This window comes from Electrona antarctica, assembly GCF_951216825.1.
Source record: "Electrona antarctica genome assembly, chromosome: 14".
NCBI lineage: Eukaryota > Metazoa > Chordata > Actinopteri > Myctophiformes > Myctophidae > Electrona > Electrona antarctica.
The window spans coordinates 49,721,598-49,793,686 of record NC_136795.1 but is presented as its reverse complement, the minus strand read 5'-3'; the positions used below and the strand labels follow the sequence as shown (position 1 = coordinate 49,793,686).

Sequence of the window (72,089 nt, the reverse complement as noted above, 5' to 3'; positions counted from 1 at the left end):
TCACGACTCGAGTTGGCTTTGTACGACGCTTAAAAGGTCTTTAAATAAATACTTTTTGAAATGTCTATGGGAAAAATGCATTGGGAATTATATCCTGGGCCTGGTATCGTCGTGAAAGGGGGCGGGACTGCGACGCTCTATATACACATGGAGAAGTTGGAGGAGAGAGAGAGAGAGAGAGCGAGAGAGAGAGAGAGGTGAAGGTATATCATAATAGACTCAGGAAGACAGAGGCACAGGGGGAGGGATTAACTCTATGGGTGCCAGTGGGTGGACACTAGTTTTGGTCCGGGGTGCCACTTTTCCCATTATAAATAAAAGAAAGAAAATGTAATTATATTGTGCATGTAATGTGCATGTCATAACCTGCACACCAGATTAGAGGAATTTTCAAAAACATGGATTCAAAAAATAAAAAATAAAAATATCCCTGGCAATCAGTACATAGTGATATCGGGCTCGTCTTAACGTCCCTGGCACTTAAACTGTGCAACATAAGTGTGAAGTGGGAGGCGTAACAAACACTCTAGCTGACACGCGCTCAGCAATGATGACTGTAAAATACTCCCTATATACCTGAAGAGAGAGAGAGAGAGAGAGAGAGAGAGAGAGAGAGAGAGAGAGACTGCTGTAACTCTAACCGCACTATCCATTTTGGTGCGAATGAAAAATGGATGACCTCTTATCTGTAAGCTGGAGCTGCTATATAAATGCAGATAGGGTGCCCGTCCTACAGGGACGTGCACACATAGACATCAAAGGGGGCTTCAGCCCCCTGCCCCTTTTACCCGTCTGTAAAACAACTGCCCTTTCCAGACCACGAATACAGCATTTACTACATGGTGAAAGAAATGCAAATGCCACACTCCTTTCCATGCCAGCATTCAGGAGAATTGTTTTTTTTCCTACAAGTTTTCCTACAAGTTCGTAGCGCGGCACCGAGTGCCGCGCTACGAACTTGTAGGTCTGCTATTTTTTGGAAAATCGTGAAAAATATTGACCCACTGATATAGAATAGATTTCAGAAAACTGTCAGGATTTAGAAGACTTATTTTTTGGAAATTTCGACGTCAGGCCTAAATTGGTTTAAGTGTGCATGGTCATTCTAAAAGTTATAAAAAAATGATTTCCCACCGTCTGCAATAATTCGGCCTATAACCAGGCAGCATTGTACTGTAGCTCAGGGGTTCTCAACGTTTTTGGCCGGGGACCCCCGGAAATGCTTTGGCAATGTCTTGGGACCCCCGCCCCGCCCCCTCCCGACCCCCAATATAAATTGACTGCTACAATAACCTTAAACCATTTTGGGCGGGAACCCCTTTTGGTGTTTTAAGCATTGTTATAATTTAGCTATTGAAAAATAGCAGATCTACAAGCTCATAGCACGCCACCGAGTGGCGCGCTACGAGCTTGTAGGTCTGCTATTTTTGAAAAATCGTGAAAATAAAATTTAACAAAAACCTTTTTTCTTTTTTTTTTAAATAATTTGGGGACCCCCTAAAATATTTTGGCGACCCCCCGAGGGGTCGCGACCCACGGGTTGAGAACCCCTGCTGTAGCTGACACTTGTTGCCAGGCTCTGGTGGAGCGTATATATAGGCCGATACTCAACAGGCCAGGGTGAGCCAAACCGCTGTGCCTGCATGCAGAAGGAGGAGGGAGGGCAGGAGAAGGGGATATTTCCACTGTGAAACCAGATCCAGGGGAGGGGATGCCATGGCCTAGTAGTAACAGCTGAGTAACGCACAGGCAAACGGCAGACACAACAGCCGACCCCATCTGCCATCCCTGATCAGTCAGTCAGTCAGTGCGTGCGTGCGTGCGTGCGTGCGTGCGTGCGTGCGTGCGTGCGTGCGTGCGTGCGTGCGTGCGTGCGTGCGTGCGTGCGTGCGTGTGTAGTGGGAGGGAACGACACAGTTGGGGCTTGTGTTACGGCCGAAGCTACACTGCAGCCATCGGGGCTAGCGTCCGCCCGCGTCAACGCAGGGGAATGTTCCCTCTTTAATCAATGAAGGGCGCTCCACTGCCGACGGTCGCGGTTTGGATGGCGTCTGGACGGCGTCACCCATTCGCCACCGGTTGCTCATACAACTTTGTTGTATGACGATTAGCAAAACTACCAGATCTACAAGCTCACAATGTGACAAGAGGTGTATATTTGTACGTCTCTAAATGTTTTGATGAATTGAGCAAGGTTGGACCCTCTTGTAAACAAGTGTAATGCTTTATTGGGTCGTCCACTCACAGTTAACAGTCTTTGTATTGAGTTGTGCTTGAAATGTACTGTAATTCTGCAAACTGTTAATAAATACCTCCAGTGGCGTGCACAGACATTTAGAGGGGCAGGTGCTCAAGTGGAAAAAAAGGGCACCTTGTGCAGCGCGTGGAACCGGGCCGGTTGCCTTAACAGTGTGAGATTTATAGATTTTGGGGCCTAAATAATATATTTAGAAGCTTTTTTATTAAGAATTGATCACCATGGTCCACATACTGTACAGTGTACAGTGTACACTGTACAAAAAAAAAGGAAAAACAAATCAAAAGGGCACATTGCCAAGTGTCTATCTGTGCACGGCTGCACGCCACTGAATACTTCAATCATTCAATCAATCAATCAATCATTCAATCAATCAATCAATCAATCAATCAATCAATCAATCAATCAATCAATCAATCAATCAATCAATCAATCAATCAAATCAAATCAATCAAACAAATTATAACTTTTAAGCTTGTATATCTATTTTAAAATCTCAAATTGCGTATTATGCTAAGCCTAAAGGGGGGTTGTCAATGACAAAACTAATCAACTCTTTCACATTAGGCCTTGAAACGTGACGGATACAGAGAGCCAAGCATTCGAGGTGCAAAGGGAGTTGTACGTTCATAAGCATGGTGGCACAAAACTGGTCCCGTTCTTTTATATGGACCTTCAATAACATGGTAATACTTAAACCAGAGTTAACCTATTCTGGACGGGAACACCTTTTGATGTTTTAAAGCATTAAGTTATACTTTAGCTATTGATTTTTTTTAAATCGTGACACAAATCTTTGAATATATATATATTCTTTCAGAGCGAATGCTTTTTAACTCAAATCTTTGCTTGTGGGGGGGAGGGGGGGGTCCCTGGGAACAACATATATTCAGATGGGGGTCGGCGGCCAATTACATATTGTTTTTGGGGTCCTTGACATGAACAACTTTGAGGTTTTTCTGAAAGACTTTTGTAGAATCTGTTCTCAGGTCTAAATGGGTTAAATTGAGAGCATAACCAAACATCAGAGGCTTTTAACTGCAGGCCAGGGCACATCGCAGTAATCTATACTCAACAGGTTTCAGGAGAGTGCAGGGTGCAATGCATATCTCTGTTTGCTAAAACTACGCTCACTGTCAAACATAATAAAAAAATACAAAAGTCCAATGATAAAAACCATGGCAACAAGGCAATGTGAGCAGAAAGGACTAATGTGAGATTTATTCGGGGGGCACAGTCGGTAGTGCTGTCGCCTCACAGCTAGAAGGTACCGGGTCGATTCCCGCTGGGGACACTGTGGGCGCTGGGGGGCGTGCTCTCTCCTGTGCGTCATCAGTGCCCATACCCGAGGCGGTTGACGAAAGGGCCTTTCTGTGTGGAGTTTGCATGTTCTCCCTGTGTCCCCTAGGGTAGGTACCCTCACATGTTCTCCCCGTGTCCCCTAGGGTAGGTACCCTCACAACAAAACATGCAGTAATCCTGGTCTCTAAACTACCTCCCCTGGCCCAGCCGGGGCGCCTGATGGAGGGGAAAGGAACTTGTCGGAATAACGTGTTCCTTCCACGCGCTATGTCCGGCCGGGTGACACTCCCCCCTGTCAGGTGTAAATTAAGCAGCTTGGACTCCTCATACATAGAAGGAAGCATGAGGTCAGTCCGCTGCCCCCAGGTTGGCAGAGGAAGTGTAGCTCCCATGATTACATTAGATAATTGACACTGGGTTGAAAAAATGGGTTGCAAGAATTGTGGGATTAAAAAGAAAATGAAAAGAAAAAAAGCGTGTGATTTATTCACACAAATAAAGTGAATTGAAGGACCTGAGTGATAAATTAAATTATAAATGAAGAAACGCAATGTCTATTTGACGGGAAAATATCCCTCATTATTATTCCGTCTAACGGTTACCTACTATCCAAACAGGCTGACAGCAACTCTGCTCAAGCCAACACAAAATGAGATAGGACTAATAGTTTGACCTTGGATTGCATACATTATCTGTCATAATCTGTTGATTATATTTAAACATTCAATACTCGCAACAACAACCTGAGCGAAGGTACATTTCCAGAAGAAGATATGTGGAAGAAAGGACGAAGGACTGTGGGAAAATAACAGGGCAGACACACACACACAGCAGCGATGGGGCAGTGGGCGGTGAGAGAAAGGCAGACGGACAGACGTTTCTTTTTTTTTTTTGCCATACAAGAATGCTGAGGCTTTCTGACAGCTGAGGCTTATCTAACGATACAAAGGCCTGCCTGTATGGCTCTGCTAGCATAGTGCAGCCTACGGTAGCTTGTAGCACTGCAGTTATCTGGCGGTGACTCACTCGCGCCAAGAGATATAATAGCAAGCTGCCACGATGAATGAGTTGACTTGACTTCACATAGATGGAGCGGTCAGATGGGCAAGGAGCCACAGAGTTGAAATTTGAAAACCTTTAATTTATACTCCACGTCAAATAAGAGATTTTTGAGTGAGTCCGGAGCTACCATTGTGTGACAAAGTATATCAATTAGGCTTAAAGGTTAGAGTAGCAGACTTGTGACTGGAAAGTCAAAGGTTCAAATCGACACAAAAAAAATAATGGCACTCCCAACCCTCACGGGGACTGCCCATAGATCCGAAGTCCCGTTGTATAAATATCAGAGGTTATGTTGGGAACTTGACAAACTTCACATTTGAAACATGTCTTATGTAAGTTTGTAGCTTCTTGATTACAAGTGAATGGGGAGATACAATCCAAAGGGTACATGTGTTTGGTCTGACTAAGTCCTAACAGTCCTGCAGTCATGAGTCCGACACCCTACCCAAAACCCAACCCTAAACCTAACCTCACCGGGAGCCACAGGTTAGTTTTAACCTGCCACTGATTCGTTTTAACCTGCCACGGGTAAGTTGTAACCTGCCACACATGTTCGGGAGCCACGGGTGAGTTTTAACCTGCCACGGGTAAGTTGTAACCTGCCGCACATGTCAAGGGCCACGTGTTAGTTTTAACCTGCCACGTGTTAGTTTTAACCTGCCACGGGTTAGTTTTAGGGTTTTTATTTTATTTTATATATTTTCTTATGAAGGGACAGACAGTAGGCTGACAGGAAATGGGGAGAGATGGGGGGATGACATGCAATGAAGGCCGTCGGGATCGGGAGTCGAACCCGCGGCACACTGCCAGACTGGATTACCAGCCAAGGTGCCTGGACCACTGAGCCACGGCCCAGGCCACGGGTTAGTTTTAACCTGCCGTGCATGCCGGGAGCCACGGGTAGTTTTAACCCACAGCACGCGGGTTAGTTGTACGTGTAACGGGCTGGGCATGTCGGGAGCAACGGTGTTTTGGAACTAACACCGTTGTCGGACTGTTAGTAGCCTATGTCTAACAAACGTATGTAATGCACCCCCAATCCAAACACAGCAAGGAATCTTGGTGAATCCATTTATATATGCATTAATTAACCCCTATCCACTCCCTGGGCACTGTATTAACACTGCTGCTATACTTAGAACGGGTAAATGCAAAGGACACACAAATGTATAGACATAGTGACAAACAACGAATACATTGGTAACTTGATATCATGCCCTATATTCAAAGTTGTAAATATAATCACTTTAATTCAATTTCTCCAGCAGCAGGTGCTTCTGCGTGGCCAATGACACACTTTTTACCCGGCTATAAACACTATAAACTCATCCCCCACAGTGGGTTCGTCGACTACCTTTTTTCACTATTGAAAACTACAACTAAATAAAAACTAAGCTATGATGACTAAAATTAAATATACTGACAATTTCGTCAACAAATAAAAACTAGACAAAAATGTTAGGAAGGGACTAGTAAAAGTAATTTTACAATTGGTTGCATGCTGAAAATAGCAGATCTACAAGCTCACAACGCGTCACAGCGCGACGCGTTGTGAGCTTGTAGATCGGCTATTTTCAGCAAGTGTAAAAAACGATGACATCAAGGCCCGCCAAAATGCATTTTAGTCGACTACATCAACTGTAGACTAAAATCTTATGATATTTAGTCGAGTGAAACTAGACAAACACAAAAACATTCCGGGTGACTAAAATGTGACTAAAACTAAATGGAAGCTATTCAAGAGTCTATGACTGAATTTCCTGCCAAAAACAACACTGATGATGACATGGCTTGGATGGGCTAAGCTGAACTGGTCAGATCCATGTAGGTGAGTGTGAAAACTCTGAATCATAGTGGAGTTCTTCCTCTGGTGCTGGCAGAGCACCACAGACACATGTTTTCACTTTCTCTGTCCAGAAGAGAGAGCTTCAAATCCAATTTTGAAGCATCAAGGAAAAAAAGAAAAGAAAAGGGGAGAAAAAAAACCCATAACATAACATGACACCACAATATGAGAGTGGAAAATGAGAAACTTTGAGGCCAACATCCATGGTGCTGAAGATGGTAATTAAGCCTTTTTTTCTCCTAACCTTAAATTGTTTCTCAAATGTTTTAGACTCCGTTTGACTCAGTGTTGTTTTCGTCGACTAAAACGAAAAATGTTCGTCGACTACCTTTTTTCACTGACGAAAACTAAATGGAAGCTAAATGAAAACTAAGCTATGATGACTAAAACTAAGACTAAATATATTGACAATTTCGACAAATAAAAACTATGTCAGGAAGGGACTAGTGGACAGAGGAAGGGACTAGTGGACAGGAGATCCAGTATAAGTCATTTTACACTTGGTTGCATGCTGAAAATAGCAGATCTACCAGCTCACAACGCGCCGTAGCCGTAGATTTAGTCGACTAAAAGCTTATGATATTTAGTCGACTAAAACTAGACTATTCAAAAGACTATGACTAAAACTAACTGCTGCCAAAAACAACACTGCTTTAAGTTTGACTGAAATGACCTGGGCCAAGAAAGGATGCATCTTTACAGCCAATAGTGATCTTCCATCATCGTCTTTGTCTTTATATGGAGGATAAATCAAAAGTGACACAATTCTGCCAGCATCCCTGGCTGCAGCACAGTCTCTCAGGTGGTGGTAACCGACCCACATTCTATTCCTGGAATGCATGTCTCTAAATGGGTCAAGATCACAAGTAGGACGAAGATAAGGAGCCCCATCCTGTAGTCAAATAGGATCATAACGCAGATCATAACATCAAAAGTGTCGACCATAAACCCAAGCCACAACTCACAGTCAAAATCTGCATCAGAATCAGTGTTGATTTTGTCGACTAAAACTAAGACAAAAGCTTTCCACTGAGGAAAACTAAATGAAAACTAAAGTTATGATGACTAAAACTAAGACTAAATTCATATTGACAATTTCGTCAACAAATAAAAACTAGACTAAAATGCTAAGAAGGGGACTAGTGGACAAGAGATCCAGTATAAGTCATTTTACACTTGTTTGCATGCTGAAAATAGCAGTTCTACAAGCTCACAACGCGTTGCGCTGATTCAGCAAGTGTAAAATCAGCCATTATGACGGCATCAAGGCCCCCCAAAATACATTTTAGTCGACTAAATCACCTGTAGATTTAGTCGACTAAAATCTCATGACATTTAGTCGACTAAAACTAAACTAACACTAACACATTCCAGGTGACTAAAATGTGACTACAACTAAGTGAAAACTATTCAAGAGACTACGACTAAAATTAAAATAGAAATTTGCTGCCAAAAACAACACCGATCAGAATGTCCATATACCACAATAGATTAACGAAACTCCTAGCGTTGTCTGGGGTTTTAGACAAAAAGGTGACAAGGTGTTTCACTCTCTCTAACACAGCTTGGGTCCAAAACATGTTCAGGTTTACACACACACACACAGACAGAGGGACCCCCATGGAGATGCGAGAGGCCCCAGAGTTGGTTCCATGCATCCATCTCTGGGATCAAAAACAAGGCCTGCCGGCATGGCAGGAGGTGATTGGAGCAGGACAAACAAACTGGAGCCGGCAATGTTTATGGAAGAGGCTTCATGAGCCTGGCTGAGGTGAGAGGGACGGACGCCATATGACTCTGAGGCACTGGGCAAGAGAGCAGTGCCGACTAAAACTAAGACGAAAAATGTTTGTCGACTACCTTTTTTCCACTGACGAAAACTAAATGGAAACTAAATGAAAACTAAGCTATGATGACTAAAACTAAGACTAAATATATTGACAATTTCGTCAACGAATAAAAACTAGATTAAAATGTTAGGAAGGGAATAGTGGACAAGAGATCCAGTATAAGTCATTTTACAGTTGGTTGCATGCTGAAAATAGCCGATTTGCTGAAAATAGCCGATTTACAAGTTCACAACACGTCGTGCTGTGACGTGTTGTGAACTTGCAGATCGGCTATTTTCAGCAAGTGTAAAATCAGACATTACGACTTTACTACACTACCACTGTATTGAGACGAAGACCAATCTTGCTATACTGCATGCCTTACCATTTTTATGCGGGTGATATCCAATTATATCATTCTTTTAACAATGACAGCCTTGCTGAGTTAAATTTCTATGTATTGCAGGAGTACATGTCAGTCCTTAAGGTGCGGATATAAAAAAACTTCGTCCAGCTAACCAAGGCAAAACTGAGGTGCTTAATCGTTGCCCCTGAGAGCATTGTTCCTAAGGTGGTTGATTGTATTGGGTCCCTCACATGCACCTTCACACGGGTGCATGTGTTTGGTCCGACGTACTAGCAGTCCTACAGTCATGAGTCCGACACCCTACCCAAAACCCAACCTTAAACCAGTGTTGTTTTCGTCGACTAAAACTAAGACTTTTTCCACTGACTAAAACGAAATGAAAACTAGAAAAAGTGCCCTTTCCGGGCACAGATAGGAGTGTGTGTGATGTTTGGCAAAATGTTTAGGAGGATGTTTTTTTTTATTTGTTTTTGCCACAATTTTCTTCATTTTGTTGAGGAAATGCAGAGCCAGATCACTCATAGCATCTCTGAGGATAGAATTCTGGATGAGCAGGACATGTGTAGCATTTTGTACAAAACGGGCCACTCCTGAAAACTTTGGAAGGCAATCTTAGCCAATCAGTGTACAATCTGAGAAATCCGATCTTGATCACATGACTACAGAGATCATGTGTACGATTGCCATTTCTTCATACGCCTTTGATGGCAATTGGATGATTTGAGGCATTTTGTTCCAAAAATGTGTTTTGCAAAAATCAACCTGTTGGTGGCGCTATAACAGGCCAATGTGAAAAGGGTGGGATATATTCCTCAGCCTAGTAAGAAAATGTGTGAAAGATTTCACGTAAATTGCATGCTGCGTTCATGATTTGAGGCTATTGTTCAAAACGGGGCAATCTTGCAAACTGTGAAAGCCAATTATAGCCAATTAGGATGGAATATGAAATATCAGACAGATCCGACTTGAGCACATGACCATAGAGATACTGTGTAACGATTTGTGAGATTTTTGGACAGAATCTGGAGGAGTAATATCAAAAAATGTGTTTTACAAAAGTCGGCCTCCTGGTGGCGCTATAAAAGGCAGATGCGGAAAATGCAGGTCAAAGGTTTGTCCTTGGCCTCTAGGGAGTGTGCATGCAACGTTTCACGCAGATCGGTGCAGTTTTAGGTAAAAAATGTGAAAAGCTGCCTCATGGTGGCGCTATAACTGGCCGTTCTGGAAAATGTGGGGCAGAGGTTCATTGTTGGCATCCAGGGAGTGTGTGTGCAAAGTTTGGCATCGGCCGGGTTAACGGTGCCGGAGATTAGCTGTTCACAGACGGACGGAAGGACGGACGGACACACACACACACACACACGGACGGAGTGCAAACTAGAAAAAGTGCCCTTCTGGGCACAGGTCTCCACCAGGAGGATAGGAGTGTGTGTGTGATGTTTGGCAAAATGTTTAGGAGCAATATAAACGTGTGTGTGTGACACGGCTTGGCCTGTTGTAGCGCCACCATGAGGCTGATTTGAAAACTGTCAAGTGGCATTTCTTCCAAAGCCTAGTGGGAATATGCATGCACAGTTTCACTACAATCGGACGCTGCGTTGAGTAGTTGTGGCTATTTGTACAAAACCGGTACAAAGCAGGCTACTCCTGAAAAGTTTAGAAGCCAATTGTAGCCAATGAGGGTGGATTATGAGAAATCAAACAAACCCGTCTTGATCACATGACTATGAAGAGCATGTGTACCGATTTGCGTGAAATTTGGATAAAATCTGAAGGAGTAATATTAGAAAATGGGTTTTACATATGTCGGCCTCCTGGTGGCACTATAAAGAGCAGATGTGAAAAATTCCAGGCAAAGGTTTTTCCTTGGCCTCTAGGGAGTTGGCATACAAAGTTATCCACAGATCCGTGCAGTTAGAGGTAAAAACACTTTTCGGCCAGTTATAGCGCCACCATGAGGCTGAGTTGAAAATGTTCATGTGGCATTTCTTCCTCAGCCTAGTGGGAATGTGCGTGCACAATTCCACGGAAATTACATGATGTGTTCATGATTTGCAGCATTTTGTTTGAAACTGAGCGCTCTAGAGAGACTGTGTACCAATTTGCGTGATGTTTGGACAAAATCTGTAGGTGTACTGTCCAAAAACTTGTTTTGCACAAATCGGCCTCCTGGTGGCACTATAACAGGCCGTTGTGGAAATTTTGGGGCAGAGGTTCATCATTGGCATCCAGGGAGTGTGTGTGCACAATTTGGTATCGACCGGGTTAATGGTGCCGGAGATTAGCTGTTCACAGACGGAAGGACGGACGGACGGACACACACACACACACACGGACACACAGACGGACGGACGGAGTGCAACACATACTCTCTCCCCATGCCTTCGGCCTGGTGGAGACAAACATACTCTCTCCCCATGCCTTCGGCCTGGTGGAGACAACAAAATAAAAACGAATCTACGATGACTAAAACTAAGACTAAATATCTTGACAATTTTGTTGCTTGTAGATCTGCTATTTTCAGCATGCAACCAAAGTGAAAAATCTGCCATTACAAGGCCTGTCAAAACACATTTTAATCGACTAATTCACCTGTCATCGACTAAAATCGTATGACATTTAGTCGACTAAAAGTGGACTAACACTAGAACATTCCAGGTGACTAAAATGTGACTAAAACTAAATGAAAATTATTCAAAAGACTATGACTGATACTAAAATCTAAATTTACTGTCAAAAGCAACACTGCCCTAAACCTAACTTCACAGGAAGCCACGGGTTAGTTTTAACCCGCAGTTTTAACCCGCAGGGTTAGTTGTAACCGGCAGCGCATGTCGGGAGCGACGGTGTTGTCAAACTAATTCCTATTGGACTGTTAGCATGTCTAACAAACGTATATGCACCACCCTTGACACACATCAAATCAGTAACCTTTACATGTTTCTTCTTTATTATACAGGTCGTTTCGAGGAAGCAATCTGATTGGTTGAAACAGCCTTCTAGCCATGGTTCAAACGAGCACCACTCCACACCTAATCAAAACAAAGAATTCAGCTGCTCTGTTCTCCCAGAGCTAGTTTCTTGGGACATTTGTGGTCGTAGTGACTACATCTGTCATTAAAAAAATGTTTTTTCAGCGATTTTCTTAGTTTTAAGGGTAAAGGTTATTACACACTGGCACATTCGCACATTCGCCACTGATGTGGAAGCTTGCATTGACTTCAATTGGTTTTAAAAAAAGGCGAATTATTCGCACGAATAATTCGCGTCGCTAATTCGCCAGTGTGTAATGACCTTTACTGTTGTATAATTGCAATATTACACTCGAGGGGGTGGTTTAACGTCATTAATGCACTTCTGCGATGCTGCAGGAACGAGCCCGATGCCCGTGCATTAATAACGTTAAACCACCCCCTCTCGTGTAGTATTGCTTAAATCATCCATGCCTTCGTCAACTCACGCTTGGGACTATTGCAATTGTTCACTGTTCAGTAAAACAACCATGTACGGCCTGGGCCGTGGCTCAGCGGTCCAGGCACCTTGGCCGGTAGCCCAAGCCTGGCAGTGTGCCGCGGGTTCGACTCCCGATCCCGACGGGCTTTACTGCATGTCACTCCCCCATCTCTCTCCCCCATTTCCTGTCAGCCAGAGCCTACTGACTGTCCCTCTATAAAAAATATAAAATAAAGGCGAAAGCCGCAAAAAAAAGCATTAAAAAAAACAAAAACATGGACCGCCTCTAACTAATTGGAAATGCTTCTGCCAGATTGTTAACCAGGCCCAGCAGAAGGTGTCCTGGCCTCTTTGCACCGGCTTCCTGCTAATGGCAAGGTCCTGGTGCTCACTAATAGTCGAGCTCTGCATAGTCAGGCCCCAGAATACTTAACTGCCATGTTATGTGCCCAGCAGGGCCTTAAGGTCTGCTGAACAAGGTATGTTAGAAGTTCCCCCATATACTAAACATAAAAACAAAAGGTGACAAAGCCTTTCAGGCTGCATACAGCTCCCAAACTTTGGAAAGCTCTTCCACATAGGTCTTGAGAGCTGCAGCCTCTGTGGACATTTTTTAAGAACAACCTTGTCCTTAACACGACTATTTGAACAAGCGTTTGCAGATGTTACACGATTTTATTTCAATGCTTGTCCTGTTTGAGATTAACTGTACCACCATGCTGTACAGCCATGTACATGTTTCCCTTTTTTTTCATTGAAAATGGAGGACCAGGATGTAAACAAGTCAGTGCTTTTTCATGGCTTTATCCTCGTAGCAGTTTTTTTTGCTTTCGTTTGAAATGTACTCGTTCTACAAACTGTGATTAAAAATGTCAATCAATTGATTAAAATCATGGCTTTTTCTGCTTTAATACAATGTTGTGTTTTTAATCTCACGGTATATGTAAAGCACTTTGCGAGATCTCTGTGAGAAGTGCAATATGTACTTACTGTAGGCTATGTTTAATAGTATATTATATGGATGTGTGGATGGATCTTTTGAGTTCTTAGTCCCATCCTGAGTAGGATGAGTTTTGCTATTATAGGTACCTTATAGCAGGGGTTCTCAACGGGTTTTTTTGGCTGGGGACCCCCGTAAATGCTTTGGCCATGTCTCACGACCCACTCCTCACATCATCATCATCATTTTTCGACCGCGGTCGAGATCGTGGATTTCACAATATTACGCCAGACTTCCCGGTCCTTCATTGCCATCCACAGTTCCTGCTCACTGATGCCTGTGTCCCTAGCGATGGCATCAGGGAACAACAGTTTTCTACCTCTGGTCTGCTTTGGGGCAGGACTCCAGAGAAGAAGGGAAGATATAACCTCATTGTCAGCTCTTTAGCAGTGGCCGGCAAACTGTGTTCTTCTGGATCGGACTAGTGACTCCCCACCCCCAATACAAACTGACTGCAAAAATAACCTTAATAATAGAGACAATATATCATAAATGAATACTGAAACCAGATATGAATCCTGAAACCAGATATAATCATTAAGGAAAGTTTATACATGTACTATGTAAACTCTTAATTTCCATTTTCCAGCCATTCAAAAAAAAGAAGAAAATAAAGTTGTTTTCTTTTGTATAATTTGGGGATGCGACCCACGGGTTAAGAACCCCTGCCTCCAGCAGTGGTTCTCAAAGTGGGGACCCTTATGGGTCTGTAACTCTGAGAGTCTGTAACTCTGAGAGTGTACAAATGGAACGGGTCCATTTGGTTAAATTAACATTGATTTTGCAATAATAATTGTGGGTCCACACACACACACACACACACACACACACACACACACACACACACACACACACACACACACACACACACACACACACACACACACACACACACACACACACACACACAGACCTTTTTTTCAAGTTTTGTTTTTGTTCTCTTTTTTGTTAAGTTTTCATTGGTTTTTAGTTTTTGAGTGGTGCAACCACTCCAAGGAACAGCAATGTCCGTCCTAACCTATGTTACTATGTCCTAACCTATGTGACTATGTTTAGAGTACCAGTAGGGGCAAAAGTGGCACTGTTGTGCCAGAAACAGAGAGAGAGATAGTGTTGCACTGTTGCCTGCTAATTACAGAGAGAGAGAGAGAGAGAGAGAGAGAGAGAGGCAGGGGGAGAGGGGAGTTGCACCACTCAGTTCACACGGGTGTGATGTTTTACTGTGTGTATGTGTGTGTGTGTGTGTGTGTGTGTGTGTGTGTGTGTGTGTGTGTGTGTGTGCGTGAGTACAGCTGCGCCCTCTGGTGGCGGGCGGGTGGTGTTACAGCGTGACACACTCACTCACACAGACAGACAGACAGACATGTTCTGCTGGGTTACATATAGTAAATGCTCACTGGCGTTTGCAAACAGACTATAATATACTCACGTAGATGAGCCCAGAGTAGTACCGGTCCTTCAGGTTGTGGAGCACGGACGCCTCGTTGAGGCATGTGAGCTCCGCCATGTCCTCCACCTTGCTGAACTTGGGAGGGTTCATCTTCTGGATGTCGTCCTTGTTGACCACCGCCTTCTTGCCGTTCTCCGCCAGCTCCACCGAGACCTCCTCGCCGCCGCCGGCGTGCTGCTCCTCCCGGATGCTGGCCGCCTCGAAGCCGTGGCGCTCCGAGGGGATCCATACCAGCTTCTTGGCGGTCCAGTCGGCCTGCGAGGCCGGGTTGTAGACCATGGCCCGGTCCACAAACAGGTAGCGCTCTGGGTCCTCCTGCCCATTCCGATGAGACATCTTTCACTGGGGAGGAGGGGGGGTTACCAGAGCAACGGTGCTGCCTGCGTGGGGGACATAGGACACATAGCAGAATAGCTTAGTAGGACTTATTGCTTGAGAAGAAACAATTTAGGCTATAACAAAATAGCAGAGGTCCTTGTTTAAGCAGTTTTAATTAGTGAAGGGAGATTAATCGGCAAACACATCGGTATCTGCCGATTCTATAGTTGTTTTTAGATTAATCGGCATCGGTTCGATTAATCAATCAGACCGATTATGATTAATCCGTCTGTCTTTACAGATAAACAAACCCAAATGAACAGCTTGAACAGATCTACAAGCTCACAATATTAAATATAAATGTATTAAAGTTAAATCTGACTTGCCTATATAAGCCTGCAGTGCAGACACCCTGTTACATGTATTTTTCGGAATGGACAAAGTTATTATAATTGACATATTATAAAATACAGAATGAGATCATATCGACATCGGCCATAACAGCAATTAATTATATCGGATATCGATATCGGCCAAAATGTCTCATCATCGGCACATCCCTAGTTTTAATGCCTGTTATATGATGTATTATTATTATTATTATTATTGTTACTATTATTATAGTTAAAGCAAATATGATCAAGTTATCACTCAGTTAGATCATTAGTTCTCAAACTTTTTCATGTCAATGACCTGTCAAACATCTAATGTATGGTTAAATTAAAGGGTTAAATTGATGAATTTTTAACACATCTGGCTGGGGACCCCTTATGGAACACCCTCATGAGGGTCCCCACACCCCACTTTGAGACCCACTTATCATGTATAGCTATCTTATTCCAAAATAGTAACATTAGTCAATGGAAGATCGACAGGATGAAAAACATGACATTTAACTAATCTCATATCATACAATGATACACAAACCTACCAGTAAGAAAGAACAGCATAGCCTATGTCTATATTGCCAGTTGCCACCATAACGTCTGTTATGTATGGGCATGTGTGCCTTTGATTGTTGAAATGCAAAAAAGATCTGTTGATCAACACCCATAAAAACTAATGATCCATCCTGGACTAGAATGATTGAATGGCCCGTAAGAATACATGATCTATAAGCAATGCGCATAGTGCGTATACAATACTGAGAACCCAGCTACGCACTACATAACGGACGTATGGCTCGAAATTCAAGACCTATAGTCGCAACACTTCGGAGTGGAGTGGTACATAGGTATGCTAGTACTAATTTGTACATATTCCCAACGCAAATGTATATTGTTGTCCATGTCATATCTCTGAATGTAATCATGTACGTACAGTACAGCTATTGAATATCGCATACTGAATCACATGACACTGCATTGGCGAGGACCCAAAACAAGCGCAATGAATGAGTTGGCTGGTAAATAGCGGCCAGCCAGCGAACCGTGCACTTACACAACAAGACAAGATAAACTTGCTCCAAAATGTGCGTGTGCTGTTGCGATATTCACTCAACTTAGATGACCCGCAGTAATACATACAAAAACATTCTAATTCAACTCGTCTTAGAAAATACAAACGATAAGATAAGCCCACGTGACTAATGATGAGCACCCCAAAGTTTTCAAGTGATCCATCCCCTAGAGAATTCATTCAAGCAGATCTGTCGGTCATTCATTCATCCATCCATCCATTCCCGCAGATCTCCATCATGAACTTACCTGGTTTGCTCGGCGAAGAATCGATGAGCGAATGTAATGTCCAAGTATTCCGATCGGATCTATTCTACCCCCCAACAACACCACCGTCCACCAGCCAGCCAGGCTTTGTACAACAACTATAGCTGCTAGCTCCACAGTGTATAAATGCAGGGAAGGCAGGGCAGGCATGTATTGGGGCTTTTTGGTATGCACCACCCAAAGACACACAGCCCCCTCCACATTGGGGCCCCTCCTAAACCGTGCAGACTTGACCGCTGCCTGTTGCTCCCCCGCCTACGACAACATGGCACACACTAGACATAGAGAAGAACATTGATGGATAATAAACAAGATCAATTAATCCGATCGTATAGATTATAGGGCACACACATCTATATGCTAACGCGTGAAAGCTTACGTAGGCTATGATATGATTCCATGAACGTACATTTGCAAATTACTACGAATTATTTTACCCCAAAACAAATTTGCACCATGCAGAGACGCGCGTGGCTTCTCTATGTAATAAATATCTACGCATTGCAGACACCCACTGGATGAGGTCTCTCTTCCCCTCAAACACTATTGGATGGAATACACCAACCCCCCAACAGCACCCAACTTATCTTACTTTTATTTGCATGCATGAATGTATACAGTGGCAGCGGTGGCCGAACGGATAGCGGCGCGGTCTTGATACCGGAAGGTTCCCAGTTCGAATCAGCCGTCCGACACGTTAAAAATTACCACCCTTGAACAAGGCATTGAACCACTACGATGAAATGTGTTCTATGAGCAGGGCCTGGCTGGAAACAAGTTCTTGAGCTTAGCCCAGATACCCTGGGTAAATATAGATTTCATTTCATTTCATTTCACACATCAACAATATTATAGCAGTGGTTTTCAACCCTTTTCATATCAGGGCCCAGTATTTATTTGGCATTTGAGCCACATACCAGCCTCTCTCAGACCCAAAACGTCAAAAATATTTGGTTATCGTTGAATTAAATACGATTTTGTCCACAGTTCCATGCCGAGCCTGTATTGATGTTGGTACAGTTTGAACACCAGGCAAACATTGATCAATTCAAAGTAAAACATTTTCTACATTTTCTAATTGTGTAGACTTCTTGGAAATTAAGTAAATTCTGATTAACAATATTTGAACTCTTGAGTGTAAAATGAAACCAAATGGACCCCATTCTACTCAAGAGTTAAACATCTAAAAGGGTCCATTTGGTTACAAACTCTCCTTCCATTAGCTGGGGACCACCTGGAACCCCCTCAAGGACCACCATATATATAATTATGATGCTTATAGGCTTGAACACCACTGAGCAGTCAATTTAATTGATTGCTAAATGCCACGTATAACATTAGTTTTATGATGAAACAATACCATATCATTTGCAGGCTTTCTTCTGATTGTTTCTCCAACTCCAAATAAGTCATAGTAAACAGTTTCAATTCAAAGCAGATGGACATAAATAAGTATTCTCTAGCTTGCAGGTATTCAGACTGCACTGTTGTAAATTCAAACATCTCCCCCCTGTGTCTGAAAAATGACATTGCATCATGCCATGCACATTGCACAGTGGCTCATCAAAAAAACATGCACAAGCTTTGGTTTTATAGCGACCTTTTTTTTTATTACAAACAGAAATATGTCAGTGGGGGGCAGGCGGGTGAACATTTTCTCTTTTTCATATAAAATGTCCTTATGGATGGTAACAACTATAGACAGGCATTCATCTTATTGGGTTTCCATCATTAGTCCGACAGCTCGTAATTCCGACATTACTAACCCTAACCGTCGAGGGGCCACAGGCCCAAAAGCTCAAGGAATAGTTTTTAATATGTGATGTCATGCCGTACTTTTTATTTGTGTTTTTTTCTATTCATTTGGTCATTAAGGTCCACAGAATGAGGTCTGCTCTGCAGGAAACATCGCGAAAAAAAGTTATGGACATTTTTGTATACCTCACCAGAGGTATACAATCATTATCATTATGCTTTAAGTAGCATGTGAAAATGTGACATGTCAAACTAGGGGGTTTTCATGATTCTGAATCCATTCCAAGCATTAGTTTTGCACGAAAAACACTCCTAAATTCTGCCATGGCCACTTGCTGACCTCTTCACATTTGTGCTGACCTCATCACATTTGTGATGACAGCTATGGCCGTTTTTTAACGCAAGGAGTGTTTTTTGTGCAAAACTAATGCTTGGAATGGATTCAGATTCATGAAAACACCCTAGTTTAGGCCACCCTAGGCCATAACTTCTGTGGACCTTAATGACCAAATGAATAGAAAAAAACACGAATAAAAAGTATGGCATGACATCACAGGTCCTCTCAAATCTTGGGTGACTGGCTCCCCGGCTACTAAATCATAACCGGCCACGTATATCAGACTAACGGGATGTGGGACTAACGTGCAGTCCTTCCATGTTGCTTCAACTTCAAAACCAGAGTAGGAAGAAGAGCAAGAGTGTTAAAGGGAAACTTTAACACCCTTTTGCAAAAAATTACATGTTAATGGCGTTTAGAAGATTTAAAACACTTTCCGGGGGGGTCTTTGTGTGTAATATGTGGTTTTAGGTATTTTTGATTTTAGCAGTGAGCCCAGTGTCTCTGATGTCATGGACACTGGGCTCACTTACTTCCTGAACTACATGTTGTCTCAGTAGGACAGCCCTCCACCTATCCACAAGGAGGAGCAGTGCCCCAAAGCATTATGGGAATTGTAGTCCAGGAAGGAAGTGAGCACAGTGTTGATGACATCAGAGACACTGGGCTCACTGCTAAAATCTAAAATATCTAAAACCCACATATTACACAAATAAAGACCCCCAGGAAGGTGTTCTAAATCTTTAACATTAACATATATTTTATAACTTCTATGGTCAATAGAATAAAGCAGTATGTACAGATTTATTACATGGGCGAGGGGGAGGTCAGCGTCCTCCCCGGAATGCTGGGCCCCCCTTTTTCTTTCCCCTCGTCGCACTGCTTCCTGGTCCTCCTTTCACCTTCTTCCTGACTCCACTGGCTTGTTCCGTGTCGTCTGCATCTCCATCTCCCCCTCTCTGCCTCTTCTTCTTGTCGCTGTGCTCCTTCATCTCCTGGGGAAGGAATTTAAGCCGTTAACCCATTTAGACCAGAGGCAGGACCCCCAGAATTATCTGTATTTGGCCGCTGACCCCCATCTGAAAACATGTTGTTCCAGGGACCCCCCTCCCAGAAGCAGAGATTTGAGTTAAAACGCGCTGAAAGAATATAAATTCAAAGATTTTCACGATTTTTCAAAAATAGCAGATCTACAAGCTCATAGCGCGGCACTCGGTGCCGCGCTATGAGCTTGTAGATCTGCTATTTTTCCAATAGCTAAAGTATAACATAATGCTTAAAACACCAAAAGGGGTTCCCGTCTTGAATGGGTAAATAAGCAAGACAGCAAAACATGTTCATTCAGATTAAAACATGTCCAGAAAGTCTACTTTTCACAATAAAATATCCTCACTAATAATCATGATAAAATAGCACCATTTTCTTCTACTCAGTCTGTGTCTCATAGGATGGCTGTGGGCCGTCAACCATCATCATCGATGGGGATTCCAAGCTAATAGAAACCGCAGGCTTTCTATTCCTGAAAAGTTGCAATGTGAAAATGGCAGCCATCATTCTCACGATAATAAAAATCTAAACATTTTTGTAAAAAAAATAGTTTAAAAAAGAAAATCTGCCTAACGATGTCACTGGTGGACGGGTTTCTGAACTGCCCGCAACCCTCCTATGAGACACAGACCAAGTAGAATCTTTTTTTTGCTATTTTATCATGATTACAAGTAAGACACGTAAAGCGAATGAAGCTGTTGTGGCAGTCTGACACACACACAGTTCCAAATTTAGTTGCCCTCTGGTGGGTGGCGGGCGGACACACACACACACACACACACACACACACACACACACACACTTTTGGCCAGCTTCTATAGTTAGTGCTCACTTCGCAATTAGTGGACATTTCATTGTGAAAAGTGGACTTTCCGCCCTCCAAAAACATTGTGGCATTTTATCATGAACATTAGTGAGGACCCATTATATGAACATATATATGAAAAAAGTAAGTAAGTAGCCTTGCCGAGCCATGAGGCCCATAGGGCAGGAGCCTATCTCCTGTTTCTGTAGCGTGAGGCAGCTTGATGTACAAGTACACCCCCTGGACATGACGCTAGTATGTCGCAGGGACTTACCCCCAATCCAACCCTTGATGCCGAGTGTCAAGCAGGGAGGCACTGGGTCCCATTTTTTTTTAGAGTCTTTGGTATGACCCGGCCGGGGATTGAACCCCGACCTCCCAGTCACAGGGCGGACACTCTAACCACAAGGCCACTGAGCTGGTATATATATATATGAAAAGTGGTCCTTTAACTGCAGTATTTTACAACGTCAGGCGAGACATCAGAAACATATCATTTCAGGACTTACTAATCTGGCATATCTCTGGGCCTCGCTGACTCTCTCCACCAGCATCATCACTTCCTCTTCATGGGTCGGGAAAGCAGGGAGTTTCTTTCCAATCAGGGTTTCAATGCGCTGGAACAGCTCCACGTCGTACCTATAGGGTTAAGTAGAGCAGTGGTTCCCAAACTTTGTCATGTCAAGGACCCCCGAATTGACACTAATGAGCCTGCGGACCCCCATTTAAAAAGATACACCCACCCAGGGACCCCCACCCCCATAAGAGAAGATTTTTACAGCTCTAGCAGTGATTCTCAACCCTTTTAATTTCAAGGACCCCCAGTTTGACATGCATTAGTCTACGGACCCCATTTAATGGCATTTCTATCTCTGGGACCCCCAATTTATATTGTAAAATCAATGTTATTTTAACTCTGAGAGTGTACAAATGGAACCAAATGGACCCGTTAGGGTCCATTTGGTCACTCTGAGTTACAGACCCATAATGGTCCATTTGGTTCCAAACTATCATTTAGCTGGGGACCCCCTGGAACTACCCTGGGGGTCCCCGGACCCCACTTTGGGAACCACTGAAGTAGATGCTCAGTAATGACATCAGTCACCATAGAAACCATGCAACGTTGATACAATGGGACGCCAGGAAAATATGAAGTTTATGCTTGGGACAGTCAGTGGCACCAGTTCAATTAACCCATTTAGACCTAAGTTCGATTCTACAAATGTCTTCTAAAACATGATAGTTTTTCTGAAAAACCTATGTTTCTATTTTGTCAGTGGTGCTCAAACTATTTCATTTCAAGGACCCGCAATATCATATGTAATTGGCTGCCGACCACTACCTGAAAATATGTTGTTCCAGGGACCCCCCCAGAAGCAAAGATTTGAGTTGAAAACGTTCGCTCTGAGAAGAATATATTCAAACATTTGGGCCACATTTTCACCATTTTCCAAATTAGCAGACCAAGCTATGAGCTTGTAGATCTGCTATTTTTCAATAGCTAAAGTATAACAATGCTTTAAAACACCAAAAGGGGTTCCCGCCCAAAATGGGTTAAAAAAAAAAGGAACTGTTCTTACTGAGTGACAAAAGTAATGGATTTCCCAGACCGCCCTGCTCTCGCCGTCCGCCCCACTCTGTGGATGTAGTCCTGAGATGGACAGACACACAAATTAGTTAGGCAAGGTCACCCGTCATATTATTTTAGTGACAGTGAAGTGTTGAGAGCATAGCATACCGAGCAAGGGGAGAGAGAGAGAGAGCAAGAACAGTACACACTACAGTGTAATCAGTGTTGATTTCGTCGACTAATACCATGACGAAAAATGTCCGTCGACTACCTTTTTTCACTGACAAAAACTAAATGAAAACTAAGCTATGATGACTAAAAAAAATACTGACAATTTCGTCAACACAGAAAAACTAAACTGTTAGGAAGGGACTAGTGGACAAGAGATCCACACTTGGTTGCATGCTGAAAATAGCAAGTGTAAAATCTGTCATTACGACGGCATCAAGGCCTGAACAAAATACATTTTAGTCGACAAAAATCAACTGTAGATTTAGTCGACTCAAACTAGTCCAACACTAAAACATTCCAGGTGACTAAAATATGACTAAAACTACGTTTTATTCCAAAGACTATAACTAAAACTAAAATAGAAATGTGCTGCCAAAAACAACACAGAGTGTAATACTTTGTGCATGTGAACACTCAGGTACCTTGGAGTGAGTGGGGATGTCGTAGTTGATCACACAGTCGACGTGTGGAATGTCCAGGCCTCGGGATGCCACGTCAGTTGCCAGGAGCACCGACCGGGACTTGGACTTGAATTTGTTCAGTGCGCCTAGACGTTTATTCTGACAGAATCAGACAGAAATAGACGAGAAGGGGGGGGGGGGGGGGTTAGTAAATCAATACTGCAGTGCAATTGGTTTTGGGAGGCCGACAACGTTAAAGGAGGTATTTTAGGTTGTTATATAAGCAGTCATCGGTAGTTTGTATGGCTGAATAAAAGAGCGTGGTCTATTTTTCAAACATTATTAATGCAATTAATGGCGGCTGGGCAAACAACACCTTCTAAAGTCATTAAAGTGTTCAACCCTTTAAGACCCGAGAGCAGATTCTACAAAATGTCTTCTAAATCATGAGTTTTCTGAAAAACCCATGTTTCTATATCAGTGGTTCTCAAACTATTTCATAACAAGGACCCACAAAATGATATGGAATTGGAACATAATGCTTAAAACACCAAAAGGGGTTCCCGTCCAGAATGGGTTAAAGTGTGTAAAGAGTATGTGACTCCAAGGTGCCCTGATATGATCTTTACCTGACTCAACTGGCCATGCAGTGGGATAGCGGTGATTCCCAGGTTCCTTAGCAATAGCGCCACCCGCTGGGCACTGTGACATGTGGTGCAGAAAATGATGAAGGAGTTCCCCGCCAGTTCGTTCAGAATGGACACCAGATAACAGTCCTGCCAAAACACACCCAACACAAAGTCAAACACATGCTGCCAACTGTACTTTCATTTAAGCAAAGTGCTTTGATTGGACAATTACCTTCATAATTACCTTCCCAATGTATGAATGAATGAATCATTGTAAAGCGCTTTGAGCACTTGGAAAAGTGCTATAAAAATGCAATTCATTAAAAGAGAGCTACAATATTTGTTTCAACCTCAATTACATATCATTGTGTTAAATACCTTGTATTTGGAAGGTATGAAGACGTAGTATTGCTGCAGTTTTTCTACGGTGGAATATTTGGTGTTTACAGCACATTTCACGGGATCTTTCAACGCTGCTCTCTGAAGTTTCTGGACCTGTGGCAGAAATACGTTGAAATTGGAAGGAAAACCAAAAAAACAAAACAAAAGACATTAAGTTCTAATGCTCTAAAATGGAGGCAAACCGAGTCAAACGCATGTTTATACATTATAATGAGAATTATAATGTAAAGATTTGAGTTAAAAACTTTGGCCCTGAAAGAATATATATTCAAAGATTTGTGCCACATTTATGATTTTTCAAAAATAGTGCCGGGCTACGAGCTTGTAAATCTATATTTGTCAAAGTATAACATAATGCTTAAAACACCAAAAGGGATTCCCGTCCAGAATGGGTTCATATTTTTACGATCAAGAAGTCTGTACCTTTTTGGTCATGGTGGCAGAAAAGAGGAAGGTGCGTCTGTCCCTGGGGATCACCTTGAGTATTTTATCCACCTGGATGAAAAGAATGAGCAAGGAAACATTAACTACATAGATATTATTGATAATTAATAAGGAATATTCTCTGCCTTGCCTGACACTGAGTTATGCATGAAATGGGAAGTCCTTCTGATACTTTTATTTGTTAACATGATATAATATAGTACTTTATTGTCAGTTCACACTGAAATTTGTCTTTCAACCCAGCAGCCATGTATGCAGAACACATATACATTACACACATTTGACATAACACAAAGAACAAAACAATATACAAAGACAAGAGCAATGTCCACTGCCCAGCTTACCCCGTGGCTACTACAACTCCTGATTAAGCCTCAAAGTCGACTGGTGGACAAAGGACCTCTTTAGTCTGATATTATTTTATGCTGGGACAGTGGGACACCGTCCTTCCTGAAGGTAGCAACCTATATTCTCCATTCAAACACATGGCTAGTGTTTGAGGTGATATTCCTTGCTAACCTTAGGGTGCTGTTATCATACGTGGATGTATAAAGTTTCTGAAGTGGTTATCCAACAATCTTTGAACAAATAAATGTTCAGTTGTTGCAGCAGTTGTGATTTTAGGGCTGCAGAGTAAATACATAATTAAGGCACAGGCTGCATTGGGTGGCTCAACCAGGCTCGGATATCCTGGAGGCCGTGAGGTTAACCCATTTAGACCTGGGAACTATTCTACAAATGTCTTCTAAATCCTGACAGTTTTTTGAAAAAAGCCATGTTTCTATGTCAGTGGTTCGCAAACATTTTCATGTCAAGAACCCCCAAAAATATATGTAATTTTCCGCCGACCCCCATCTGAAAATAGGTTGTTCCAGGGACTCCCCAGAAGCAAAGATTTGAGTTAAATAGTTCGCTCTGAAAGAATATATTCAAAGATTTACGCCACATTTTCACAATTTTTCAAAAATAGCTGACCTACAAGCTCGTAGCGCGGCACTCGGTGCCGCGCTATGAGCTTGTAGATCTGCTATTTTTCAATAGCTAAAGTATAACATAATGCTTAAAACACCAAAAGGTGTTCCCGCCCAAAATGGGTTAAGGGGGGCGAATGTAGCTGAGTACCCCACTCTTCCGGCTCTGGGGCAAATGCTCTCAAGTGAGAGGCAAGCTTCCTTGGTTAGTGCATCAGTAGTCTTGCGTAGCCGGACAACTATAAGAGTTTGGCCACACGAGACTAGTGCTTCACAGAAGCTTCCGCGTGCGTCACAGAGCGGACGTTCGGGTCTGAACAAGTCCCGGAAAAGACGCGCTGTAACTGGCCAGTGGTCACTTGAGTGGCAGCGTGGCGTAGCGTGCATTCCGCACTTGCGCCCTCACGTCGCTTCGATGACCTGCAGCGGCCAATGAGGCATCCATTATTTTTAATATCTATTGTTACAATACCCACCTCTGTTTCAAAGTCCATGTTGAGGATTCTGTCAGCCTCGTCCATCACCAGGAACTTCAGGGATCGTAGGGAGAAACCCTTGGTGTTCTCCATGTGGTCTATCAAGCGCCCTGGGGTGGCTGCAGACAAACACACACAGACACAATGTAGACCATCAATACCTCATCAAAAGGCTTTTTTCAGCACTGCGTCGATATGGGATTTATAGCATAAATACATTTATTTTTAGCATAAATAAATGTATAGGTGTTGCCTTACCAATGACAATGTGTGGTTTTTTAGCAAGCACCAAGGACTGGGACATCATATCAATTCCTCCAACTATGACAGCTGGAATGAACATGAACATCAAAGGAGGTTAGCTCTTTACACATAACTACACAGTTATTCCACATTATAAGGCTGTGCCCTAGACCTGCTTTTAGGATTCGAGCTTCGGTAGTATTTTATGAAATTTAAGAAATAACCTTCGAGCACCGAACCTTCCGAGTGACATAGTTTATCGGTTAAAAACAAGTATTGAGAACTCTCGTCCTGAAAGTAGCCGTTCTGCAAGCTCACAGCGCATCGTAGACGCGGCGCATTGTGAGCTCGCAGATGGGATATTTTCAGCATGATGTAACACATGAAAACGAAACTTAACAGCGCTTCCCGGCGCTTCACAGTTAATGAAGCTTAATGGCTTAATTAAGCTTAATGGTAATTACCTACAGTTAGGCCTCAAGGATATTTATTTAGGGGGGATAATAACATTTGCAAGATCATTCTTCACAGCCCACAGAAAGCAAGGTAATCCATAAAACTAATTAATTACAGCTGCTGGTCGTGCTGGATCATGTAAAGTGGGCTTTTGATAGCTTTTTTCCCATTGCACGTTATGTACAGTTTAATCAAACTACAACAGGTTTATCTAGCTACGTCTGTTTGCATACAATTTAGGCATTTAGCAGACGCTCTTAATCAAGGTACTGATCCAGAGCGACTTTTAGGCTGTCTGCACGAAAGAGCACTGAGAGAGAGATTACATGTCAGAAAGTGCATGTCAGAGAGATTACATTCATTTGGTGTCGGAAATCGGGATTATTGTATTGTTGGGCTTTAGCAGGACGGGGGTGGACATCCTGATATAATAGCCTATTTTTGCTGTTAAAAATATATACATTGAAAAAGGTTCGAGCCCATTCATTGAGTTCATTCGAGTGCCAATGCAACGAGCGATTGTCCGCACCTTTGAAGGTTTGGGGGACAGCCTTATTCCACAAACAATTACAAATATAAAATCACATGCTACATTATACATTTTTATTTCATACAGCACCGTCTGTATCTGCAGTGAGTCGCTGAATGATGCTGTACACACACGTACGTACCACACTTGACGCCAATGCTGGAGCCCAGGGCCTCGAACTGCTCAGCAATCTGAAATGCCAGCTCTCTGGTGGGGGTGAGAACCAGTGTGTGAAGCCTCTGTGCTGAGGAGAGTAGAGACTGGAGGATAGGCAACGCAAAGGCGCCAGTTTTCCCTGAACCCGTCTCTGCCAGACCAATAACGTCTCTCCCTGAGTAAAGGATGGAGAGGACGGAAGGAAGGAGGTCAAGGAACAGAGTGATTTTACTGGATGGGTATCATTTGGCTAGCCTAATATTTAACCCATTTAGACCTGAGGACGATTCTACAAATGTCTTCTAAATCCTGACAGTTTTCTGAAAAACCCATGTGTCTGTGAGTTGTTCTCAAACATTTTCATGTCAAGGACCCCCAGAAATATATGTATTTGGCCGCCGGCCCCCCATCTGAAAATATGTTGTTCCAGGGACCCCCCAGAAGCAAAGGTTTGAGTTAAAAATGTTAAACGCTCTGAAAGAATATTCAAAGATTTGCGCCACATTTTCACGATTTTCCAAAAATAGCAGATCTACAAGCTCGTAGCGCGGCACCGTAAACTCTTGTAGATGTATTTTTGCCCTGACTGCCCTCACCCCTGTGTACACTGCAGAGACACCATTTCAGAATGAGCAAATCCAAACTATAAAAGGTGCTTTACCTCCTTTTTACCCCAAATGTTAGCGAGGTGGCAGGAGTTCTCGTGCAATGTATTGGTCCATAGTTTTCAATAAAGAATAATTTTAGTCCCATAAGTGTCCGATTCTGTCGGAAGTTTCCAATGGTGGCACGTCCGGAATCGTGCTTTACGTAAACAGGAAGCGAGGAGGGGGAAATGGCCTTTGGCCACTTATTGGGACTAAAACACCTCTTTATTAAAAACGACAGACTAATACATTGCACAAGAGTCAAGAACTCCTGCCACCTCTCTAACATTTGGGGCAAGAGGGTATAAGTACCTTATATTTTGCATTTGTACATGTTCGGAGTTGCGAATTCTGAAATGGCGTCTCTGTCTAGGGGCGGCGGTGGCTCATGGGTAGAGTGGCTGGATGGTAACCGCAAGCCTGCAAGGTTGCCAGTTCGAACCCGGGCTCCCTTAAGGCTCATTCATAGTCTGGATTTTCGGTGGTGAGGTGACCACCGGAGCTGAAATAACGTTGAGCGGTGGTGAGTAAAAACAGAGAGAAGGGCTGGAGCGGTGGTTTGCTCTTCACCGCGGCTCGTGACGTCATGTTGTAGTTCGGTGGTCACCTCACCACCGAAAATCCAGACTATGAATGAGCCTTTAGAGTTAGTGTCGAAATGTCCTTGAGCAAGACACTGAACCCCATGTGCTGGTTGGTGCCTTGCATGGTTTCCGCCGCCATCGGTGTATGAATGTGTGTGAATGGGTGAATCTGTAATGCACAATCTATGTAAAGTGCTTTGGATAAAGGCGCTATATAAATGCACCATTTACCATTTCTGCAGTGTAAAGCCCTAACCACACCAAAGAGTCGAGACGGTTTTAGCGTTGTGCCAGCGGTGTGATATGGCCTGTTGCACGTTGACCCACGTTGTCCCAAGTGATTCAACTGGTTGAATTCAATGACACCAACCACACCAAATGGTCACCATGCAACCCCTTGCAACCGTTTGGCCTACATGGAGTTGTCATGACTCATGGCGACCCTTTGGTGTGGTCTGGGCTTAACACAGGGGTGAGGACACTTAAAAATATCGTAGAGAAATAAATCTATATATTTCAGAGCGAACATTTTTAACTAAAATATTTGCTTCTGGGGGGGTCCCTGGAACAACATATATTTTGAGATGGGGGTCCGTGGCCCAATAGAGATAATTCTGGGGGTCCTTGACATGGAAAAGGTTGAGCACAACTGACATAGAAACATGGGTTTTTCAGAAAACTATTAGGATTTAGAAGCCTTTTTTTTTAATTGCCATCAGTCCAAAATGGGTTAACATACAGATCATGTTTCGCAGCATGTTGCCTCACCTTCCAGGGCCACTGGGATGGCTTCTATCTGAATCTTGGTGGGGGTCTTCCATCCCAGCTGATCACAGGCTTCGCAGAGCACTTCTGTGACTCCCTGTTGATTGAGCAAACATCATGATCATCAGGGCCACGATTGACGACAAAATAAAACACAATTTTGTTTTGCTATATAGTGTATCTGTACGTCTAATTGGTATGATGAATTGAACATGGTGGGCCCTATTGTAAACAAGTGTAATGCTTTATGGTGTCGTCCACAGTTAACAGTTTTGTCTTGAGTTGTGCTTGAAATGTACAGTAATTATCCAATCTGTTAATACATTCATCAATCAATCAACACAAATGATGAGACAATTTGCTTGAAATAAATGTTGTTTAGGGAGACGAGTGTTTCGTTTGGACAGTATAGATAAGTTAATAGCGGAGTTGTGTTTTCAGCTGCAGCTAACGTTAGCCGTCCATGAAAAGTCAAATAAAATTATCCTTTATATTGCATGCCAGAAAAGAAACGTACCAAGTCCTTGAAGGTCTTCACTTGCTCAACATTTTCAGCGCTTTTGTCGTCACTGATATCATCATCATCATCATCACTACTCGATCCTTCTAGTGTTTTATTTGTTATCGTCGCAGCACTGTGCTCTTGTTCGTCCGCCATGCTGTATTCCAACGTGTGTACTGTTGTCGAGAACTTCCCTCTGCGCAAATGCGGAAACGTGCATGCAAACGCAAAGGATTGTGGAACTTGAAGTTTCCGATAGTATTGTGGGAAACAACAGAGCCAAGTAATGCAAGTATGGCCAAATAAATAGAATTTTCAAGAGCCTTGTGTAATTCATAATATTTAGTACTGTAGTGTCTGTCTCAGCCTTCGACGGCCCAGCAATTGGAAAGTGTTTATTGGCATACAATTTTATAGGCTATATCATTTTGAAATAGATCACTAAATTATTATAACCGTCTTAATTGATACAAGGTTAGTAAAATGCATATGCTTATAACTGTACTATACTGCTTCTACTGCCTACTACACTTGTGGACATTTATTTGCAATCATCACTATATTTGCCATATACCCAGGGGGCAAAGGGGGTTGACCTGCATTTGTCATAACATACAAAGTTGTCCACCAGAAATAATATCTATGACCCCCCCCCATAGGATCACAACCTATATGGACAACTCGGTCAATTTTGTTGCGAAAGTCCAATATGGCCGCCCCCAATATTAGCCCCTATTAGTTATAATGGGGGGTGAATAGGTCAACATTTTAAACTGAGAGATATTTCCACAAAACTTCTCAGGTTGATCAATGATATGAATACGAACATTTTTTGTATTGCAAGTTTCCATGAAATCCAATATGGCCGCAACAATATGGCCGCCACAATATTAGCACCAAGAAAATAGGTTTTGGCTCTAACTTCTGAACCAGATGAGCTAGAAATGCAAACTTGGTGTCTATTTCATGGTTTCTGACCATGAGAGACTCAATGGAATACCTATTTTTATTATTGGGTGTGTCTGGACCCTTATTGTGCATATTTACAAGATGGTGGCTACCCGAAATAGTGCTTTACCATGATTTCTACCATGATTGTTGACTGTTTTGGCAAACACAAGCAATATTAATCCATTGGCTAAGATTCATGGCACAGAAGGAACATATTTTCTTGAGCTTGCATATTGTCAAAATGGCTGCAAACATGAAAAAGAAAAGAGACATTACATTTCCTGTCAGATTCTATTACCCAGGGGGGCAAACCACCCCTTTTTGGATACCTGCATTTGCCATAACATCAAAGGTTGTCCACCAGAAATATCTATGACCCAATAGAATCACAACCTATATGGACACACCGGTCAATTTCTTTGCTGGAAATCCAATATGGCCAACACAATATTAGCCCCCATTAGCCTATAATGCAGGTGAATAGGGCAACATTTTTAACTGAGGGATATTTCCACGAAACTTCACAGGTTGATCAATGATATGAATACCATAATGGTTTGTATTGGAAGTTTCCATGATATCCAATATGGCCACCACAATACTAGCACCCAGAAAATAGGTTTGGCTCTAAATTCTGAACCAGATGACCTATAAATACAAACTCATGGTTTCTAACCACGAGAGATATATAAATATTTTAGCCATAATTTCCCTCTATTAAGTATTATTGTTATGGGGTGTTTCTTTGCAGAAAGACATCCCTCTGGCTGTATTTTGGTTTTGTTCTACTGTTTCTGTTGGCATTTCCTCTGTTTATGTTGACAATCATCCCTGGCAGGGATGTGCATCGCCAAGCCGGAGCTGCCGGACATCCCTTCACTGAGTATGTATGGTCTCTCAGTGATGGTCCCCTGTCCATCTAGAGCCAGCCTGGCCTATGCCAGAAAATCTGTTCATGTGCCAGGGACTGGAGACAAGATGCAGCAGGAGCTTCACTCCATTCCTGACTGGGGATGCATCACCATTATTTTGGACTCTGGCTGGCATCCTGTCATGAAAGGACGCGATGAGAGAGATCAATGTCCCTGGACAGCCAAACTTGCCAGGGATCTGCCACAGGCCCTCACGATTGACCTTGGTGAGGTCGACAAACACCATATAGAGACCTTTCTGCTCTCTGCACTTTTCTTGCAGCTGGCAAATGGAAAAGATCATGTTACAGGTACCTCTGCCTCCGTGGAAACCACATTGGGATCCAGGGACAACATTCTCAGCATGGCTGATTAGCCGGTTGAGGATGATTCTTGCTAAGATCTTTCCTGTGATGTCCAGGACTCAGCCAGATCAGCTTTGATTGGCAGCTGGGGTATCGTGGCAATATCCTCTTCGGAAATTGAGGACTCTCTGTTTAAGACCTCACTGAAGTGCTCTTCCCAGTGTGCTAGGATGTCACTCTTGTCAATGAGCAGGACACTGGGCAGGACACTGGAGTTGAGCCAGTGGTTTTGGGCAAAGAGCACACAGAATGATGCATGCATCTGAGACATTCCCAGTCAGGAATGGAGTGAAGCTCCTGCTGCATCTTGTCTCCAGTCCCTGGCACATGAACAGATTTTCTGGCAGCCTTTGATACAGCTACATGATTGTCTTTAATGTCTTGTTCATTGGCATAGGCCAGGCTGGCTCTGTAGATGGACAGGGGACTGCATTCCAGTCACTGAGAGACCATCCAGACTCAGTGAAGGAAGGGATGTCCGGCTTGGCGATGCACGTCCCTGCCAGGGATGATTGTCAACATAAACAGAGGAAATGCCAACAAACAGTAGAACAAAACCAAAATACAGCCAGAGGGATGTCTTTCTGAAACCATGAGTTAGAAACCATGAGTTTGTATTTCTAGCTCATCTGGTTCAGAATATAGAGCCAAACCTATTTTCTGGGTGCTAGTATTGTGGTGGCCATATTGGATATCATGGAAACTTCCAATACAAAAAAATATGGTATTCATATCATTGATCAACCTGTGAAGTTTTGTGGAAATATCCCTCAGTTAAAAATGTTGCCCTATAGAGCGTCGCAGTCCCGCCTCCTACCCTGGACCAGGAAATGAAACCCAATGCATTTTTCCCATAGACATTTCTTAAAGTATTTATTTAAAGACGGTTACGCTGCGGACAAAGCCAACTCGAGTCGTGACAACTCATGACAACACAAACAATATTTTGGACCAAACAAATAATAAAATAAAGAAGAAAAACAACAAAAAAAGTGTTGTAACCTGCCGTTTTTTTCTTCTTTTTAATTAGTTGTTTGGTCCAAAATATTGTTTGTGTTGTCATGAGTTGTCACGACTCGAGTTGGCTTTGTCCGCGGCGTAACCGTCTTTAAATAAATACTTTAAGAAATGTCTATGAGGAAAATGCATTGGGTTTCATTTCCTGGTACAGGGTAGGAGGCGGGACTGCGACGCTCTATTCACCTGCATTATAGGCTAATTGGGGCTAATATTGTGGTGGCCATATTGGATTTCCAGCAAAGAAATTGACCGGTGTGTCCACATAGGTTGTGATTCTATTGGGTCATAGATATTTCTGGTGGACAACCTTTGATGTTATGGCAAATGCAGGTATCCAAAAAAGGAGTGGTTTGCCCCCCTGGGTAATAGGATCTGACAGGAAATGTAATGTCTTTTCTTGTTCATGTTTGCAGCCATTTTGACAATATGCAAGCTCAAGAAAATATGTTCCTTCTGTGCCATGAATCTTAGCCAATGGATTAATATTGCTTGTGTTTGCCAAAACAGTCAACAATCATGGTAGAAATCATGGTAAAGCACTATTTCGGGTAGCCACCATCTTGTAAATATGCACAATAAGGGTCCAGACACACCCAATAATGAAAATAGGTATTCCATTGAGTCTCTCATGGTCAGAAACCATGAAATAGACACCAAGTTTGCATTTCTAGCTTATCTGGTTCAGAAGTTAGAGCCCTGCTGCATCTTGTCTCCAGTCCCTGGCACATGAACAGATTTTCTGGCATAGGCCAGGCTGGCTCTAGATGGACAGGGGACCATCACTGAGAGACCATACATACTCAGTGAAGGGATGTCCGGCAGCTCCGGCTTGGCGATGCACATCCCTGCCAGGGATGATTGTCAACATAAACAGAGGAAATGCCAACAGAAACAGTAGAACAAAACCAAAATACAGCCAGAGGGATGTCTTTCTGCAAAGAAACACCCCATAACAATAATACTTAATAGAGGGAAATTATGGCTAAAATATTTATATATCTCTCGTGGTTAGAAACCATGAGTTTGTATTTATAGGTCATCTGGTTCAGAATTTAGAGCCAAACCTATTTTCTGGGTGCTAGTATTGTGGTGGCCATATTGGATATCATGGAAACTTCCAATACAAACCATTATGGTATTCATATCATTGATCAACCTGTGAAGTTTCGTGGAAATATCCCTCAGTTAAAAATGTTGCCCTATTCACCTGCATTATAGGCTAATGGGGGCTAATATTGTGTTGGCCATATTGGATTTCCAGCAAAGAAATTGACCGGTGTGTCCATATAGGTTGTGATTCTATTGGGTCATAGATATTTCTGGTGGACAACCTTTGATGTTATGGCAAATGCAGGTCTATGAGGAAAATGCATTGGGTTTCATTTCCTGGTACAGGGTAGGAGGCGGGACTGCGACGCTCTATTCACCTGCATTATAGGCTAATTGGGGCTAATATTGTGGTGGCCATATTGGATTTCCAGCAAAGAAATTGACCGGTGTGTCCACATAGGTTGTGATTCTATTGGGTCATAGATATTTCTGGTGGACAACCTTTGATGTTATGGCAAATGCAGGTATCCAAAAAAGGAGTGGTTTGCCCCCCTGGGTAATAGGATCTGACAGGAAATGTAATGTCTTTTCTTGTTCATGTTTGCAGCCATTTTGACAATATGCAAGCTCAAGAAAATATGTTCCTTCTGTGCCATGAATCTTAGCCAATGGATTAATATTGCTTGTGTTTGCCAAAACAGTCAACAATCATGGTAGAAATCATGGTAAAGCACTATTTCGGGTAGCCACCATCTTGTAAATATGCACAATAAGGGTCCAGACACACCCAATAATGAAAATAGGTATTCCATTGAGTCTCTCATGGTCAGAAACCATGAAATAGACACCAAGTTTGCATTTCTAGCTTATCTGGTTCAGAAGTTAGAGCCAAAACCTATTTTTTTGGTGCTAATAATGGAAACTTGCAATACAAAAAATGTTCGTATTCATAACATTGCCCTATTCACCCCCCATTATAACTAATAGGGGCTAATATTGGGGGCAGCCAAATTGGACTTTCGCAACAAAATTGACCGAGTTGTCCATATAGGTTGTGATCCTATGGGGTCATAGATATTATTTCTGGTGGACAACTTTGTATGTTATGACAAATGCAGGTTTCCTAAAAAAAGGGTGGTTTGCCCCCTGGGTAATACAGTTAAATCAGATGTACTGTATCTCTTCTGATTATTCTTGGACCTACCGGTATTTGTACCACTTGTATATTTCCTGCTGCTTTCACCCCCAATTTTGAATTTCAAAATGTTGGTTTTGCATTTTGGTAAAACATAATACCCTATTGGCTGAATATTATTTTCGAGGACTAGATTATTTGACATTCAAGGTCATCTTTCCACAAATGAGTCTTGAAAAATGGGGCTCGTCTTATAATCTTATATCTTAGCTACTTAGGCATTTAGTGGAAAGCCTGGTGACGTGAGGTTAGGCATTTTAGTATTTTGCAACTAAACCTGCAGTACCGACACAATTTCCATTGAGGGAACTTTTATATTAACTCATGTCTAAAACACTGAAATAAAGATAAGCTTTTGTTTTTCAAGTATTTATTTAGTTTCAGACCAAACGGCTTCAGACATGTATATTTGTGTAGTCTCCATTTCACATTGACACACATTCCACATCTTTGTTTGAAGTTGAAGCGCTTTCAGATATCAACAATACAAGAAACATTTTGACCGTCATAAAAAAAAAAAGAATTGCTGTCTGGTAAAGCCAAAGCAACGTACGTGTAGGCCTACAGTTGGTTGGAACAAAAAATAACATTCTACTTTGATGAAGAAGAAATAAAACATATAAAAACATGGAGGGAGGGGGGCATCTTAATCTCTTATTACAATTCCTGTTTTATTTTTACAGCATTACACATTTTTCACCTTTAGCTGCTTGATGTAAAAGCCTATTCCAATAGCACACATCATCAGATTTAACAAATGTTATCCACAGACAAACGGCATCTATCCAAACCATCTGACTCAAGTCAATCAAACTGAACACAATGCTTTTTCTTGCAAACCAACCATGGGGAGAATGTGACCGATTTGAACGTTAACCAAATACCATAGCTGCTTTACATTATTCAAACACAGAACACGTAGAACTTAGATGACCCTGTGAAAGAAACACACATGTTTAAAAGTAATGACAACGCATGTAAAAAAAAAAAAGTGGAGTTTTTTTCCGGGGGGACGGGGCTAAATCATGATTCGAAGACATAGCCTACTGAAGTCATCCTGTGAGTGATCAGTAGGACACACCAGCATGTTCCTCAGTGACACACACACACACACACACACACACACACACACACACACACACACACACACACACACACACACACACACACACACACACACACACACACACACACACACACACACACACACACACACACACACACACACACACACACACACACACACACACACACACACACACACACACACACACACACACACACACACACACACACACACACACACACAAAATCAGATTGGTGAGGACGATACCCATCGAAATGTGGCCTGTTTCAGTGCCTTCAGCAGACACACACCCAGCATTCAGAGCATTTTGAAAATACCTTGACAAATTTGGATGGGTGGTACTTTATAACAAATTATTCCGTGGTGTGACAAACCCGAGAGTGAATATGTCTGCTTAACCCATTTTGGGTGGGAACCCCTTTTGGTGTTTGAAGCATTAGGGTATGCTTTAGCTGTTGAAAAATAGCAGATCTACAAACTTTCAGTTTTCAGAGCGAACGTTTTTAACTCAAAACTTTGCGTCTGGAGGGTCCGTGGAACTACATATTTTCAGATGGGGGTTCGGCGGCCAAATACATGTAATTCTAGGGGTCCTTGACATGAAATAGTTTGAGAACCACTGACATAGCAACATGGTTTTTCAGATCTTTCTCAGGTCGAAATGGGTGCTTGATAATAATCCGCCTTTTGTGTTCCGCTCCAAACCCATGCTCCTCCTCTCAGCAGTCTCACAGGAGTCCCTCCATCTCCCTCATAAAGGCTTCATACATCTGATCCTTAGTCTTCATGTTGGGCTGAGGCACGGCGCCCATCTGCGTGGGGTTGGCGGCGGCAGCCGCTGCTGCCGCTTGCTGCTTATGCCCCATGCCGTCATGATGATCCCCCCTGCGTCCTCCCCCTGCTTTATCCGCGGGCCCCGGCCCGCTCTTGTCCCTACGCACCCTCAGCGCCGTGGGCACAAAGCGGGTGACCTCCGTCTTGGGGTTGATGATCTGAGGTTTCGCGGAGATGGTGGCTCCCCCCGCCCCGACGCCGCCGCCCGACGCCAGACCGGCCAGACCTCCCGCGGCCGCCACAGAGGTGATGTTGGCTCGTTTCTCGATGGTGGCCGCCGCGTGGTGGTGGCCGCCGGCGGGGTTCCCGCCGGGATTGGCGCCCGGCGGCGCGGGGGCGCCGGTGCCCGGCGGCGGGGGCATCTGCATGACCCCGGGACGCATGGGCATCTGCATGCCGGCGGGCGGCGGCGGCATGCTGGGCTGCTGGGAGCCCTCCTGCCCGCCGGCGCCCGAGCCCTTCTGCCGCTGCACGATGCTGGGCGGCGCGCTGAGCACGTTGGAGTTGAGGGGCGGGGGGAAGAGGGCGAGGGGTGGGGCCATGGGCCGCGGGGGCCCTCCGGCTCGTGGAGGAGGAGGGAGGCCTGGAAAAGAAAAACGCAACACAAGACGGGATTTGGGATTGAATGAATTGTTCCGTAAAGACACTGGAAAACCTTTCCATGGAGTTTAAACATAATTGGGCTCCATCTTGCGCCACCCTTTTTTACTATTTTGAAAATCATTTTAAAATAGTTCAACTAGCCGATCTACATCTACATGTTGTGTGCTTGTAGATCAGCTATTTGAACTATTTTAAAAAGGTTTTTTAAAATAGTAAAAAATGGCAAACAACTTAAAGGGTGGTGCAAGATATAATGAATTGCATTTTTCCAAGTGCTCAAAGTGCTTTACAATGGTTCATTCATTCAAACATTGGGAGGTGAAGCGGCGAACAGTAGACGCCAGCGTCCTCACTTCCCACATTCATACACCAATGGCGAGCTCACACTGGCTGACTTATTGGAGGCAATGTAGGGTTCAGTGTCTTGCCCAAGGACACTTCGACATGTGGACAGGAGGAGCCGGGATTCGAACCGCCGACCCAGGGATCATTGGACGACCTGCTCTACCTCCTGAGCCACAGCCACCCGAAGATATAACCCAATGTGCCTTATGTTTGATGTATAGTATAGTTGACAGTGTTACGTTTATCGGTTCAGCTGTGGCTAAGGCAACATTTTGTGTAAAATAAGTGTATGTCTTGACTATGGTCCAACATCTGACAAACGTCATGTTCTCCACCAAATGCAGAACACACACACACACACACACCCACACCCACACCCACACCCACACACACCCACACACACACACACACACACACACACACACACACACACACTACCTGGTGGTGCCGGCGGCGGTAGCCTGGGAGGGGGTCCGCGTGGTGGGGGGCCGGGCGGGAGGCCGGGAGGGGGACCAGGAGGAGGGCCTGGGGGCCGTCCAGGTGGGGGTCCGGGGGGAAGGAGACGTGGCATGGGACCCCTGAGACCGCCAGGCATGCCAGGAGGTCTCAAGAACGGCGGAGCACCTGAGTATGATATGGGAAAATATATGATCTAGCCCTCTTCTAAATCATGACAGTTTACTGTTCTGAAAAACTTGGTCAGATGGTGCCAGAGTTATGACCAGTAAAGACATACACAGACTGCTCAAATGTATGGATAAGATCAGCACTCATTTTAAATGTCTGTCACTGTGAAGCTACAAGAATGTATGGTGGATGTATTACTCAGTTGATTTTAGTTTTTTTTTTAATAAAACTTACGTTTAAGTCACATTTTAGTCTGATATGTTTTAGTGTTAGTCTAGTTTTAGTTGACTAAATAGCATAGGATTTTAGTCAACTATATCTGCAGTTGATTTAGTCGACTAAAATGTATTTTGGCGGGCCTTGGTGTCGTCATAATGGGAGATTTTACACTTGGTTACATGGTTTACTTTTGGTTAAAATAGCAGATCTATGTAGCTCAACGGTCACGCTGCGACGCATTGTGAGCTTGTAGATCTGCTATTTTCAACGTGCAAACAAACATGAAATGACGTGTATTTTAGTTCTACTGGATCTAGTCTAGTTTTTATTTGTTGATGAAATTGTCAGTATATATTTAGTCTTAGTCATCGTAGCTTAGTTTTTACTGAGTTCTTATTGAGTTTTCCTCAGTGATAAAAACATTCGACAAATGTAGTCGACAAACATTTTTCGTCAAAAGTTTTAGCCGACGAAATCAACACTGATCATCATTGACTCACCAGGTGGGGGTCCGGGAGGCGGGCCCGAAGGTGGACCTGGAGGTCTCATTGGAGGAGCCGGGGGTGGACCCAGTGGTGGCGGCGGGCCTCCCATTGGTGGACCTTGTAAATGTGGAGGCCCCTGCGGCCCTCCCATTGGCCCGGCGGGAGGCGGGAGCCGCTGATTGGGCATCAGGTGAGACTGGTTGTCCCCGGGAGGTCCTCTGTCCTCGATGTCCGAGTCGTCCGATTCGTCCGTGTACTCTTCCTCCACCTCCTCCTCTTCCTCGTCCTCTTCTGGAATGGACTGACCTGAAAGACAGATTCATACGTTGCGTTTAGGGTGTGTTTATGACTGATGTGGTAACCACTCTTCTGAGGGATGTCCCGATACACTTTTTTCCGTTTTCGATCCGATACCACAATTTCTGTGTTAGCCGATACCGATACCAGAGAATAAGATTGACAATACAAAAAGAAAAAATATCTTATTTTGAAGTCCACCAACCGGGAATAGTGCTTATAGATATCTAGCTATATATCTCGTGTTGTGTTTATAGAGGGTATGCGCATGCTTAAAGTGAATAGCCCATCGAGTGGCAAAGCAACATGCAAAGTGAGTTTAACATTGTTTAATGTCGTTTAATGCAATCAGATAGGACTTTTCTGTTTGGATGTATGGGCTGTCCAGAAAGTAGTTTTTTGCCCATCAGTAGGCATTCCTGCATAACTTCCGGGTTTGGTGATGATGTCACGTGCATATATGCATGTCACGTGCATATATAGCAGACTCCTCACTCAAATGTGCACTTGCAGTTTGGGCAACTCCAAAGCAAACTCCACATGCCCCAACATTTGTTTTCCCTGCCATAGTGTCAACCCCTTACCCCAGTGTCGGATCGGTGGTTAGACTGGCATATACGTTTCCGATACAGTATCGGGACATCTCTACTTCTGACTAATAAAGTAGTAACTAGTAACGGGAATGAGGTATCTTTATTTGTTGTTTTGTAAAGCGACTCTGAGTGCCCAGAAAAGTGCTATATAAAGTTAATGTATTATTATTATTATTATTACGATCCAGTCCTCCTAAACTTCCGTTTTCTGGGATGAAGAATTCTGTGGAAATACAAATAGCAGGGATGTGGATCTCCATCACTGAGAGCGATTCGATACGCATGTCGATACACTTTTGTAGAGGTTTTTAGCAAATGTGGTTACTAATCATCTGATTGCTAGCCGATGACAACAGGAGTGAACCACAGTACCTGCCAGCCCTAAGCATCAACAGAGGTGAACCACATAGTACCAGTGTTGTTTTTGGCAACACATTTCTTAAAAAAATAGCAGATCTACAAGCTCACAACGTGTCGCAGCGCGACACGTTGTGAGCTTGTAGGTCGGCTATTTTCAGCATGCAACCAAGTGTAAAATGACTTATAGTGGATCTCTTGTCCACTAGTCCCTTCCTATCATTTTAGTTTTTTAGTCACCATAGCTTAGGTTTTCATTTAGTTTTCGTCAGTGGGAAAAAAGTCGACGAACATTTTCCGTCTTAGTTTTAGTCGACAGAAACAACACTGCACAGTACCTGCCATCCTAAGCATCATGGCCTGTAGAGGAGTGATGGCCTTGGTCTTCTTCACAAGCCTCTTCTTCTTCTTCCGTCCGTCTGGGCCCATCTGGGGTGCTGCTGGCGGGGGCATGTCAGCGAAACGCACGCTGCGGCCTGCAAGGGGAAAATAACGTTGATCAAATAATGGTTATTGCAGAACAGAAACCCGGGACGTTATTTTGTTGACATGATGTCACCAGAACAAATATATATACGGATTCATAGCACTTGAACACCAGATGGGAAGTGTGGCTGACACACACACACACACACACACACACACACACACACACACACACACACACACACACACACACACACACACACACACACACACACACACACACACACACACACACACACACACACACACACACACACACACACACACACACACACACACACACACACACACACACACACACACACACACACACACACACACACACACACACACACACACAATGATGATTATCCCAACTGGGATAATCAAGTTCCTACACTTTAGAAAGTGTTAATTGATAGCTACTTCATGACACAAATATTATGTCCTTTCGATTAAGTTGAGGACTTGAAATTCACACATCCATGCAGGGACTGTCCTCCTCTATTCAGGAAGTTTGTGATATACGTTACCATTCTTGTCCCAACGGAGACAACCAGAAGCCAGTCTCGATAATACACCAAAATTTGTTTAACGTACAGATCTCCCAAGTTTCCATGATGATGTGAGCATTATGTAATAAAAGTAGGGATGCATGCACGATTATGAAATTACGACCGATATCGGATCATTATATCTGGTCATATTTGGCGATACAGATTCTGACAGTTTCCCGATATCATACAGAGGATCACAATGGAAACAAGCCTAGGCCCTAGATAGGGGCTAGGCCTGTTAAACGTATTCAATCAATACATATTTATATTTACTCTTTTGTAAGAGTCTGTTTTCACTACTGAATGAGAGGAGTACACAAATGAAATGTAGAATTTAGCCATCGACGGTCACATTATTATTGCGATACATCAATATCGGTGAAAATAATCTGCATCATTTTTAGACCCATCGATACCGATATGGTATTGTCATGGCCGATTTGGCCGAATTTCCGATACGCTACCGTTTATACCGTGCATCTCTAACCCATTTAGAGCCCGATTCTACAAATGTCTTCTAAATCATGACAGTTTTCTGAAAAACCTATGTTTCTATATCAATTGTGCTCAACCTTTTTCATGTCAAGGACCCCCAGAATTATATGTAATTGGCCGCCGACCACCATCTGAACATATGTTGTTCCAGGGAGCCCCCAGAAGCAAAGATTTGAGTTAAAAACGTTCGCTCTGAAAGAATATATATATATATTCAAAGATTTGTGCCACATTTTCACGATTTTTCAAAAATAGCAGATCTACAAGCTTGTAGCACGGCACCGAGTGCCACGCTACGAGCTTGTAGATCTGCTATTTTTCAATAGCTAAAGTACAACATAATGCTTAAAACACCAAAAGGGGTTCCCGCCCAGAATGGGCAAAAATAAAAGCAATCTTCAGACGTTTCTCAAGGAGTCTCACCTCTGTCGGCTCTCTCTCTCTCCTCCTCTCTTGCCCTCTCGTCGTCGGGCCTCTCCACGGTCATCCTCCTAGCGTCTCCGTCTCCGGCCACCTCCCTCTCTCCCTCGCTGTCCTCCTCCGAGTCGCTGTCGTCTTCGTCCCCGTCGTCCCCCTCGCTCTCACTGCCGCTGTCCCTCTCCCTGCCCAGGTCCATGGCCGAATCTAAGCCAGGGACAGAGGGCTCTGCCCAGGCAGCGGAGACACAGGGTTTAGATAAGAAGCACAAGGGTGAACTAAGTTGCTTTGTATGTGCGTGTTTGAAAATTGCATGTACTGTATGCTTGCACGTACAGTATTCACCAACTCCAGAGCAGTGGTTTTCAACCCTTTTCATATCAAGGCCCATTATGTATAAGCCTATCTCACAGAATTTCCCCGCCCCCCTTAATACGCCCCCTTTCAGGGTTAGTGGTGATAGCGTGACGTCACTCCATAGACGCTACATGTTAACAGGTAATTTAAGAAGTCTACAACTTTTGTTTTCTCAAGGTAAGGTTTGTTCTATCTGTTCGAGCTGATTTACCATCTTGTTTGCTTCATAATAATATTGGTCTGTCACATTTTTTGAGTGGTGTAAACCACTCCTACAACTGGCTTTTTTGTGCAGAAAAAATGAGCATGGTTGCTATGTTCAAAATAATTTCTGACGTAATTAAATCACACCCGGGTGAACTGGATGACCGTAGCAACCATGCTCATTTTTTCTGCACAAAAAAAGCCAGTTGTGAAATCACATCCGGGTGACCACAGCTGATCATGCTATATAAAACCTTACACCACTCAGTTCACACGGGTGTGATTTTTACATTAGAAAATGTACTTAGATTCTCCAGAGAAAAAAACGTGTAAATGCTAATGTTAAAGACACCACTATTTACCGGAAGTGGGCGTGGAAAGCGGGCTGTGAGATAGGCCTATTGGGTATGTGAGCCACGGACCACCATTTGATGACATTTACTGTTAGCCTCTCAGATCTAAAACCAACGAATATTTTGTTGTCGTTGGACAAGATTTTGTCCATTATTCCATTCTGTATTGATGTTGGTACCATTAGGAGAGATAACAGGCAAACGTTGAATTGTGTAGACTTCTTGTAAAGCAATGCAGATGTGCAACAATAATTTAACTCTTGAGCTTGAAATGAAACCAAATGGACCCGTAAGGATGGTTTAATTTTACGCTCTCAAGAGGTAAACATCTAGAAGGGCCCATTTGGTTAGCAACTCTCCATCAATTAGCTGGGGACCACCTGGAACCCCCTCAAGGACCACTGGTTGAAAACTACTGCCCTAGAGAAGTCAAAGTGCTGATGTTGTTGGTGTTGCTGGTGTTACCCGTGTCGGTGCCGTGAGCGCGTCGAGCTGGGATGCCATAGAGAGCCAGGACCTGTGGTGGAGGGGGGCCTGGTGGGGGGCCGGGGGGCTTCTTTCCTGGAGGCAAGCGAGGCACGCCTGCCACTGCTGCAGACACTGGCCCCGATGACAGGGCTCCCTTACTGAGAGAGGGGGGAGGCGGACAAAATGGATAAGAGTGCAATAGAAATGTAGAAAAGGTAAGCCACGCACTTACCCTATTAACACAATCAGCGCCGGGATTTCTTTCAAAATAACAGCTCGGGGTGCCGCGCAGATAGGGCCGCTTTTACTCTGTAAGCCGTTCCGGACAAAGACAGGGGGTCATATTTTTGCTTGCTTACCTCACTATGCTTACGATAAAGTCGCTGAATAATCCCTCACGTTCATATTTTTAACGAGAGGCAGGTCAGAAGTCAGAAATGAAGAGCTTAGTGTATCCATCTGGTCAAAACCACGGAGAGCTCCCTAGATTAGCAGATACGAGGCATTCTTTCTGAGCCGTATACAGGGAAGTGAACGCCAACATGCATGCGCAAAGAACAAGGTTTATGGTACAGAAGGAGAGGCCAACTAAAAAAGAAAATAAAACAATTCAGAATATTTCTCTCTCGTTTGATATCAATGAAAATGCGCCAGGACGTGTGTACACGTCCTAGCAATCCGTCGGTTGGATTACTTATGACGTTCCCACACGTCGTGCAGTCTAAATGGGTTAAGGACCTGATTCTACAAATGTCTGTTTTGTTTTCTGTTTTCTGAAAAACGTATGTTTCTATGTCTCAAAACCTCAAACCTTTTCCCGTCAAGGAGCCCCACAATCATAGTATACTAGACCGGTGCCCGGCTGTAGAGCACCGAGTCGGTAACGATGGAAGTTGGAGATCCATGCTGCCCCACCCGGCTATGCAACAGAGGGTATGCCCATGCATAAAGTGAATGGCAAATCCAGTGGCAAAGTGAGTTTAACATTGTTTAACGTCGTTTAATGCAATCATATTGGACTTTTCTGTTTGGATGTATGGGCTGTCGATGCCAGAAAGTAGTTTTTTTTGCCACTTAGTAGGCGTTCCCGCATAACGTCCGGGTTTGATGATGATGCCACACGCATACCCTCTATACCCGTGTCAGAGTACCTGTTCCACCCATCTGTCTGTGTCCCTTTTATGTCCACATATGGAGATTTCTGTATCTGTCTCTGCATGCCCAAATATGGAGTGTTGTGATGTCAGAACAGGCCAGCTCCATATATGGAGCCTGGGCAGGGGCCCTGTCCAGAGCCCTTTTGCGGCAGTTCTGGACAACCGCGGGCACTGCACTCCCTGTGGCGGTGTGGAACGCGCGTGTCGAATTTGAATTCGGTGGTTCTCGAGTTACGTGGATTACAGACGTATTTACAGAGACTTGGTGCCGAACCCCATCTCAAAATATTTTGTTCCAGGGACCGCCAGAAGCAAATATGCGTTAAAAACGTTTGCTAAATAATATAAATTGAAAGATTTGCACCACATTTTCTAAATGGGTTAAACCCTACTAAATGAATTGACCGGTGTCCACCACCCCTAACCCCCTGCGCTTGTAGACCGGGTATTTTTCCCCCCGAATGTGACATGCCCTTTGAATGGATGACTATCATCAGAATCGTTCTAAACTCTAAAGAATGTACAGAGGGCTCAATACGCATCTAAAAGAAAAACTACGTAGTCAATGACAAAAACACAGAACTAACTAATGCTGATCATTAACCCATTTAGGCCTGACGTCGAAATTAAAAAAAAATCTAAATTCTGACAGTTTTTTTCTGAAGAACCTATGTTTCTGTATCAGTGGTGCTCAATATTTCATGTCAAGGTCCCCACAAATGATATGCAATTGGCCACCGACCCCCATTTTAAAATAATCCAGGAACCCCTCAGAAGCAAAGATTTGAGTTAAAAATGTTCGCTCTGAAAAAATATATTCCAAATGTGCGCCACATTCACGATTTTTCATAAATAGCAGACCTACAAGCTCATAGCTCGCCACCGAGTGGCGCGCTATGAGCTTGTAGATCTGCTATTTTTCAATAGCTACATTATAACAAAATGGGTTAAGTACATGATATGGGTACTAATACCTTATTAGGTTAGTTAAATCACAGAAAACAGTGCAAGTTAATGCCCACCCAAATGTAGCGCTTTTCTTCAGTATGGAGGGAGGCTGAGCGCCTGGAAGAGGGATATCTTGGACAAGAATACTGGAGGGGGCATGGGGCATCTCTGGCAATGGGATACTGTCTACCTCCACCGACTCTGCATTCTGAAAAAAACAAAACAAGAACAAAAACAACATTATAACAACAAGAGAAGACAAAGACAACCAAGCATGTAGAAACACTATTGAACAAAGACGACCAGTGAATCAATTTGGTCACGGCATAAACAAATGTAATCCGATGCTTTTCTTTGGATGATTTCTGACTAAAGGTTGCATTCACACTAGAATGCTTTGCTTCATTCGAAGTCTGATGCGGATCAAACAATCGCATTCTAGTTCGCCAAAAAAACGGGGGTTTCGCTTTGCTTCAAAGCACACCTGATTTCGATTTACTGCAGGTGTGAATGCAATCGCATCAAATAAATGAGGAGTATGAGGAGTTTGGAGACGCACCCCAAAGATGTCACGTTACCGCGGATAGACATGGTCGAATGAGGATAAAAAGCCAGTTTAACACAGCCAGAGTGAAGGTAAACGCAGCAAATTAAATATGCAAGAATGATGCCACTTCACCGCCCGTTCGCATCGAGTCTACCAAAGTAGGTGTGTGACTGTGAATGCGACAGTTCAATACAGGTGGGATGACGGATTACGCAGGTTGGTGCCTTGCATGGTTTCTAAGTAAAGCGCCTTGGATAAAAGGCAGTATATAAATGCAGGACTTACAGTCAAGAGTTTAGTGATAAATGGAATCCATCTGCGATCTACACATTGCGTTGCATTAAAAGTGTTGCTTCATGCACAGCTATAGCCATGTTCAGAAAATCTAATTTGCACAATTACATCAAAGCATGTTATTCTACTTTGGGGTTTTACAGTTCCATTGTTTCCACCTTACTTAATGCGTCATTTTTTTATCAGGCCAGTCAGTCCCACCAGATAGTAGGTACTGAAACTTGAGGTGGAAACTAAAAGCTGAAAATTAAGACTTAAATCATGTGTCTGCAATTCTATTTAGTTGTAGTTAATTTGTTTGTTTGTATTGAATTTTCGTTTTTTCATGTCATATGAAAGCAGGGAATCAAATTTACATATTGGTTATTCAGTTTGACCCACCAGTTTTGGAGATATGGCTTATAGAGTAATGTCTTGCAAAAAAACAGCGAGTTGAGAAAACAGCTCTGTGGTCTCTAACATTACACCTAGCAAATAAGCATTTATTTCATATTGACATGTCTTCTGTGGTCTCTAACATTACACCTAGCTACATGTTTAAGCATGTATTTCATATTGACAGACATGTCTTATGTGGTCTCCAACATTACACCTAGCAACACGTTTAAGCATTTATTTCATATTTACATGTCTATTTCAGCTCTGACACTTATTTCACACATGCTCTAGTATGTGAAGAGTCTGCCTGTGCTATTAACCCATTTTGGATTTTAAAAAAAATTGTTTGTTTTTCTCCTCTGGTGAAAAGCTGGAGGTTGTGCGATGGCAGGCTCTCAGTCAAATATGGTCACACAGCTGCCGTGGCCACACAAACACACCTTGACCGAGTCAAAGTAGAGCGACAGCTGGCCTCGTTTGGTCTCATAGTCCAGCTCCAGTTTGCGGAGCTCCTTGTACGTGTCGGGGTTCTCTCTCTCGTAGAGACGGACGATGCGCTCAAACGTCTCCCGTAGCTTCTTCCTCTTGTCCCTCAACACCTTCTCGTTCAGCAGGGGCTGCTGCACCGGGTTGAACTCTGACACAGGGCAAAAAGAGAGTAGGGAGAATAAGAGCAGAAGTTGTTTCACTACTTTTGAAGAAATAAAACAGCGTTTGAGGTGAGAACAGTGTTTGTTTTTGGCAGCAAATTTTGATTTTAGTTTTAGTCATAGTCTCTTGAATAGTTTTCATTTAGTTTTAGTCACCTGGAATGTTTTAGTGTTAGTCTAGTTTTAGTCGACTAAATGTCATAAGATTTTAGTCGTCTAAATCTACAGTTGATTTAGTCGACTAAAACGTATTTTGGCGGGCCTTGATGTTGTCGTAATGACTGATTTTACACATCGCGATTTTACACAACTGCGACGCGTTGTGAGCTTGTAGATCGGCTATTTTCAGCATGCAACCAAGCGTAAAATGACTTATACTGGATCTCTTGTCCACTAGTGCCCTTCCTAGCATTTTAGTCTAGTTTTTATCTGTTGACGAAATTGTCAATACATTTAGTCTTAGTTTTAGTCATCATAGCTTAGTTTTCGTCAGTGGAAAAGGGTAGTCGACACGAACATTTTTCGTCTTAGTTTTAGTCGACAAAAACAACACTGGGTGAGAACGTGGATAACGCAGAGTAGGCATATGTGTACTGTTTGACTGAAGAGCCAATGCTACATGCCACGTTATGGTTTAAAGGAGAATTCCATGCTAGAAGGCTTTCTTTTTCTTACCTTTATTTGTAGTTGTTACGTCCCCAACAAAGAGGTCCAGGTGTTTTGTGCAAAAGTGCATTATTGGCTATTTCCCCTAATAGTCTATAAGCCCTCAATGGGGGTTGGATCTAATTAGCTTATTTCCATCGAAATAAGTAGTAAAGTGAGCCGCTTGGGATACTATTTACATTATGAAGAGAGGATATATACCAAAAATATTGATTTTTGAGCGATGGAAATAAGCAAATTAGCATAACACCCCATAGCCCCATTCAATTCAATGCATTTCAATGCAATTCATTGAGGGCTTATGGTAGGGGAAATAGCCAATAATGCGCTTTTGCACAAAATAACACCTGGACCTCTTTGGTGGGGACGTAACAACTACAAATAAAGGTAAGAAAGCCTTCTAGTCTGAAATTCTCCTTTAAGTTGAGCACTGTATATGTGCTTCAGACCGGCTCCGCTGGAGTGACATCATTTTTTTTACATACTTATAAAAAAATGGTGGCATCTTATGATGAGCATTATTAAAGGACGACGACTAATTATATGATTGGTTATAAAGGTTATAAAGTGGTGAAGTTGTCCTTTAAGTTAAAATAATTTGGCCCAATATATTTGAGTCATAATTGTAAACTATATCAATCGTGTTACTTTGTGTATATATTAAGGCTGTCAAAGTTAACGCGTTAATCGTGCGTTAACTCAACGTCCTTTTAACGGCGTTAATTTAATTAACGCGCGATTAACGCACGGTGAAGTTTGACAGAACGGTTGAGAGACGCATGCATCTGAATGCAGGCAGGCAGATTCCAATAGCCCCGCCTCTCTCTCATCCCCCCCCCCCACTCTCTCTCTACCATTCCCACACTCAGTCCGGACTCCGGACCGTCAGTACTATAGGGCTGCGCACAGTTGAGCTGTGAGCAGAGGCTGAATGCCTCCGTTCGGCTCGTTATTAATTAATTTGCTTCACAATGTGTTAGATCAGAAGCTCTTTGAAGTGGGCATTGGGCAAAAGCAAAACTCTGGCAGTTTTGGTTGACAAACATAGTTAGTTAGTTGTGGAAGCTTGATGCTAATCATGCTACACAGACCATGCTAATGAGTGCTAAAGCTAATGTTGACTTGCAGGAGAGAGGGGCAGGGGCTCTCGTGTGTGTGTGTGTGTTGAGTTTATGATTTTGTTTCCCCCTTCCATGGCATTTGCAATAAAGCAAGCATTCTCCCATGTTGAGTATTTAAAACTTGAAAAGACCACCAGTGGTCCCTGAGGGGATTCCAGGTGGCCCAAAGCTAAATGATGGAGGGTTGGTAACCAAATTAACCCTTATAGATCTTTAACTCTCAAGAGTTGAATAATTGTTAAACAAATGCATTATTTAAAGTTAATTTACAAGAAGTCTACACAATTAGAGAACTTAGAAAAAATGTTATTTTGATCAACATACAGCCTGTTATCTCTCTCATCAATACAGTTCTTTAGTTTGGGTCTGGAAGGCTAAATGTCATCAAATGGTGGTCCGTGGCTCAAATGCAGAATAAATAATGGACCTTGATATGAAAAATCTTAAAAACCACTGATTTAAGGTATATTTAGAACGGATAAAAAATATGCGATTAATTTGCGATTAATCGGCGATTAACTATGGGCAATCATGCGATTAATCGCGATTAAATATTTTAATCGACTGACAGGCCTAGTATATATGCATCCTATTCCTCACCCATCTCATCCAGCTTCTCCATGTCTTTGATGATCTGCCTTGGATCCTTCATTTTCAGCACAGCTGCTCGTACCATCATCCTTTGCTTTTTGTTCTGTGGAAAAAAGACAAGGACAATAGTGAAGCATCATCCTCTCTTGAAGTAAAAACGATGGCAAATTGCCATTCTAACTATTTCACAATTCCTTTTAATCGAGAAATACCTTTTTCAGCTCCCTCTTCCTGGCCTCCTTCCCTGGAGAATACACACAGTGTAAACATTAGCTATGATCATATTATTTAAGCATGGATTAGGTCATCATAATCACTAATCGCCCTACTTCCATGTTCACAAGCAGCTCACTTTGAGGTGCGGTGGCCGTTGACGTTCATTTCTATGGATGCCATAAATCATAACCAATGCACTTCATATTGAACAAATGGCAACATGATTACTTTACGCAAGTATAAGTTATCCCATTTAGGCCTGACGTCGAAATAAAAAAAAAGTCTTCTGAAAGAATATATATTCACGATTTTTCAAAAATAGCAGACCTACAAGTACATAGCGCACCACCAAGTGGCGCGCTACGAGCTTGTAGATCTGCTATTTTTCAATAGCTAAAGTATAACATGATGCTTAGTTAAAACACCAAAAGGGGTTCCCGCCCAGAATTCATTCATTTGATATGCTGCTAGTCGGGCCACTCTCAGTAAAAAGTCAAGAGTATGTTTACAAAAGGCTTCTAAACAGTGGTGCTCAACCTTTTTCATGTCAAGGACCCCCAGGAATTATCTGTATTTGGCCGCGTTCGCTCTGAAAGAATATATATTCAAAGATTTGCGCCACATTCACGATTTTTCAAAAATAGCAGATCTACAAGCTCGTAACGCGGCACTCGGACCCTCGGTGCCACGCTATGAGCTTGTAGATCTGCTATTTTTAATAGCTAAAGTATAACATAATGTTTAAAACACCATAAGGGGTTCCCGTCATGAATGTCAGCGGTCAAATACATACATTTTTGGGAGTCCTTGACATGAATATTTGAGTATTACTGATATAGAAAACGGTGTAAATGGGTTAAAGAGTGATTGTTGTACTTACTGGCCTGGTCGGTGGGGTTCATGAACTTTCCACTCTTGGTGGAGGAGGTCGAACGTCGCCCCATGGTGACGGTGCAGCTCCTTCACCCTGATGAGAAACAACTGGAATTAGCAGCTGGATGTATGAATGAATGAATCTTCTTATTATCTGGCTGGCTGCCTTTCACAGCCCACCCCTTACGGCGGCGGTTCCCAACCACTGGTACGTGTACCTGTGCTGGTACGCGGGACATGTCCCACTGGTGCGCGAGAAGGGAATCCCACGTGAATCTATAATAATGCGTCACCAGGATCAATGATATGGTCAATGACACTGGTATAACATTATGTTGCGATATAATAATATAGCAGTGGGTAGGGTACTTGAGGCCAGTCCGTGTTTTGGTACGATGATGCGCGACCGCGACCCACCCTCCTCCGCCCAGCCATGCCGGTCCGCGAACATTTTATGAAAAGGGCCAGTCCGTGGCAATATCAGAAAGGTTGGGAGCCCCTGCCTTACGGGATTACATTTTAAAGAACACAATGTTTACAGTGCCAACATGCCGACACCAAAATTATAAACAAAATAAATAAATATCACACACTGTATGACTGTACACATAACTGATCCAACGTAGAGACAGTTTAGTAGTTGAATTGTCAGACTAGAGAGTGGAGGGCGAGAGAGAGAGAGAGAGAGAGGAAAGAACAAGGAGAGAATAAACAGAAGACAGACATGACTGTTTAACTTAGACAAGGTGAATGATATACAATGCAATTAAGTCAAAAGCTTTGAAGTAACAACGGGTAGGTATGAGCCAGGCCCATCATTGCCACTATGCGAAAGTTGCATTTTAATCTACTGTTCTAGGCTTTATGGATACATATTTAAATTGCGAATGTATGGTTATCAAATATTTATTACTAAATCACTATTCTTAAGTCATGATAATTGGGCAGTATGGTGGACCTTATTGTAAACAAGTGATATGCTATAGGCCTATGCGGTGTCCACAGTTGCGTTTTTGTATTGAGTTGTGCTTGAAATGTACCTATTCTGCAAACTGTTAATGGATACTTCAATCAATCAAAACAACAGAAAGTGGGTTTCATCAGTTCAAAATAGCCACATACTCGTTGATCTAATTGTGTTCCATCCAGTGTACTGCCCTGTCTCAATATGAAGTGACAATATTCACGAGCGACACTGTGCACACAGAGCTCGCTGGATGATGTGTTATCATCCTAGCACAAGGGATGATATGCATGGTAGCTATGACTATATGGACTCCATATTATGGAGACATACAGTAGAGCTTATGCGACGTCTCCCAAGTCCCTTTAGTACGCCTGACTTGTACCTTTATACCAGTGACTGCATGGCAGTCCATTTATGACGTTTGAGTTCATCTTTATCAGTTATGTAAGACAACAATCCATGTGCCTTTGTAAGCGTATGGCTATCGCGGGTATGCAAGCTTTTGCAACAAAACAACTGGCCATTTAATAACCACTTAAGCTACAGTTCCAATAATGGTGCCATTTCACCAGTATAAGATTAGCAACAGTTTAAAAAGCTAGGTTAGCTGAGCACTGTTAGCACGTTAGCTAGTGACAGCAATGCAGTCAGAGCCATAGAGTAAGACAGAGTTATACGACAACTCCGTTCACTTCATGGGGCCAGACGGCCAGTCCAATGGCGGCTCTTCTACATACAGACTTCTATTGAGAATGGGGACAACAAATAGGGACAAGTCCGTCCTGGACAGTAGGCAGACATGCATTGGACTCAGGCAACAGTCCAGCTTTAATGATCTTAAATCCCTTTATTTTAGATGGTTTCGTAGTAATAGTACAACATAAACACTAGAGACTTTAGTTCTCACTGTACAATACTTTAAAACAGTTGCCATGTGGCACACATGCCTACAATTGCTCTTATTTGCGCCGCCATCGTTGAAAACTATGCATTTCCAACTCCAGCTTGTCCCTCTCCAGGCTGCATGAACAGCGCTCGGTTTCTGCCCCCCTCAATGTCGTAACCGTTCTATTTAAGATGTCTCGGAGCTGCAGCTAAGCTAACTGTTAGCAAGACAGAGACGGACCTGTGTGGGCATCATGGAGTTCACTTACCTTTTATCAAGTGGGAAATGTAGAGCACAAGTACGCCCTACGCCCGCACTTCTCCGTGCGAGAGATGTAAAAACAAAACACCGTGATACCTTCTCTGCTATGTGTGAACACAACGCGTCCAAATGTCCATGAGAATGAAAGAACACACTGCAACCTAGCTAGTGGTTCGCCATGTTGTTTGTTTGCGTACGTTAGCCGCGAGCAATACCGGAAGAGACTGAAGACACCCACAATGTTATGGTGCCCCCCAGTGGCCACCTCCAGTATACCCCCAATGTGACGGTCATACTACCAAGTTGAAGTTTATTTGAGAGCAATGCTCTCAAATAAACTTCAACTTGGTAGTATGATTTTGCAAGATCTCCAAAGAGAACCAGTGTTCTGGATAGAGTGGTGGCACACAGACTCCCAAGAGCAAGCACAGTAAGATGGAACTTCCACAGCCGCACTGTGAACACTGTGTTTGAGCACAAAGATGACCTCCTTCAGTGTTTTGGAACCATTAGGGACTCAGATGAATTTGATCCTATCACTGTGCGGGAAGCTGGAGGGTTTGTGAGGCTGATGGAGGATGATAAGTTCATCTTCTTCTTGGAACTGTTCCATCATATCATGCCTCATGTGGACATTCTCTACAACCAGCTCCAGAAGAGGAACATTGACGCAGTCATTGTCCAGAAAAGCCTGCAGCAGTTCACAAAAAAAGTGCAAGATATCAGGTAAATGTGTATGTTGTGCTGTATAATATCATTATTGATACTGAGTTACTGTCTGTGATCCTTGAATAACTTGTAACTATTTAACTATGTGTAGGTAATAACTTGCCTGACAACTAAATCTATTTTTTCTATTATGGTCCTGTTTAGGGATTCCATTCCTACACTCTGTGGAGAACATAGCAGAGGTGTATCTCAGCAGGAGCTTGGCAAGAAACGTCGCTCACTGGGACCAGCTGAACTTCAGAGGATAGCTACAGAGGTGAGAACGATGCTGTTAGTCTTTTAAAATTTGTATTATTATTATTATTATTATTATTGTAGTAGTGACCTAATTAATAAATAACTGTCTCGTTTTATAATACTGCTGTGCTAATTTGTGTTGTCCCTAATGTGTTACACAGTAGTGTGAACAACCAACTCCATTTCTATTAAATTGGTGCATTTTTTTTCTTTCCCTTTTTTAGGTGTGTGACACTATCTTGAGGCATGCAAAAGAGAGGTTCTCCTTCACCAAGCACCTAATCAGTGCTACACTGCTACAGAGTGACAAATTCCAAGACTACAGGAGCACTTTCCCTGAGGTAGCACTGAACACCACCATGGAGGCTTACCCAATGCTGAACAAGAGCAAGCTGAAAACCGAGCTGTCACTCATCTACAAAAATGTTGAGTTCAATAACTGTGGTGGTGCTGTAGCTCTGTATCAGGTCATCATGGCGAACAACCTTCAGAAAACATTCTCAGAGACTGTAGCTTTGTTGAATATCCTCATCACAACTCCTATGACTACAGCTGAATCTGAGAGGTGTTTCTCAACACTGAAAAGAATCAAAACCTTCCTCAGAAACACAATGTCACAGGATCGTCTCAATGCAGTGGCCATGCTCTCTATGGAGAAGAAACTTGTCGAAAGCATCCCTGACTTTAACCAGAGTCATTGACAGATTTGCATCTCTCAAGGAGAGAAGAGCCAAATTTATGTACAAAAAGTAAAAGTTAAGCCATAAGGTGGCTTAAGTCATGGCTTTGAGGGTTCATTTATAAAAGCACTTTTTGTTTATTTGTGTTAATGTTAAAGCCACTGTAGCAAGGTCATGTGGCTTTGAGCCATTGCACTTTTTTATGGCACTGGTCCTTTTGTCTCAGGTTTGTTCTTTAACCCATATGATGGCACCTTTCGTTACATTTTGGAAATGTTAAGCCACAAGGTGGCAGCATTATGTCTTTGAGCCATTTAATAAATGCCTTCCATTGAATGTGATGATACCTAGTGCATGTGTTCTTGATTTTGTTATAGCGCCCTCCCTAGGAAAAAAGTCACCAGCCGCCACTGGAGAGCATCATTGCATAACAATACGAAATATGATGTTTCTTACAATTTAAGACGAGGATGCTCAAGGTTCAAGGTTGTATTTTTATAGCTCTAAAAGGAGGCTATCAGAGGCAGCGGTGGCCGAACGGTTTGCGGAGCGGTCTTGATACCGGAAGGTCGCCAGTTCGTATCCCCGGACCGGCACGTTCAAATTACCACCGCTGAAGTGCCCTTGAGCAAGGCATTGAACCTCGACCATGAAATGTTCTATGAGCAGGGTGTGGCTGTAAACAAGTCTCGAGCTTTGTCCACTTCCCTGGGTAAACAAAGAACTTTGCTTTGCTTTATCTATCTATCTATCTATCTATCTATCTATCTATCTATCTATCTATCTATCTAGTCTAGTCTCTGTACGTCTGTCTGTGTGTAATCCGCCTGTGTGTTCGCCCCACCGACTTCAAATTCGACACGCGTTCCACACCACACCACCACAGGGGGTGGTCGGTGTCGAGTCGGTCGGACCCACGGTTGTCCAGAACCGCCCCAAAAAGACCTCTGCCCGGGCTCTTTACAGGACCCCTGCCCAGGGTCCATATATGGAGCTGGCCTGTTCTGACATGTATAGGCCTATCATTCTTTTTCTTTTTTTTATTATGTTTTTTTGTGGCTTTCGCCTTTATTTTATGCAGGGACAGACAGTAGGCTGACAGGAAATGGGGAGAGAAATGGGGGGCAGTAAAGGCCGTCGGGATCGGGAGTCGAGCCCGCGGCACACTGCCAGACTGGGTTACCAGCCAAGGTGCCTGGACCACTGAGCCACTGCTGCGGCTAACGTCCATTCCTCTCCTTCCCAGGGCATATCTCCACCTCTCTAGATTGTATTCTACCTGCTCACTGCTCTCACTATAGTCACTACAGATCACAATGTCAACTGCAAACATCAAGGTCCATGGGGATTCCTGCCTAACCTCATTGTCAGCCTGCCTGTCGGACAGGCCCCCATGGACCACTTAATGGTGATGATGGCCATCATCACCATTAAGTGAACAAGAAGGGGCTCAGTGCTGATCCTTGATGCAGTCTCACTTATTCCACCTTGAACTCCTCGTCACACCCATAGCACACCTCACCACATGTTTATTATGATTTTTGGTATACAGGCATTTCAATAATGTTTAACCAGTAAGTTACAGATTGAAAAAATAGCAAAAACATACAAGCAAACAAACAAAACAAGAGACTTACAAAAAAAAGAGACAAAACATAACCATAAAAGAAAAAGACAAAAAAAATAAAACAAATAACTAACAGGGCTGATGACTATACTGCACTCCGAAGACGACACAAACAACATCACAATCAATAAAAATCATTTCTAATATGGAAAACAAAACATAATTATGTGTACCTACATAAACACCCATACATATAAACATACATACCAAAAAATCTATACATTAATTAGATGACATTAGGGGGCAGAACAATGTTGAATTCAATCACTTCAGTCCAACAAGCATCTCAATAATGGGTCACCAGATTCTTTTGAAATAAGGGTTCCCTTTTTGACAGGGTAAATCTAATTTTCTCCAAATATAGAGCATATTCCAGATTTGGGCAATTATGGCCAGGCCAGAGCCATAGAGTATAGACAGAATTGCGCAAAGTCCATCCACTTCGTGGGGCCAGTCCAATGGCCCCAGCGGCTCTTCTACATAGACTTCTATTGGTTTGTCTCTATTTGACCATGATGTTTTCTGCCCCCCTCAATATCGTAACTCTTCTATTAGATGGCTCTGGGCCAGGCCACCCAATCTATTTCATACTTGGCTACATTGGAAACTATAGTTACCCACTGTAGCACATGACATACAGTATGGATTTCAGAAAATAATGTCCTCTTTGACCAACTCTTTCTGCATACACACTTTATTCCTGAAATTCACTCTTTTGTCCACTATGTGGTAGCATTGATGTCATTAGACATGTTATATGGACAGAGGCATCCTGCATCAAGCATCCTAAATCAAATATTGTGAAATAATTTGTTCAGTACTCTGGATATTTCTTAATTTCTTTACCCTGTACTTGAATCCATCCAGCAGTCATTTTGTTCCCCCAGCCATTCCTCATGGAGGCTTCCAATGAAGATTGGCTAATACATGCTCTGTGCTCATCACCTGTGGCCAAGCAAAGAGGAACCTTGATCTTAGCTGTTTGCACCAAGCACAGGCGATTGCGTTTTTGGCTTATACTTCACCGCTATTAAACACAGTTGCGGTTTATTTACTGTGAAATCTATGCTGTGACAATTTGTGTAGTTTTCATAAATGTGTGTTATTATATTTCAAACAGACACTCTTCAGAAATTAAATAAGCCAGAAATATTGACAGTTTCTTCACACTTCAAACACGCAATTCCCTTTTGTGTGTTTTTTGGTGAATGGCTTTTTGGTCAAGCATGAGAAATGTATAAACCTAGCCACTGTGGTTTGATTGTGAACCCCAACGAATCAGTGTCAGTGTGGGCCGTGGCGTGCAGCCAGGTGAAAGCAATCCAACCTAACTACACACAGCTGTTTTAAATGGAACTTGTTTCATTACCTCACTACTGAAACTGTCTGTTGCATCATTTTGATTCAATCCTGCATTTACTGTACAAGCGATAGAGTGATGAAGGCCCCTGTTAATAGAACTAGGAAAATGAAACAACCACAGAAGCTGAGAACAAGGGCTCACTCCACCATCATCTACAGAGCTCTAAAAGAGGTCAGTATGCTGTGCCATTCTTCAGCAAAGATTTGAAAGTTGTCTTAAAATCCATTGCAACTTAACGCATTACATTGTAGATGGGCCATTTTATTAAAAATATAACTGACAATAGAGGGTACAGTATATGCATGCATGACGTGAGTGGCAAATCAAGCGGCAAAGTGAGTTTAACGTCGTTTAATGCAATCCGATAGGACTTTTCAGTTTGGATATATGGGCTTCAAGGCCAGAAAGCAATTTTTGCCACTCAGTAGGCGTTCCCACATAACTTCCTGGTATGATGATGACGTCACACCTTATATTTTTGAAAATGGGTTATTTTGTTATAAAACGATCGAGTGAATGTATGACTGTATATTATACCACAGGTCGTTTCGAGGAAGCAATCTGATTGGTTGAAACAGCCTTCTAGCCGTGGGTTAAACCAGCACCATTCACCACCTAATCAAAACAAAGAATTCAGCACCTCTGTTCTCCCAGAGCGCTAGCAAACTCGGTGGCTAGGCTAGCTAGTTTCTTGTGACATTTGTGGTCGTAGTGACTACATCTGTCATTAAAAAAAAATATTCTTTCAGCGATTTTCTTAGTTTTAAGGGTAACTAGGGTAACTGGATAATTGCAGTGATGCTTGCGGAACTCGACTTCGTCTCGTTCCTCACCGCATCCCTGTCGTGGCAATAATCACGTTAACCCACACCCTCTCGTGTAATATTGCTTAATTTTCACATGTGACAAAATGTCTCTTCTGAAGGGCGGTTCTGATGGGACTGGAAGAGTCTCCCTGGCCGGCCAATGTGGCTCATTGATGCCAAAAAGGGTTCTGCTTCAAATAGTGGCTCTGGAGGCTTCTCGGCTGTCTGAGACCAAGAGGCACAGAATCATCACTCCACAAGGGATCCATATGGCTGTGACACTGGTGAAACGGAGGCTAACATGCCGGCCTGCAGCATGAAGAATCCTTCAGTCTGAACATTTTCACTTTTTTTATTTTTTTAAATGTATTTTATGTAAATGTCGTTTATTAAAATGTATTTTAATTAACAATCCGTTAACTCATTACTCTATTCATTCTTGGTAAACTATGGGCTCTTTTAGTGTGTCGCTAAAGCGGTGAATTTCAATTTGGCCTTTTGACTCAAAGGCTTTCAGCTTTCGGGAAGAAACCAAAATTACCAGCCATTTCGACCGAAAATCAACCGATAATTCCCAGTAGGTTACTTATTACGCCGATCTTATCTAGCCGATCGGCTCATCTGGAGCCTACTGGCTTATCGGTCTATTCAGGTCTACTGGACATGCTGGGAGCCTACTGAAAATGACAAGCCTCCTCATACCCTCCCCTAAACTTAACCGCAAGCATGTCGCAGCACAGTCCTAATATTAACGCATGTTCGCCAACCTTAATCCTGTCGTTTTGGTCTACTGCCTACTAAAAACGACAAGCCTCCTCATACCCTCCCCTAAACTTAACCGCAAGCATGTCACAGCGCGGTCCTAATATTAACGCATGTTCGCCAACCAGGCATGCCCATACTCGTCAAACAATCGTACTGATCCGAACTGATAACTGCGGTCTTGTCCATTGATAACAGTCGAAGCGGGTGAAAATACACAGTGAGACATATTTGAATATTATAACCACACCCGAGGGTCTATTAAGAGTAATGTCAACTCCATAGACGCATACAAAACAGAAACAAGTACAAAACTATGGCACTCCATCTTTAAAGTACCAAAAGGAAAGGTACTCATTATGCAGGATGCCCGGTTTCAAGTTTTCAAATATATAAAAACATTGCAAAAATGCCAGATCTACAAGCTCACAATGTGCAGGGTGAGCTTGTACTGTAGATCGGCTATTTTCAAATGGTCGAATTTGTATAGGGCTGAAGTGGTTAGTTATGTTTTGTAATAATCAAAGTAACTAAAGTTTTCGGGGTAAAAGTAGGCTACAATATTTGCCTTTCGAGATGGCAGTATAAGTACTGGAAATAATACCCAAGTAAAGTACAAATGTACAGAGTACAGTACTTTGTTACTTTCCACCACTGGTAGAATCGCGTACACTAGTGTTTTTACATGTTCCTCAAGTGTCCCTCTAAGGCCCTTTTTTCCACCATAATAACTTAGAGCTGGTTCCGTTCTAGATTCTTGGAACCTCGGTTCTCGGAACCGGCGGCCATTTTTTGGTTCCTGCAGTTCCGAATCAACTTTTAGGGTTCTTGAAGTACCTGAACCAATTCATTTTTCAGTGGAAACACTCTGAACTGGTTCAATATTGGGCAGGAAAAAAAACAGGTTCAACCCCAGTGGAAAAGGGGCCTAAGGGTGGTGAGCGATGGATGGTTCAGTTGAGTGACGAGCTCTGAGAAGGAGATGATGCTGCAGGCAGTATGTATCACACGACAAGTTTATTTCCAGTACATTATGTCGTTCATATTCTGTTATTCATCCTCGTGCCCTGGCTATGATACATTACATGACATAAGAGACAAGATGTCTCTCTTAGGCAGGCCTGATAGCTATTGTTTATGGCACAGCTTGTCCTTGTAACATTCCTTGTGCTCGTGGCAGAACGACTGTACCACAGGCCTGTGCGTACTCAATGTATATGTAGTGGGTTGAACTTGACAGGTTGCCCCTAGCAACGCCACGCCCCCCTCATCATCAGGCTAATTAATAGGAGCTGTGCATGGCTGGCATGTAGCTGGAATTGTTTGTCTGTTCGTGGGGGTGCGTGCGGGAGCGCCTCGAGCTTGAGGTACCGTATATGTGCCTATGGTCCTCATTCACAACGGCGTTTACGCCAGAGTGTAACGGAAGCGTATACAGATACTAAATATCATCGTATTTCTCTGTCCGATCACGCTGCGATTTGCTCCCGTCTTATTCAGGGAAGCTGGTGTAATCACTTCATTTGTGCGGATCGCAGAGTGTAGCCTTTCCGCATTTTTCCCAAGCGATTCGCCTGGTGTCGCCTGGTTAGAACGCCCATCCCACACCATATAAGGCAACAGGAAATATCGAAATACGTCATCATAGCCTGCACCGGGCTTGAAATTATATACAACAGCCGCGATGAGCTTGTAGAGCAGTTCATTTTGACAGGCGGGTCTCTGCACGGACAGATCTTCAAGCAAACAGCGCGAGTTTTGTATATAATTATAAACGAAACTTGCCAACTTGGCACGCATTGCTTCACTCCTTGTTAAATGTCAGAACGTATAATATGTTACATTACAGTTACTTTCACATAATGAGAAAGAAGTTAATTTGTACTGTTCACCACACAACCAAATGCTATATTAAAACTCGGCAATGATAAAAGGCCCTATTGATTAGTCTACTGCGGTGATTCCCTGCCCTGCACTGTCGGATTTGGAAAGCAAATATATGGACATTCATGGACACAGGACATATTTTCTTTCTTTTTTTTCTTGTGGGATTTCATCCGATCCAACTACGTTGTATGTTTCCTCAGCTGCAGGTAAGAGTTGGCTATTCTGTGTGGCGTCCGCATGTTATTATGTGATCAATATACATATTTAATACCACGACGCAAATGGAGGCAGATAGGCGCTTGCAGCAAATGCATTTAGGCCTACGTGAAACTTTAATTGGCTGAGTCTCTGTCAACATGCTGATCAGCGAGTTACAGTGGTAATAATAATCATCATCAACAGCCTTTCTTGTCTGTCTGTCCGTCATGTTTGTGAACAAGCGCGAGTGGAGGTGAGCTGGCTTAAAACTATGATATGACTGGCCGACTTTCAAACACGCTGATGCCATTCATTCAAATAGGCTAATGTGGTCTTCTATTTTTTTATATAGGGCTAATCCCCCCCCCCCCCCCCCCCCCCCACACACACACACACACACACACACACACACACACACACGCACCGACAGTCAGACTGACTCAAAGGAGCTCCATAACGAAACAATTTAAATAGGCCTATACTGCAGACATTACTACACTAAACAACGTTGGATTCGTACAGTGCAGAATGCAGATAAGTGTATGTTCTTATTATAATTATTATAATCGCGAGACTGCGAGAGCCGATCTACAAGCTCACAGCGCGTTGCACTGCGAGTAGAAAGCTGTCAAGTGAGCAGCGCAATCGCGCATGCTAGAAATATCCTAATAAATAAATAAATAAAAAAGGTGTCGGGCTTGCAGGGGCAGTTTCTGTATGGCACTCTAGGCTAACCTGCCTCTAGAATGCATGCATTTAGGCATACAAGTGATACTTGGCTTTTATATAGGCTATAATTTTTTTATGTGCGACCAATGTTGGGGACACATATGCCTACATATTTTATCTGAGATTTGGGGACTTTTAATTGATTCAGCATGAAGACTAAAGCCTTCTTAATAAATCTACGCAAGCCGTACACGACCATGAGAGGTGGCGCAGCTTTCAGCGGAATTTCCGACCAACCCACGTCACAGTCAAGTTCACGTTCAAGTTCATGAATTCCCACGTAATGTGGGAATCCACGTAAATGCCTGTCCGCTCACGCTCCGCTCACGTAACGTCACTTTATGAGCGTAAACGCCGTTGTGAATGAGGACCTGTGTTTATTGTTTAAGCAATAAGCCACGAGAGGTCTCAGGTTACCGGGTATTTTACAATGGCTGGGGGCGTAGGCAGACCCGACGCGGAGCGGAGGGTCTTCTACCCCCCAGCCATTGTAAAATACCCGGTAAGCTGGGGCCTCGAGTGGCTTATTGCTTTTCTAAAACGGTTACAAACATATAGCAATATTAACCTAAATACAACTATTAAATTCACAAAAGTAGCTACGCTTTGCACCACCAGAGCGAGCCACATCACTTCCTTGTTTTGCTCGGCAAGTAGCCTATGTGACGGGAGAATAGCGCTTGATGTCTTTACGGGGCTGCCTGGAGCCACACATTCACAGTCATAGGCTATGAGCCGGGCGGTGCTTAGACGCCCGCACGGCATGGGTTTGTAAGGCAATCAAGCGCTCCCCTTCCCCAGTACAGCTACAGAGATGCGGAATCAGGTGCGAATGATATAGTGATTGAAGGTGTGGGTTATCGGTGAAATTTACACCGGTCACGTGACGGTAACCAGCCAATCAGAATCAAGTATTGGGACTAACCGTTTTAGAATTAAATGTTTATCACTGTTTAGTGTCTTACCATTGTCCTGACTCTGCAGGTGCTCGCTGCTAACCCACCCCCCCCCCCCCCCCCCCCCCTTACCTGTTTGCCCTCGTTTGCTTTGAAGGGGGAAGCATTCAGACAGTCCTGGGCCATGGGCACGTCTGCCGTCGTTTGCCTTGCAAGCGGAGGCATTGTCCTGGGCCGTGGGCACGTCTGCCGTCGTTTGCCTTCAAGCGGAGGCATTGTCCTGTGATGTGGGCACGTCTGCTCAATATGTGTTTGAACCGTTTAACAGAGGTAAGGCAGTTCTGTTACTAAACTATAGTTTGATTTCAGTTACTGTCCAGGTATTAATGATATCCTTTTGTTTGTATTAGGAGAACTCAATCCAGTCTGCCTTGCCTCTGCTGTTTTTTGTCCTCTTTATTTTGGTTATGATTTTGTTTTGTTTTGTTTTATTTTGTTTGGTGCAAACCTAGCTCTCATGAATTGATGCCAAAAGGCTTGAACATAACGTTATATTGGGCTCTGCCTCAGTTTATAGTAGTGCCAGTAGCTAAGGGTGCTGTAGTTGTAGTCCCGACAGGTGGTGGGTCACGTGGTCCTGTAGGCTGTCTTGGGGTTTTAGCTATAGTGCATGATTGTTTAATGTGAGACCAGTGATGTGTGTATAATTGTATTCTCTTTTCTTGCAGTGCTTTATGTGAAGTGTGCGCTCTTTTGGTGGTGGTGACCTTCCCCCTCACTCCCTCACTCCCTGCCTTCCTCCTGTCAGCAAGGACACCTTGGCACCCCCTGGCTACTGGTAGTTTTACGATATTAGGCTCTGCCTTTTTTAGATCCTTTTGATAATGACCTGTGATAATAAAGTCACTTTTAAATAACATTTTGTATTAAACTACAACATAATTAAATAAATACATTGTCTAAACCTACCCTCTTCTTACAGTCAACTCAAGTCATTTCTCATTTCATTCTGCTATAACTTATCAATAAAACCATATATATTACTTTAAACTGGAACTGCACGTCTCTGCTCCCATTCTTATATCTGCCCAGTGGGCTTGAAATCTGTATTGTGTATTATATTCTCTGGGTGAAATTCCCATTGTGGCGTAGTCTGGCTCTGTTTCCGGGCCTTAGTGCCCAGGTTACATATACATCTCCCTTGGCCACGCATACAGTACATGTATTAAAGCATGTGGTTCTCAACCTGTAAATTGGGGACCCGCAAATCATTTTGGGGGGTCTCCAGATGACAGAAGTGACAATTTAAGGAATTTGAAGAGCTTTTTAATACTGAAGGAAAAGACCATTACTGCATCTAAACTCAAAAGTGTGTGTTTGTGTGTGTGTGTTAGGTTGCGCACAGGTGGTGAAAAACAACCATGCTGTTTTCGTGCTCAGACGCACCCAGCCAGGCAGGCACCCACCCACACACATACTCACTTAAGGAAGTGGTTGCACCACTTAAAGAATATATCTGTAGAACCGAGTCAAACTAAATGCCTCAACTCCTACAATTCCAAATGATTCACTCTTATCACTTGCTAATACCATTATATTAGTTGTGCAGTGTGCACACAGTATATATATAAACTTTATTACAGGCTCGTGGCCCACAAGGTAAGACAGTACATCACAAATAGAGAATAAAAATAAATAAAAATACAGTACATTTACCAGCCCCACAGGTTACTACTGTTGTATCTGGATACTACTCTAAGCGAGGCACTCGTGCCAGTGTCCTCTGATGGTAGAAGTGTACCTTACAGAACTACGGCCTGGGTCTGTCATCTGTCCAATGAGTCCATTCAGTGAGCGATCCAGCCTGCTCATGAATTTGAATGTCAGGTTCCTCAACAGAGCCATGAATGTAGTGAGACCCAATGAACACAAAAGCCCACTGGCTCTAGTGCTCCTGGGTTTTTTTAACAGGATTCGAAGACAGTCATTATAGGCTACTTGCAGCTTGCGTAGACTCTCCTTCTTATACTTCACCCACAGTGGAGCTGTGTAGAGAGGGGTGCAATAAGCTCTAAAGAGGTTTACCTTAACATCCGTAGTACAATGGTGAAATTTACGGACCAACATGTTGGCTTGTACATATAGCATTCTCCTCTGTCTAAACATGTCCTCATCATCCTCTAAGGTATCTGTTATGATATGCCCAAGATATTTTGTAATCTTGGACACGCCCATAATTTGACCAGACAGATGAAAGGCAGGAAACTTAAGTTCCAGATCTTCTTTAGTTCTACATATCAGTACCATGCTCTTCTTAGCATTATAAAGAATATCAAAGTCAATACCATAATTTGTACATACATTGAGTAGCTGTTGGAACCCACTGCTACTAGGAGAAAGTATAGCAAGGTCATCTGCGTACATAAAATGATTAATCAGGCATCACCAATCATACAACCTGTTCTGCACCCCTCCAGCTGCATTGACAGGCCGTCCATATATAAATTGAAGAGGGCTGGGGATAAAATCCCCCCCTGCCTGACACCATTACCCACCCGAAAAGGGGTGGATAATGTGCTCCCCCACTTTACCTGCATTTTCTGGTTAGCATACCAGTAAACAAGAATGCGTATTAAACAGTTTGGCACACCCCTAAGCTTGAGCTTATTAAAAAGCTTGTAGTGATGAATTCTGTCAAAAGCTCTCAACGCATCAATAAAACCAACCAGCATAGTAGAGCCCTGCCTTCTATAGGTCTCCACTGCTTCTTTCAGAGCATAAATACATAAGTCTGTACTATGTTTGGGCTTGAAGCCAAACTGATTGTCAGTGGTGGAAATGTATATACTTAATCTATCAAGGAGTAGTTTTTCTAGTACTTTATACACAATACTGGCAAGAGCTATGGGTCTGTAGTTATCTATACTTCCTACTTTCCCAGCTTTGTCTTTTATTATAGGAACCAGAACGACAGACAGCATGGACTCTGGTAAAGTGCCATGAGTCAACATCCCTGAGAAGCAGATAGACAACAACACTGCCAATCTGGGACCAGCTAGCTTTAAGTGTTCTGCTGTAATATTGTCCAGACCACTGGATTTTCTGTCAGCAAGTTGCCGTATGGCATTAACAACCTCATGGGTGTTCAAAAATATACTATCCTCTTCTATAGCACCTATATGGTAAGGCTCACCCTTAACACAATTAAATAATGTTGCATAATGCTGCCTCCAGAGGGCAGCGATGCCTACTGGATCTGTTACCCCCTCTACATTACATGGGAGCGCTGTTTTAGCCCTGTTAAGGGACTTTATCTCTTTCCAAAAGTGAGTGATGTCATTATCAAGTAGATTATTAGCCATAGATTGAGCACTCAGGGCCTGCTCTTGTTTGCTTATAAACCTTAATGCATATTTGTACTTTGCATTTGTTTTTTCTTTTTATGTTCAAGGACAGGTCCCTGTCTGGGCCTGCCAGCTATTACCCAGGCCTTATGGGCCTCATTGGCCTCTGCATGGTGGCTAGCTACAAATTTATTCCACCCTGGCTTGATGTTCTTGGCCTTTCTAGGGCGGGTGAATAAAAACCTGCTAGCATCATGAAGAGCTCTCACTATTTCATCAGGCATAGACTTTCACCATGGGAGGAGTCCTCACAGTTTACATTTGTGCAACAAATGGCATTCATGGGCAAATTCACTTTACTCAATAATTCATCAGAACAAAAGCAATATTTAAGGATATCAGCTTTCGATAGTTTACCCCAGTCTATTTTAACCTCTCTGTTTTCTTCATTCTTAGCCAGCGAGGGGACATTATCCATATTTAGTACCATGGCAATGGGGATGTGGTCAGATGTAGCTAACCCATAACATATCTCAAGGCTTTCTAACGAGGCATGAGCATCAACAGTGGAAACCACGTGATCCAACCAAGAAGTAGTATTCCATGCTTCACTAACATAAGTAAAACTCGTGTCAGGCAAGAGCACTTTACTTGATATTACTAAATTAGCGTCATTTGTAAACCTCACCATACTTTTAGCAAATAAAGACTTACTATCTGTCAGATCGGCATTATAATCACCCAGGACATAAATACATGACAAGTTGTTATCCTCAATAAAGGATTGAATAAATGCAAGCCTGCTCACAAATTCATCGAGATGATCGTAGGACTCATATGGCGTGTAAATATTGAGAATAATAAAATTCTTACCATTGCAATTAAACTCAAGCCCAATGGCCCAGTCCACATTTAAACGTAACATTTTAACCATAGGGTCATATTTAATATTCCATAAAATTGCAACTCCTCCAGCTATCCTACCTCGGAGAATTCTCGTGCTGAGGTCCGTGATGGATTCTCCAGCACCATGGAAGTCTGGGTGCAGGGTGTTTAGTTTATCCAAGTCCTGCTTGGCCAACCAAGTTTCTTGTATACACAAGACATCACAGTCATCCAGCAGTGTATCCACCACTAGCCGCCTAGCTTTGTCGGCAGCCGTATGCTGCCGTATGCTCTCTGAAACAATTTGTTAGAAAGTGTCACCTATAACGGCACTATTAATTTACAGGCCCATATCATTCTCCCTCTGGCCACTCCACCAACCCAGTGTCCGGTCCAAATGTCAGTTGCACATCATAAAATGTATATTTCCCCTGCAGTGTCTTCGTGTCCTGAGGCCTGCACGCGACGACTGACACAGGGTATCGGCATCTTGGCCTCATGGTGGAGATCTGCACTCAGAGGAGCACACTTTAGTACAAACTGCCATATATCAATATATAATTTGGATGATTTCACTGACACATGCCAGTGTTTGTTAGGGGGTATTTTACACTAGTGAGGCCCACCAATACTTCAGGTGTCAGGAAGATGGTGTGAAGCTCTTTCAGGTAAAATGGTCCACCAACAGAACACTTTATTGGGGATGTCCAGGAATGACATTTTTGAGTCAAACTCTCAAAAGTGTATTAGCACTGCCCTGCAATCATCTGTGCTGCAGTAAAAGCAAAGAAAAGAAAAAGAAAAAGGACGATTATATAGGCTGTAAAATGTATGTTACAGTATGATTGACAAACGGGTCAGATTGGAAAGGGAGTGCTCGTTTTCTTTGAGTTCAACTTCCGTGCTCCGTTTCAGAGTTACAGAGACTATGGGGATGATGATTTCCGATTCTGTCCACATCGGTAAATAACTGAAGGGCCTTTCTCGGCCCCACCTCTCTCCCTGTGTTTTAGGATCCAAGATGGCCGCAGCACCAGGAGGGGGTGGCCTTACTGGGCTGCGTTCACAAATTCAAGACACCTGTCTTGCGTTTATCTTGTGTCTGTGTTTAATGGCCACTCCAATGCATTTCCAATGGAACCCCATATGGTTTGACCAAATGGGGGGGAGGGGGGATGGGGGCAGAACACATCATTCAAAGATGTGTTCAGACACAAGTCAGGTGTCAGACACAAGGCAAGTGTCTTGAATGCAGCCCAGTAAGGTCATATGTCGACCCCGCCCGCTCACCTCTGCCCCACCCCCTCCTGGTGCTGCGGCCATCTTGGATCCTAAAACACAGGGAGAGAGGTGGGGCCGAGAAAGGCCCTGAGCGAGCTAGAGCGAGCGAGTCGCCGTGGCGAGTGTTGCAAAGGCGCGACTCCTCCGACGGTGAAACCGAGTGCACCTTTTTCAATCTGACTGGTTTTCCAATCGTACTGTGAGTGACACATATATCATATATTTTACGTTTGTCCTGCACCCCAGTATCTATCGATTCACTTTCCTTTGTGTAAGTGTGGCGGGGTGGTATTGATTAAGGTAGCCAACTACGCCACCTGGGGAATTGCACCCCAGGAATATTATACTAATACTGAACACCCGGAGCACGTAATGACTCCCCAACACAGATTCAGTAACAATAAAGGCAAGGCAGAAACGTGTGTAACCAATATACAAAACACTTTATTAAATAATTGGTTGGCAATATATATAATTAATTAAAACATGACATAGCAAGAAGACATTTCATTTATCAATAAGACGGTGCCAATATAGCAATATCCAACAACAGGGTTAAAGTGCAAGTGACTATAAAGTGCCTAGAGCTAGGGATATCACACCACTACAAGCCAGTACTGGGGGGAGGAGGGGAGCTGGGCAGGCTCACCGGTCCAGGGTGGTGGCAATACACAAACAAAACACAACACAGCAACTCAAAATAAACCACAAAGGAAAAGTAAACTAAGGGAAAAGGGGCATTACCACCACCACTGGACGGCCGTCAGCTGCTCCAGCGTAGCGTATCCCCAGCACTGGACCTATAAGGAGGATAAATATATATATATCAGCACGTCACAGTGGGAGGTATTCTACAATGACAATATTCTCTTCAGCCGGTCGTATCTAAATCACAATGGTATATATATAGAGTATAAGATATAAATATAAGTGCATATATATATATATGATATAATACACAATATACTTATATATACCTATATACGCCCAGACACTGCATGAATACAATATAATAGAGGAATAGAATTAAACGAGAAGGGTTACAATGAACCAGGCCCAGACGCAGGCGAGCAGCAATCCAAACACTGGGACCATTCGTGGCTGTGTGATTGTTCTCAGACTCGGTGCCAGGCTCATGAGAATGGGTGGAATGGTAATATCAGCAAAGCAGCAGGTGTGGTGCTGGCCCTGAAACGCAAACGGCCGTATTAAGATACTACTTAACTACTATAGTTCGCTGAGGCAAGAACAGAGAGGTGCACAATGGGACTCACCAGCTGTAATGAGGCCAAGGCGTACTGCCGTTGTGCTTCACCGCAGCGGTAGCCAGGTAGATAAAGAGGAACTGTAAACAACAAAAGCCTGTTTATATTCCTCTGGCATCAACGACACCAAATGAATATATATAGAGAAGGAGAACCACCAATAACGTACCGGGGTGGCGTTGTGCCAGTTCACCACACAGAACTCCAGAAGGAGATGTTCACTGTGTAGCCCCGAGGCTAGAAACAAAACAAGCGGTCACAGTCACGTTCAACTTCTAAGGCAGGCGCTAGAATACACAGCAATGTGGAGAAACGTACCTTCACAGATGTGTCAACTAAGCACGCTGTTCCCCGACAGAACAGCCGCTTCAGAATGACCGCCTCAACTGAAGAGGAATGTCTCCCGATCGTAGAGAGCGTTCCAAACAGAGCGGAGGAGAGACAGACAGCTAATGCACACGGAAGACGTGCCGTCTTATAAATGCCACAAATCAATCCATTAAGCAGTGGGCGGAGGACGGGCCGTGACAGCGTGGGAACGCTCACGCCCATCCTGCCACAATCCGTCCCCCCCATTTGCATCGTCGGCCCGACGATGACTAACTCCATGGTCTGTACAAAGCTGAGACAGCATTAGATGCCGACGCAGACCCTCTATCCACAGCCTGTGGAAGATGGTAACGGTTCGAATGTTGGCCAGCTGTAGACCTCGCAGTTCTCCGGACTGCCTCGCTATTTTCAGATACCTCATCAGATCTAGGGAGTGGAAGCAGCCTGCTGGACTGTGGGTCCACAGGCGCAACCGCAGGTGTTTCAAGCGCCACCAGCACAGTGGGGGCTGAATCATTCCGATTCAGATCAGATCCCCCACCCTCTGGACTCACCTGTTGATCAATGTCTCTGTTAATAAGCGGTTCGTCCAACCGAGGAACGGAGGGTTCTAAATCTAGAACTACCTGCTCCGTAGGGCTCTCTTCTGGGTTGACAGGCTCAGCCAAGATGGAATCTGGTTGGCCAGACGGACACAGGGGAGCCCCCACTGGAGGTGGATCTACGGGCAAAGACAAGTGGGCATGAGGCACTAACGATGTCAGAACAAACGAGTCGCCATCGTTGTGATCGTCCCCCACCTGATGGGGTGACTGCTCTACCTGTTGGTCGCTTGGAGAGTTACTGGTGGACGACTCTTTCCCAATCCGGGGTTTGAGGAGAGTGCGATGAATATGCTTCACTTGGCTCGGTTCCTTCACAGGTGCAATAGTGTACACGGCCCAGGTTTGGGGGCTTTAATTACCCTATAGACCTCAGGATGCCATAGGTCATGAATTTTGTTTGCGGCCTCTCACGCTAAGGTCCCGGAGATACACCAGCTCGCCCTCCTCCAAGGACGGATCACGGACCTTTGGGTCATGAAGCGCTTTCCGGCGATCTGCCGCAATCTTCAACCGATCCCGAGCCCCCTCAAAGGCTATCTGCAGCCGATTCTGATGTTCGGTGACCCAAGCGTTTACACTGCCTGCTATTGGTTCAGGGACCCTCCCCAACAGAAAGTCCACAGGAAGACGTGGTTCCTGACCAAACAGTAAGTAATGAGGAGTCTCCCCTGTGGCCTGATGTGGGGTGGTGTTATAACAGAATAGCATCTGCGGAAGATAGTCTGCCCAATCCGTCTTACGGAAGGATGGCAGTGTGCGCAAGAGGTTGTGTAGAGTTCGATTGAATCGTTCGCACTGTCCGTTGCCAGCAGGGTGGTACGGTGTAGTCCGAGACTTTTGAATCCCGTACAGACTACAGAGCTGTTGGATGAGGGATGCTTCAAAGTTTCGGCCCTGATCCGAATGAATGCGACCAGGGACCCCAAATTTATAAAACCATTCATTGACCAGCACCTGCGCCACAGTGGATGCCCGTTGGTCTCTAGTGGGAATGGCCAGCGTGTATTTGCTGAACACGTCAGTTATGACCAAGACGTTTTCTAGACCTGACCGGGAAGGTTCCAAGATGCTAAAGTCAATCGCCACAATCTCGTTGG

At 43.4% G+C, this 72,089-nt stretch overlaps 3 protein-coding genes and 1 long non-coding RNA gene across 4 annotated transcripts in view; 1 reads left to right on the top strand and 3 right to left on the bottom strand.

Annotated features, from left to right (window-relative positions):
* LOC306937627 (myosin-10-like) overlaps window positions 1–16,709 on the bottom strand; it is a 198,123-nt gene extending 181,414 nt beyond the window's left edge. The window contains exons 1-2 of the mRNA XM_079521502.1: window positions 16,591–16,709; window positions 14,546–14,946 (exon numbers count right to left, since the gene is read on the bottom strand). Coding sequence (XP_079377628.1) covers window positions 14,546–14,902 — 357 coding nt within the window. The 5' untranslated portion in view covers window positions 14,903–14,946; window positions 16,591–16,709. The remainder of the gene's footprint in view (window positions 1–14,545; window positions 14,947–16,590) is intronic.
* A 1,482-nt stretch (window positions 16,710–18,191) lies between these two features.
* Window positions 18,192–29,795, bottom strand: ddx47 (DEAD (Asp-Glu-Ala-Asp) box polypeptide 47). Its single transcript, XM_079520332.1, has 12 exons — window positions 29,574–29,795; window positions 29,060–29,153; window positions 27,047–27,235; window positions 25,935–26,006; window positions 25,677–25,795; window positions 24,209–24,280; window positions 23,762–23,878; window positions 23,384–23,530; window positions 22,776–22,913; window positions 22,133–22,203; window positions 21,062–21,191; window positions 18,192–19,695 (listed from the first exon to the last, which is right to left on the bottom strand). The coding sequence occupies exons 1-12, from the start codon at window positions 29,712–29,714 to the stop codon at window positions 19,528–19,530; spliced, it is 1,458 nt and encodes a 485-aa protein (XP_079376458.1). The 5' UTR covers window positions 29,715–29,795; the 3' UTR covers window positions 18,192–19,527.
* A 5,608-nt stretch (window positions 29,796–35,403) lies between these two features.
* wbp11 (WW domain binding protein 11) lies at window positions 35,404–53,617 on the bottom strand. The gene is made up of 12 exons (XM_079521501.1): window positions 53,376–53,617; window positions 51,262–51,348; window positions 50,378–50,409; window positions 50,175–50,268; window positions 47,578–47,774; window positions 45,993–46,126; window positions 43,811–43,971; window positions 42,438–42,659; window positions 40,836–40,973; window positions 39,266–39,556; window positions 38,358–38,543; window positions 35,404–37,554 (listed from the first exon to the last, which is right to left on the bottom strand). The coding sequence occupies exons 2-12, from the start codon at window positions 51,323–51,325 to the stop codon at window positions 36,866–36,868; spliced, it is 2,208 nt and encodes a 735-aa protein (XP_079377627.1). The 5' UTR covers window positions 51,326–51,348; window positions 53,376–53,617; the 3' UTR covers window positions 35,404–36,865.
* A 4,414-nt stretch (window positions 53,618–58,031) lies between these two features.
* On the top strand, window positions 58,032–59,222 carry LOC306936050. Its single transcript, XR_013791455.1, has 2 exons — window positions 58,032–58,175; window positions 58,930–59,222. It is a non-coding gene; the product is annotated as an uncharacterized lncRNA (long non-coding RNA).
* The last annotated feature ends 12,867 nt before the right edge of the window (window positions 59,223–72,089 follow it).

Coding starts and splice junctions, on each gene's coding strand:
- ddx47 (XM_079520332.1), bottom strand. CDS start 29,714: ATGGCGGACGAACAAGAGCACAGTGCTGCGACGATAACAAATAAAACA. Junction 22,204..22,775: donor ACATCCCCACTCACTCCAAG/GTACCTGAGTGT, acceptor TGTCCATCTCAG/GACTACATCCACAGAGTGGG. Junction 19,696..21,061: donor CCCAGAGATATGCCAGATTA/GTAAGTCCTGAA, acceptor TTCCTTCCCCAG/GAGATGAAGGAGCACAGCGA.
- wbp11 (XM_079521501.1), bottom strand. CDS start 51,325: ATGGGGCGACGTTCGACCTCCTCCACCAAGAGTGGAAAGTTCATGAAC. Junction 40,974..42,437: donor GAGAGAGAGAGCCGACAGAG/GTGAGACTCCTT, acceptor TTCCCCTTGCAG/GCCGCAGCGTGCGTTTCGCT. Junction 37,555..38,357: donor ACCGCCGCCGGCACCACCAG/GTAGTGTGTGTG, acceptor TTTCTTTTCCAG/GCCTCCCTCCTCCTCCACGA.